This window comes from Lepidochelys kempii, chromosome 7, assembly GCF_965140285.1.
Source record: "Lepidochelys kempii isolate rLepKem1 chromosome 7, rLepKem1.hap1, whole genome shotgun sequence".
Classification (NCBI taxonomy): Eukaryota; Metazoa; Chordata; order Testudines; family Cheloniidae; genus Lepidochelys; species Lepidochelys kempii.
The window spans coordinates 110,138,628-110,210,716 of NC_136386.1; the positions used below are offsets into that span (position 1 = coordinate 110,138,628).

General features: G+C 38.9%; 1 protein-coding gene across 3 annotated transcripts; it reads left to right on the forward strand.

Annotated features, from left to right (window-relative positions):
* The first annotated feature begins 1,341 nt into the window (after positions 1-1,341).
* On the forward strand, positions 1,342-45,363 carry RAB11FIP2 (RAB11 family interacting protein 2). Of its 3 annotated transcripts, XM_073354244.2 has the most exons (7): positions 1,342-2,719; positions 15,085-15,246; positions 16,858-17,300; positions 18,415-18,883; positions 36,662-36,707; positions 38,174-38,267; positions 40,682-40,770. In XM_073354244.2, the coding sequence occupies exons 1-6, from the start codon at positions 2,367-2,369 to the stop codon at positions 38,264-38,266; spliced, it is 1,566 nt and encodes a 521-aa protein (XP_073210345.1). In that variant the 5' UTR covers positions 1,342-2,366; the 3' UTR covers position 38,267; positions 40,682-40,770. The 3 variants fall into 3 exon arrangements, with proteins under 3 accessions (XP_073210345.1, XP_073210344.1, XP_073210347.1); XM_073354243.2 differs by lacking the exon at positions 38,174-38,267 and having other exon boundaries at positions 1,346-2,719; positions 40,682-45,363; XM_073354246.2 differs by lacking the exons at positions 15,085-15,246; positions 38,174-38,267 and having other exon boundaries at positions 1,353-2,719; positions 40,682-45,363.
* Positions 45,364-72,089: the final 26,726 nt, after the last annotated feature.

Sequence of the window (72,089 nt, forward strand, 5' to 3'; positions counted from 1 at the left end):
TCGTAACTCTGGTGTTCAACTGTATCCCCAAACACTTTAAAATTACTTTTGCTCTTTAGGTGTTGTCAAAGTGGGGTGACTTGAAAACAAATGAGTTTCTTGAAACAGACTTTACAAAATCTTGAATCTCAAGACTGGGTATTTTTAAAACTTCTTTTAGAGTAGCAGATATGAGTGACAGGCTTCGACTAGTTGTACATCTAGATTTGTTCCGCAAGTGTGGACACTAATCTTTAATGCAGAAGTGATGAAATATTTGGTAGTTTCAAAAAGCTGGGACAATCTGAATGATCTATATGTCAAGAAAGTGATATTTTAAATGTCTTATTTAAATGTGCAACAATATCGCCTTTCAGTTGCAAGAGTTTTTTCATAGAATCATAGAAAGGCCAGGTAGGACTGGAAGGGACCTTGAGAAGCCACCAAGTCTCGCTCTCTGCACCAAGACACGACCAACTAAACCTACACTATTCCTGGAAAGTGTTTGTCCAATCTGTTCTTAAAAACCTCCAATGACAAAAATTCTACAACCTCCCTTGGAAGCCTCTTCTAGAGCTTACCTACACTTGTAAGTGAAAATGTTTTTTTCCTAATATCTAACCTAAATTTCCCTAGTTGCAGATTAAGCCCATTATTTCTTGTCCTGGCTTCAGCAGGCCTGGAGAACAATTGATCATTCTTCTCTTTCATAAAAGCCCTTCATATATCAGAAGACTTTTATCAGGTCCCCCCCGTTTTCTTTTCTCAAACACTGCTGTAAAATTAATCACAGCCTGGGGATTAATCTCCTCCACAAAACTGTGCATTCCCACCCAAGATAGTAGCAGGGATCTCTTCCTGCCCTGCTTTAAGAAAGGAGGAATTCAAGGTCTCCCCTCTTCCTTTCTCCAACCCCGCCATGGGCCCTTCTGCCTCTAAAAACATTAGGAATTCCTTCTTTCCTTCCCCCACCCCAAAATTAGGGGGGCTTTCGTCTCTCCTCCTAATGCAAAGGTTCCCCCCTCCCACAGAAGAGGGTCCCCTCTATTCTCCCTCTGCCCCCGCTGGTAGGGTGAATCCCCCTGCCCAGAAATAGGGGACCCTGCCTCCCTACTACTGTTCGGGAGTCCCCCAGGATTAGGGGGTCCCCTCTTTCCCCACTGTAGGGCGGGAGTGGGACCGGCTCCCTGAAGCTAGCCCAGGAGGCAGGGTGGGGTTGGCAGAGGCCTGCCAGGGCCCGGGGGCCGGCAGGGAGGGGACTGAACCCTGCCCCCTGTCCTCTGACCGCCGAGGAGGCAGCCGCCGCAGCGCCAAGGCGGAAGCTGCGGCGGCAGCAGGCCGAGCGCGGCGCAGCCTGTGCGGGCGGGCGGGCAGCTGGGCGGCGTCAGTGCGGGGCGCGAGCGCGCCGCCAGCCGCCGGCCACGCTCGTCCGTCAGCCGCCGGGGAGCCCAGCCCGGGATCGCCGCGCTCCAGGAGCCGCCCCCCGTCCCCCCTCCGCCGCGGGAGGGCTGGGGCCTGAGGCGCCGAGGCTGTAAGGGGCCAGCGGGAGGCCGGCGAGAGCGCGGGCAGAGGCAGAGCCTCACAGGCCGGGGGCGGGAGGGGCGGAGTGAGCGGCCCCCAGGGCGCCCCAGACCCGGGGCGGGAGAGGGCCCTAGGGCTTCCCAGAGCTGAGGGGGGGACCCCAGGCTTCCCACGTCGGGGGGTGGGGGGAACGGCGTGGGGGACCCCAGGGCTTCCCAGTACCAAGTGGGGCATGGTGGTGGAGCGCTGCTGAAGGGGACCCCAAACTCCAGACGCAGGGATGATCTATGCGGGAGGGTAGGTTGGGGCTCCTGCGAGGATATGGTTTCCGGGGGGACCAGGGTGTATTTATCACTAGGGGGAGTTTGTGGGTGAGAGGAGCTGCAGGCTAGAGTTGGTTACAGCCCTTGAAACCCCCAGTCCTTCACCCTCTGCCCCCTTCCCTTTGCAAAGGAGGGACCTGCCATGCCCCATTAGGCTGCCCTGCAGGGAATGGGAAATTGTTAAAAGTTCAGGATTATCATGAAAGGATATGGGAGTTGGTTTTGTTGTTGTTGTTTTTTATGGTGTGAGGGGAGAAGCTGAGTAAAGAAGAGTGGATTGATTAATTGCGGTGGAAGAAAAACATAATAGAGAATTTTGTTTCAAAAATTAGTAATAGAGCTAAAGGTGTTACTTCTTTGGAGGGAATATCTAAGCAATGGTTAGTCTCTCTCTCTCCTTCAAAAAAACAAAACTACCAAAGAAGTATTTAGAGAAAAAAACACTGAGGCTTTCATCGCTATCCCCATTTTAAGTGCACTTACGCAGTAATTAGGAGATTTACAGACTTTATTTTGTTGCTACTACTACTGAACCCTTCAAGGATGATGTTGGCAGAGCAAGCCCAGAAGTGGTTCCCAACCCACGTGCAGGTTACAGTTCTTCAAGCCAAAGATCTGAAGCCAAAAGGCAAAAATGGCACCAACGATACCTACACTATTATACAACTGGGCAAGGAAAAATACTCCACCTCAGTAGCTGAGAAGACCCTAGAGCCAGTCTGGAAAGAAGAGGCCTCATTTGAGCTCCCTGGATTATTGATGCAGGGGAATCCAGAGAAATACATCCTCTACCTGATTGTCATGCACAGGTCGCTGGTGGGGCTGGATAAGTTTTTGGGACAGGTGGCAATAAATCTAAATGATATATTTGAGGACAAGCAACGAAGAAAAACAGAGTAAGTCATGTTTTGTATTATAGTTGTGTTTTTGAGGTATGTACTTGCAGATCAGAAGCCTTATAGCTAAAGTAAAATTAACAGGTATCTAAGATTATATTTTGTTACCCGATGTATCATAAGCCTCTGTCCTACAATGAGCTCTTCAAGGGCATGTCCTCATTGAAGTCAGTAGGACTTCTTGTGACCACATGGGCCCACCTTGACAGAGTGGGTCCATAGATAATAAAATTGTCTACAATTTTTAAATATATTAATTTTTAACATCTTCTTACTTTTTATTTTTATTTTTTTTTCATACTGCTCAGTTGTACAACCATTTTCAACTTGTGGCATGCAGTTTGGACTATATTTCTGACTGAGGAAGTCCTTAAATTCAAGCATATGTCTAGCATCAACCTGTCTAATCTAGTGTTCAGTCTTCATATTCTGCAAAACTAAGCGACTCTAAATTTTCCACATTTATTATTTAGTGTTGAATGAACTTTGACTAAATTAAGGTTTACCACAGCTGTACTGTACTTTTCTGATTCTGATTAGAATTTTAGGCATTGATCCTGCAAACTGTTCTGCACTGCAGGCCCATGCAGAGAAACTTGTATGGTAGGGTTTGGGCCTTAGCGACAAACTGGAGTTGGTGTATTCATGTTAGTCCAGTTCCTAGAAGTATCTTCTATTGCAGTAGCCTTCAGCAGCACCCAAATAAAACTCTAATTAACCAACAAATTCTGCAACTAGAACTCAAAGGAAATAATGTAAAAGTTAGGTTAATAAATGTCATTTTGCACAGTAAATGCACTATGTATTTAAAGACTGAGTATCCTAAGGCCTGGTAAACACCCCCCTTTTTGTACCAATCTAACTTTTTTTATTAGGGTGTAGGTGGTTTTTTTTTTTTAACTGAAGTAGTTAAATTGGTACAACCCTTAGTGTGGACCCAATTATATTGGTACAGTGTGGCTTATTTTTCTGAATATATGGGAATAAGTTGTACTGGTGTAAGTACCTTTGTACTGGTATGACTATATCCATGCTAGAGGTCATAAACTTTAACTGTACCAGTCTCAAACCAATATAGTTAAATTAGTTCAAAAACTGACAAGCCATAAGTTAGGTGTGTAAATTGGACTTGCTGTTTGTGTTTTAACCATCTAAAGTTCCAGTTCTGCAATTAACTCTACATGTGTGTAGATGTCCGCTCAGACTGTCAGTTGCAGAATCATAGCATAGGTTAGTTTTTTAAATTTATTCTCTTTTTAAAGGCAGGCCAAAAGAATTGCAACTGTTCCGCTGAAATAGATGCTAATGCTTATAACCTTAATGGTGTGCTAATTTCTATTTCAGTTTGATTCAAACACGTTTCACTGTTTCTTCAAAATTAGTTCTTAAGTGTTATTAAGTGTTCTATAATTGGAAGTGATGATTAAACCCTGTGCTGCAAACACTTAATCACTTGCGTACCTTTAAGGATGTGATTAGTCCCATTGAAAACAAAAAGACGAAATGAAAGACAAAGTAAAACAAGACAACAGTAAATATAAAAACTTGATTTAAGTAAATCAAAGTGAATATACATGTTCATAAAGTGGAAAAGGTAAAATGAGATGCATATAAAGCAATCCGGAATTATTGTGAAAAATCCCTCCTTCCATTTGGGGCAGTGCAACTTTTTTGCACAGTACTTTCACGTCTCTTTTATAATCTAACTGAAAGTAACAGTTGAACTGTAGTATTGCAAAATTATTCCTGGAAAATGCAATTGACTTGATTTCCAGGATTGTATGCGCTGAAATAATAAGATCCTTGTGATAACTGAATGAACATTCAAGATACTTCTTTTTTTGTGTATTTATGGGTAGCACAAGTTTACATATATTCTGTATCTTTATAGCTTTTATTTTCAAGTTTGAGAAGATGCCCCTATCCTGCATAATGTAAAATGTGAGAGATTGGTGCACTGTTGCAGAGCCCTTTTGAAGCCAGTGGGGCTCCACAAAGCTGCAGCTGTGCCCTACAAACTACACTTTTCAAGATTGGGGCCAAAGAGTAAATTTTCAAAAGCAACCATGAACTATTTTCAAAAGTGACTTAGGGTCAGATTTTTAAAGATATTTATGTGGCTAAAGATGCGGACACGCACCTGCTGAGATTGTCAAAAGTACGTACTAGGCACGTTTCTTCATTTTTAGGTGCCTACATAGCTTGAACCATCTGGCCCTAAGTCTCTTTTGAAAATTTGGCTTAGGCTACTAATACATTCAGGTGGTTTTGCAAATTTTACTGTCTCTACATAAGTATCTGAATGCATACATGTCAGCATTATTTCCGATTACTGTTAACTGGAGATCTAGGCATGTTTGTTGAGAGGAGAACAAACCTTCAGGTATACGTACACCAAGGCAGGCTCTCTAACAAAGTGAAATAATCTTAAGCATTCTTTTAAATTCTGGCTTTTTTATTATTATTAAAGATTTTTTGGGGGGTGTAACATCCTATTAACCTCACATTGGCAGTTAGAATAAATACAGTGTTCTCCGACATGAGCATTAACTGGTTGAGTCAGTGAAGGTTGAGGATGCTTAACACATCTCAGGGTCAGGCCTGTTGTTCTTGACCACAAATAAGTCTGATGCCTCAATGCTATTTTGATTGTTTCAAAAGCACTAATTTAGTTTATTAAACTCTGATTCTGCTTTCAGGTATGTTGAACAGGCTTGTGGTATTATTAGATCGAGAGTGATTTTTTTATGTTAGTGTAGTGTTAACATTTTTTGCTTTGTTTGGGGATAAATGAGATCCAGTTATTTGATTGTGTCTTTACTGGTAATATTTCTACCTTTTAATATATTTAATAGCTTCCTCTTTCCAATGCAGCTGTGCATATGGCATTGTAAGAGACAGACTCAAGAGTCACTAGAGTATTACAAAAAAGATATTTAATATTCTGCACAATGCTGAACCTTGTCAGCAATTCCTCAGTGCTTTATAGAAATAGGTATGAGAAGTGAAGGCTACCAGCTGATTTTGCATTCCTAGGAACACTGCAGGGTGTATGACGTACAGTTTTGTTTGTTAGTATATTTACAAGTTCATTGCAGCTTCAAGAACACATGACAGGAAAAAATAGACCTTTTCATTTAGATTTTTTATTTGCTACTTGTTGTACCTTAGAGAAAATGTGATTTAAAAAAAATATATATATATATATATTTTGAACAATAAAGTTTTCAAACAGAGGCATGGTGAGAGGACTTACACATCTTGTATTCTAATGTTTGTTGTTTCTGGCACAAGATTTAAGAAAATAAAACACAATGTTTATTATAACTTGATGGTAAAAAATATCTTTACATGCCATTATGCAATATCTTTACTCTTTCTTTTACCAATTGATGATTTTTCACATTCATAAAAATGAAAGTTGTTGGAATGGCTAAATCCAGTTGTGACTCAGGCAGTCACTTTCCAAACTTCTCCTTGATACTTCAGCCAATGAACATGTAACACCCCAGTTCCAATTCTTTCTTTGTCTTGGTGAGAAAGTGCCAGTTATGCTGTGGTGGTCTTGTAGTTTGCTTTTCTGTCCATTTGGAACTACTCTGGGTCATCAGACTCATTTCATGTGATAAATTTGAATGCAAATTTCTAGAGATGAAAAACTAGAGTATTGATCCACTCTGGTAGCCAGGCTGAATATGCTGTGTTTTTAGTGTTCCAAGATCTTGGGAAATAGTCAGATTTGTTTAAAGGATATCTCTAGAATAGCCCTTTAAACGTCTCTTTAAGATTTCTGTGTTATATCCTCATAAAAGAAACTGTTTTAGCAAGTATGGTAATTATGCCTGGAGCCCTGCAAATCCATGGATATCTGCTTCATATCCGTGGACCATTGTTGCGGATAGTGGATCGGATGCAGGTACAACCACACAGGGGTCTAGTCACCAGCGGCACACAACCGCACAGGGCTCTAGTCACCAGCGGCACCTGGCCCCTGGCTTCCAGCTCAGGTAGTCCAGGGGGTGGCGCAGCGTGCTCGGGACCAGCAGGCTGGGGCTGGGCAGCAGGTTGGAGTCAGGAGTGTCCAGCACCCACTTGCCATGCCGCTTCCTGTCCAGCAGCTCAGGTCCCTTGGGCAGTACCAGCCTCCACACTATGGTCTGGCCCAGCAGCACTGGCTACGCTCCCAGGCCTGGCCCGCCTTCTCCTGGGCAGCAGGGCCTGCCCCCGGCCATGGGGATTGGAGCTGGCAGGACCCCGGGACTGCACCCTCCACCCCACTGGAATGCAACATGCTTTGCTGCTGCCGTGTACCGTTGCCTGTGGGAACAGCACACGATGTGATGCCCCTTCCTCCCAGCCCCCACTCCACATTGTCCCTTATCCTCAAGACCTCGCACCCATGCTGCCCCTTACCCCCAGTCCCCACCCTCGCGCTGCCTCTTGCCTGCAAGACCTTGCTCCCTTTCCCCCACCCCTTGTCGCTAGCCCTTGTGAGACGGCTTGCGGATGTGGGTGCGGATACAGGTAAAAGATGGCTAGTGGAGCATGGGTTGATCCTGGCAGATGCGGATTGGATGCAGATCCACATTTTTGTATCTGCGCAGGGCTCTAATTATGCCTATATTTCCATTATATAAACCAAGTTTTTCATTGCAGCTTTTTTGTCTGTTACTGCAAAGTAAATACATCCCTGTTGCCACTGCATTCTGTATTTAATATCTGGGTGTGTGTGTTTCTGTGTGTGTGTGTTAAAGCATATGTACACACATCTACTTATCTATTGGTCATTTCTGCCCACAGTCCTCTGGCCTCCTGACAAGCATAACATGATAAAATAAAAGACTATAAATTCCTGAACCAGCATGAAAACAATAATCTCCAATAACTGACTCTTTAAAAATGTTGTAGCAAATTATTTAATTGTAGTTGTTTACATTTCTGTGTTTAACTCTTATTGTCATGTGCTATACCTTAAGTTCATAGAGCTATACAACAATGGTTTTCCATTAACTTTTACTTCTGGTGTCACTCATCTCATTTGCATCCTCTTCATTCTTGTTGTCTTCTAACCATTTATTATCAATTCCTTTACCACTTTTCCTGGTGAAATGATCTGCTTTGAGATGCAACACTTGTCTGAAGTATTACAACTTGAGCTTTTCTTCGTTATACTTTTTCTTACATGTTGAAATTTGTTGCAGAGGATTTTTTTAATCTCCATTTTGTGACCTAACCTCGAAAAATTATTTGTAGGTACTATTGACAAAAGTGAAAAGTATGTGGTTTTTCTCTTGGCTATTTATTTAATACACAAAAAGGAGCCAGCCTAGGCTCCAGAGACCTTTGCCATCATGTAAGATAGTCGCCAGCATGTTCTGCTCATCCCAACCTCCTTTACCTCCGAAAATAACCAAAACTTAAATAATTCCAATCAATACATCCCCTCATCACAAACACCTGTCCTTTATTGTGTTCATGTATCCTCAAAAGCCTGTTTAAATGATTTTGCTGAATGTCTTATTGACAGATTCAGGCTATTTTAAACCAATGATTCTCCAAAAGTTATGGCTAGTTATGGTTACTGTCTTGCTGGCATTGCCCTCTCTTTTTCATTGAGGGGGCTGCACCTTGAGCATCTCTGACTGTTGCTATGGAAGCATGCCATGGGAGGGAGGAATCTCTTGAATTAGGTGTCTTCTGGGTGGAGTGCACAATGTTGTTTTGGAAATGGACTACGAGTGCAGATCACAGTGCACTGGTGTCACCAACTTAATATACTATGATGGCAAGGAGCCCAGAGCTTTTTGTGGATTGGTGCTTTTTCTATATTTTTATAAAATGAGTCAATGACAAGTAATAAGTAAAGCGTTCTGTGCTAGACGCGGTGTTCAAGTTGATTTTAGTTGTAACACGTTATAGTATATCAATATTTAGGTTACAAAGGCATAGTTGGTAGTAACAAGGTCCACCTCTGAAAGAAACAGTCATAATATTCTGATCAGATAAAGAGGAAAGCTCCTTTCCCAGATTGCTGTGTGATCGTTTCACAGTAACTGAAGATCCAATAATACTCCCTGAATGAAAACTTCAGTAACAAGTGGGAGCATGAACTCTGAATGAGGGAGGCAGATATAATTCCGGCCATATCTATAGATTGTCTAACCTTTAACTCATTACTTGTCACACACTCATCTGGACTGAACTTCATTCAGGCTTCAATTTCAGTCACACATTGGAGGTTTGTCTACACACAAATTGAATCTGAAATAACTAACTCTTTAAATTCACACCTTTAATTACTTTGGTTCCAAAATAAGAGTGTCCATGCATAGTCTTTGCTGAAATAAGTAACGGTGTGAATTAAAGCCAATTTAGTTACTTTGATTCCAGTTCGTATATAGACAAGCCCATAGTAAGATATCCTAGTACACCTACTTCCATTTATTTTGTGGTGACATGATATTGCTGTTGTATACTTTTTTTTTTAAACTCTGCATCACATCTTAAGTTAGTTTCCAGAAAATAATGTTTATATTTTCCTGGTTTATATCTTTTTCAATGATATCTTAGATTTTATTTTAATAAATAATGAATCAATTTCCCCCATCATTTCCCTCCCTAACCAGTACAGTCTTTGTTCTGTTTCCTTCCTTAATTTTACCATTTATCAACTTTTGATTTGATGCAACCTATATTGTTGATACAGTGTCTGATCATCTTACCAGGAAAACAGCCTTCTACATTTTTTCTAATTAAATTTAGTGATAGTGAAAAATGTTGAATTTATACCTGTGGACACTGAAGTCCTCTTTCTACTCACAGATCAGATAGTTATGGATTATCACACTAGTCAAGTTGTGTGAGGAAATGTTCAGGGTACTTAAACCCTAATCTTGAAGGGACTAATCTAAATGGAAAAATTAGTTATTCCCAATGCCGAGTCAGTCCTTGGAATACTTGAAATCCTGGCTGATCATTTCCCCATGAGCACCGAAGATTTCAAATTTGGTTTTCTTGCAAGAAAATGTGGTTATCCCAGTTTTCAAGCTATGGTGTCATTCTCTCAAGTAACTTAAAATGAAATACTGTTGCAGCTGTGATTATCTAAGACATTCTTTGTGTTCTGCTTGTTCTCTCTTGGAGTATTATCGTAGGGAGTGTTATTTTTACTTCCTTGATTTTTGCATGTCTGATTCACTGGGTGTTATGTTTTAGTTTCGCCTTCACTTTAATATAAATTAAAATGTCCCTTCTAGTGCCTGTCTAAGATGAAGTTAGAATTGAGACAGTAAACATTTATTTCAAATATAAGCAAAAATTCTAATACCTGATGGATAATGCCAATGTGCTTTATCCTTATGCACAAGATTTGGAAACACTTTGATTTGTAAATGGTTCCCTTATAAGCAAGGGACTGATGGGACTGGAAACACTTGGGGTATTCACTCGTATCTGCATTCAGTCCAAAAATGGGTTTTGCTTTGGGACGGGTGTGTATGTGCGTGTGCATGGGTTTGCTTTCATTACGTTCACTCAAGAAAACCCACTTTCTACCACTCCAGTATTACAAGACGGTGAGGATTACCACTAGGAGCAATTTATCTTGAAAGGCAGATGGTCTCGTGCTTAAAAGATTTGTTGAACTTGCATGTGCTCTCTCATTTGTTTTGGATTTTGATGGTATTTATAAGTAATTTTAGAGGCAACTGCTGGTGTAGGGCACTCTCCTTTTTCCTCTTTGGTAAGTGGTCGAGCTCAGTGGTTCTCAAAGCTGGTCCGCCCGCTTGTTCAGGCGCACGCCAAGGGATGTGCTGGCCGCCCTTCCCACAGCCCCCATTGGCCTGGAGCGGTGAACCGCGGCCAGAGGGAGCTGCGATTGGCCGAACCTGCGGATGTGGCAGGTAAACAAACCGGCCCGGCCCGCCAGGGGCTTTCCCTGAACAAGTGGTGGACAGGCTTTGAGAACTGCTGGTCTAGCTGAGCCCTTTTTTCTTTTTCTTTTCTTCTTTTTAATCACTAGGCCACTGTGTGGAATCAAAGGACTGAAACCATAGAAATAGTGGTCACGCTATGTGGGTGCTCGGTACTTTCAAAAATCAACCAACTAATTTAGAAATCTAAATCCTGATTTAGGTAACTGACCTTAGATTCCTATTTTTAAAATCTTTACCTAAATTTAAAATTAACTGAAAACAGTAGATACTTCATTGGCAGAGAGGGAAAAGAGGAAGAACTTTGGGAAGTAGTGGACTCAATGGGGAAATCACTTCATTGCTTCACAGGTTTGGCAGTGGCAAGAAACAGAGGTGGGGGACAGCTTTCATTCTGAGCCACAGGTTGAATATGCTCGTCAGCAGGGTCTCAAGTTGCAGTGGGGGACGTTTAGGTTGGATATTAGGAAACACTATTTCCCTAGGAGGGTGGGGAAGCACTGGAATGGGTTATCTAGGGATGTGGTGGAATCTCCATCCTTAGAGGTTTTTAAGACCCGGCTTGACAGAGCCCTGGCTGGGATGATTTAGTTGGGGTTGGTCCTGCTTTGAGCAGGAGGTTGGACTAGATGACCTCCTGAGGTCTCTTCCAACCACAGTCTTCTATGATTCTATGGCCCAATCCATCTCCCACTGAAGTGAATAGAAAGTCTCCCATTGTCTTCACAGGGAGTTGTATGAGACTATATGTAACAGACTTTATGGTTTGTAACAGAATGTACATAGATTTTTGCCGCACCCATATTATTATTCAGATAATGAGCAGAATGTTTTAAGCGATTCTCCTTTAACAGGAGACAGGATTAAATGTTGGAATTGGAAAGTTCTGTGGCAATTGGTAGAAGAGAGAGAGAGAGAAGACAGAGGAATCACAGTGACCGTAATACGACCTACCGCCATGACTGGAAGAGAAACTAAGTATTGGTCACAAAAGATTTATTGGAAGCAGGGTGTAAAGTGTGTAAGTTTAACAGTATCAAATATGAAAAAAGTAAGTTGGAGAAACCAACAGAATCAGAAGAAAATGAGGAGAGAGAAAATAGCAGCTTTCGAAATCCAGGAAAACAGAAGTGGGCTTAAAGCTCTCTTGCTACACTGAGTGAACGTTTTGAATTGCTGTCTCATTTGACTTTTTGTATATGTGAAAATTTGGCCTTAATTAGTATGTACTAGTTACCTCCTTACCCTCCCAGTGTACTACTGCCAAGGTAAAGGATCTGTGCTCCTGGTATTGTGTTGTTTATATATGTAGCATCGAGAGGGTCATTAAGAAGATTGCCAGAATAGTGGATGTTGGTTCCTTATTAATTACAGGATTCTTAAGTAATTTCTTTAGTGGTTAGTAAATAACCATGCTTGTTCAGACTGGATTGTTGGTTGTCTTGGGCTGCTAGGTAATAAGATTTTTTCCTAGTTTGTCTTGAACCTTTCTGTCTCCTAGTCTTTATGTTTTGAGAAGGCTGCTGGAGTGTAGTAGAGCACTACAAATAATAAATACCACCGACAAAATCAAGATAACCAAAAGCTTGTGTGGGAGGAGCAAAAGCCCATGATAAGGACTCTCAGAAATGTATGAGAAAAGGAAACAAAAATTGTTTTGATGGGAGGCACACTCAGAGAGGGAAGGAGGAGTAAGGAAAAAATAAGAGGATATAAGCAAAGGTATCGTCTTCAGAATCTTTGAAGGTGAGGGCAAGAATTTTGAATCTGAAGCAGAAGGCAGTAGGACTTCCCTTGAAGTTGAGCCTTGGTATGAAGTCTGTTTTATATAAGACTGTAAGAATAGAAGTAATACTTGGTTATTAAATAAAAGTCCCTGTTCATGCATATTACTGGCCATTTTCCTAGTTTATGCAGGCTTTCTAAGCTCATGGCATCCTGTCAACTGCAACATTTATTGTGGTTAAAAGTACTGTAAGCAAAACCAAAATAGCAAGTTTTATAACCTTTTATAATACACTACAATATAAAAATTGGCAACAGTATAATGGAATTTAATAATTCAGGCCCAATATGCTGCTATCTGAAAATGTAATTTTATTTTCCAAATCCTTTTCCTATTATGTACATTGTTTCTCTGTTTGCTGCACACAACCTTGTACTTTAAAAACAGATTCTAATAAGAGATATTCACTTTCTTTCAGAATTGATTGTTCACAATGAACTCTTCACAAGATTTGTTATTACTAAGGTTTATTCTTATCAGTATTAAAAAAAATTACATATTTGACTCAGAATAAAAATTCAGAAATTGAGTCTTTTTCTCTCATGGAAATTTCATTATAACTAAAATGTAAGATACAGTCTCCAAAGTCACCAAAATAACCTTGTATTCACCATAAAAATCAAATGTGTGTTTTTGTACCAAGAAGAAGAAAGGTCTGAGCCTATCGTCCTCATGCTAGCAAAACTCCACTGAAATCATTGAGAATTTTGCGTGAGTAAATAGTTCAGGATCAGGCTCCATTGGCCTAGTCTTGTACCAGTGGATCAATGCGACCCTTGCTGTTGACTTCAGTGGGTGCAGGATCAAGTACCGTATGTCCTTTTATTATTTTCCAAGGGACTTTTTGTTTTGTTTGTTTCATTTTCGCAACTGAACTAGTTTTTTAGTATGCAGATCTTTAAAGTCTTTGAATGCAAGTTGCGCATACTCTGAAGGCAACATGCAAGTTGTAAACATTCTATAATGAAACTCCTTCAGGCTTTTATGAATGTCAAAATAGTTTGCTGTATGTGAGCCAACAACAGGTGATACCGATAGTGACACATATCAGTTAACTTTCAGAGTGGTAGCCATGTTAGTCTGTATTAGCAAAAAACCCAAAGAGTACTTGTTGCATCTTAGAGACTAACAAATTTATTTGGGCATAAGCTTTTCTGGGCTAAAACACACTTCTTCGGATGCATGCATTAGTTAACTTGTGATAATGATTTCAGTAGTTGGCTTACATTAAACAGTAAAAGATCCACACACAGATATACCAACATTTCTGTTTTTAAACCTTAAATGTGTGTTTTGACATTTGTTACAAAACAAGATAATAAACATCAGATGTCAGTCTAAAATTACAGTAATGTTCTGATCCCTAAATGAAAACATATGCAAATTCAGGAATATCCTTGCAAGAATATTGTCAAAGATACAATATTCCTGTCTGAGATTTATTGGGGGGGGGGGAATGCTTAATCACTGCTGAGGTTGGACTTCTTAAATTTGGAAAAACTGACTTAAAGTTTGTATAATTTTTTGTTTCCTGGTCTTTCTTGCCAGAATTTACTTCTCCCCTTCCAGAGTGCTCCAACAACAACCAGACCCACAATCGCATGTGAAATTTTGGCCTGTCCAGTAAATGGTGTAGAAGAGGGAGCTTTCACTGCTTCAGCTTTTGCTTGTCTGAGAAGCTGGATCTGCTTTAATTAATAATGTACAATTTAAGTCCAGTGATATACCATATACAACCCTTATGTTCTATGTGTGTGGATTTTTTTTTTGTTTCTTTGTTCATGTTTTTGTTTAAATACAGACAGTAGAACATATGGAGTCTGAGCAAGCTTTCTTTTAACGGTGACCTTTCAAAGGGCTTTGGGGAGTTGTTTTTTTCACTTCTTCTTTTACTACTTTATGATGTACAAAGGACTGGTATATGTGTGTGTATGTGTTTTCTGTTTACATTAGAACTTTAGGTTTTGTCTACCTTGTTTTTCCGTTAAAGAGTCGGACGAACTAGTTAGGTTTGTGGCATTACTGATACCAAAGAGGGTGCAGTTGGCTTAACTGAAAAGAGAAATATTTTTCTTCACTGTTTACACTTCTTTGTTTGCTTTTTGTTTAACGTATATGCAAATTAAATGCCTAACAATTAGAAGGAAGAGTATCCTTATTAGAAATATAATTCTCCTACCCCTTTTGTGAAGGGATGAAAAATTCTCAATCCTCTTATCTGGGCCTTCAAATGTATACTTAGTAAAAATAAGGAAGACAAGACTTGATACTGGCAATGTATAAAACTTTTTGGACCTTCTTTATACGTCATGAAGAAGCAAAAAAAAAAAAAAAAGACAATGTCCCTTCTTCTCCCTTTTTATTTTTTCGTTGACAGGTCACCTTTTGAAGGACATTCTCAACTCAGAATTCATATTTCTGGATCTGAAACCTTTTTATTTACTTAAGCCATCACTTGTTTAAAGGATATTGAACTAGTTTTCTCTTCTCTTTCAGCCTATTTACTTTGAGTATTTGATAGTACTGTGTGCATAATCATTTTCTTATCTGTGTTGATAGTAAGTGTCACTTCCTACTCTCCTGTTTTAACTTCGTAACGTTATGCTAATCTACTGTTGTGGGAATACATATGCATGTGTTTTTTCCAGACAGTGCAGGAGCTGTGGAGCTGTTGACACTTCACAGTTTAGCTGGATGTTGCTGTGGACTAACTCAGGGCTTGTCTGCAGTGGCTGCAACTTTCTCGCTATGGGGTGTGGAAAAAACACCTCCCCAGTGCACCAGCGCTGGGAGTCACGCCCCTCATGGAGGTGTTTTTTTTCTTTCTTTTTTTTTTTTTTAAAGCCGCAACTACACAAGCCACATTAAAGCGCTGCCGTGGCCATGCTCTCACATTGCCAGTGTAGATAAGCCCTCATTTTTATATATATATATATATATATATATATATATATATATATATATAAAATTGGTTTGTTAGGGAAATTGTTTTGGTCTTTCAGGAACCAACGTGTAACATCACCTCCTAGACACCTGCCAGAGCCAAGTAAATGAGCAGCTGGGTGGGTATCTGGGTGTCTGCTTCCTTGTACCCTTTCATTGATCCATGGAGACAGCCTATTTCCCTCATTCATTCCTGTCTCTCTTCTCTGATGCTAGAGAATGAAGATTTCCCACACTCCCTTGATACCTTTCACATAGCTGTATGAGCAGTGGAAGCTGGAGGAAACCTCAAACCCCCTTAGGGCAAGGAGAAATGGAAGAAGAGATGTAGGAATGTTTTCAGTCTGTGCCTGTTCCCCTCTTGCAGGATTGGGGACTCTGTGTGTGACTCTGTCCCCCCAAATTCTGCTCAGTACATGGGAAGTAGTTGTGGAAGAAACGTGGGAGGAGATAATGACCTTCACTGAGTCCTGTGTACAGGTGGAGTAGATATAGAAAGTAGAGGGATTTTTCACTCCACAGATGCCTCCAGGGGACTACGGCGCAAAACAGAGTAGGAATAGAGCATGCTTGGGGTCAGGTGGGCCCTTAATCCTTTTGACCAGGGAGCATCACTGGGCTGGTTTTAGGGGAAACGGGAAATGTTGGGGACCTCACTTTGTCTCCTCCATGAAGGGGTGGGGAGTCCATATGGTTCCAAAACCAGACAGGAGGGGGTAGATGTTAGTGCTACGATGACCAGCAAACAGGAGGAGCAAGCCCTTTATTGTGGGGGCATACCTAAGTGGGACCTGTTTACTCTATTTGTGTTCTTGCAACTACCGTTAAAGGCAGTTGGAGATGAACTTGCATAACTGATGGGATGTTTGGCCCTGAATTACCAGAGGTCCCAAAAGCAGTGTGTGAGCACTTCTCTGCTAGAGCCACCCACGTAAACCTCAGCAGGGGAGCAAACAAATATTTACTGGCATATAAACTTAAGCAAAACCAAAACAAAAATGAGTTTTGGGTAGAACACTTGGCACACAATATACATTTATGTAGTACATTATTTACAAATAAAGGCTATTTTTGAAAAGTTTGCAATGTCCTTTAAATTGCAAAATAAAAATTATTTGGTTGTTTAATGCTAGATGCCAAGTTCAGCCTTGTTAAGCATATGAAACTCTACTGACGTCGGTGGGGTTTAGTACACTTGCACCAAGTCTGACTTTTCACTCGTCTCACATTCCAAGGCCAAAGTAATTTTTTAAAGCTTCCTTTTCAAGAATTTATATTGGAAAAATATAAATTTGGTCAATTTATTACATAGAAAATCTTAACCAAGAATTGCTTGAATAAAAATTTTCATAGTACTGGTGTTCAGTTTACAATATCAAGATTATCTTAACTTGTAAATAGCATGCAGCTTTATGACCAGTCTTCATAATGAAACATATCTCAACTTTCTCTCTCTTTCGCTTCCTTTCTCTTTTAAGATGGTTTAGCCTAGAGTCCAAACAAGGGAAAAGAACTAAAGACAGAGGAGAAATAAAGGTCAATATTCAGTTTATGAGGAATAATATGACAGCAAGCATGTTTGATCTGTCAATGAAGGACAAAACAAAATCCCCCTTTGCTAAACTGAAAGACAAAATGAAGGGTCGAAAGAATGATGGGACACTTTCGGATACATCCTCTGCAATCATTCTGAGTACTCACATACCTGATACGAACATTGACATCTCCAGTAATGAAATACAAATAAAATCAAAACCTAAAAAACCTTTCCTTTTGGGACCTCAGCGATTATCTTCAGCTCATTCAATGTCTGATTTAACTGGATCACATGTCTCTTCAGAAAAAATGAAATCCAGCACAATTGGCCATACCAACCTTTTCAGAAGTCAGTTAGAATCTTTTAGTTCTGTTGATGAAAGTGGTAAGTAAAACATGTTTTTCTTCATCTTAGTCGTTATGATTGTAGTCTCATTGCTATCAGTGTGAAAACATTTAAGTATCTGTTGAGTTTAGTGCATGCTTTAAATTCCAGACAAAGAAGTTTAGAATTATTTCTCTGTATGGTAGGTTAATTCATAGAAGTCTTGCCTTTTTGTTTAGATCAGTAAATGATGCGTATTTCCTGTTTAAATGTTGTTGCCAAGAAACAGGGAATAACTAGCTTCTGTGACTTGTTTCATTGCCCATTTTTTCCTAAGTTTAAAGTATACAGTAATAACATGACATTTTATGTAGCAATCCAATACAAAAAATAGTTTAACTGGTCAGAAATGTTTAAGAAAAAAATGAATCTGATCATGTTTTTTAGAATGTCTAGAAACTATCACCAGAGTAACTCTAATGTAGATGAAGAATTGAAAATGTTTTCAGTTGTGCAAAATTTCTTGCGGAACAATATGTTATTTTCTAAAACTTCAAACTAGTCACAGCCACCTCATGTGTACAACCTAATTTTCATATCAGTGGTTCTCAAACTTTAGCAACCCGAGGACTCCCACTGTGATTTAAAAATTTTTGCAGACCTCCAAGTCGGCTTCTAATTTTCCCCGGGGGTGCTCAAGCCCTGCTTAGCTCCAGACCCCGCACCCACTCCACCCCTTCCTCCAAGGCCCTGCCCCACCTCTTCCCTACCTTTGTCCTTCCTCTTCTTCACCTCTTCCCTCCCTTGAGCATGCCCCGTCCCCACTCTTCCTCCCTCCCAGCGCCTCCTGGATGCTGCTGATCAGCGGGCCAGTGGCCCCAGACATGAGTGACAGATCGCCCTGGAGTACGCTCACGGACCGCAGTTTGAGAACCACTGAGATAGAAAACAAGTGCTTATTGCAGAGCATATGGATTCCTTAAAAATTCCTTAACCACATACTGGGGACCACAACCGCTTTGCTTTTTTAAAAAATTCAGTAAAAATTGTTTTTTGAAATTAGAAACAATTGCAAAACTTCTAAACCTGAATTTAATAACATGAGCTCTCCACCGGTCATAAAGTGTGAGGTAATGTCTCACTGCTTATATACTAACAACAAAATTGTTTGCAGGAGGTCTAAAATCTCCACATAGGAGGACATTAAGTGCTGATACTTCTAAAATGAACCAGCTTGACAACACAGCTGATGAAAGTGAATCAGCATCTAAAGCACAAAATGACCCCTTTACAAATGTGAGTGCTTCATTACCCCAAAAGTTCGCTACGCTGCCAAGACAGAAAAATCCATTTGAAGAAAGCCCTGCATCATGGGACCAAAACATAAGTCTGTTTTCCAGGCCTGTTGAAATCAAAAAAGAAATTAAAAAAGAGAAAAAGGAGAAAGTTAGCCTTTTTGAAAGAGTGACTGGAAAAAAAGATAGCAAGAAGTTGGATAAACTTAGCAACGGGGGATCAGACAGTTCCACTGACTTGAAATCCCCTAGTGCATTTGATGCAAGTCATAAGGAGAGTTTTGATTATGATTCACGTAATCCATTTACAACCAACTTCAAGCCCACAAGCATGTTGCCTACATCTAGGTAAGTTTTACTTTATTTGGACCTGATATCTTGAGCATGTTATATAAATGAAAATGTGTTTAAGTATATAATAAAGCATACGGATTATATACGTTTATACAACGGCTCATCCGTTTGTAAGTAAAAAGGATGAATTTCTCATATAGTTTGATCATTTTCTTTCCAGTGGTATACTTCTAAGGATCTTTTTGAAGTTACATTGTGTATTGCAAACATGAGCCGTGAGTGCTGTTGGGTTTTGAGTTTCTGAAGACATTATACATCTTCAGCATGGCTTTGTCTTTAAAGTCTTGGCTTTAGATGGAGGCTTGTTTACTACTGAATCTAAATAGTGATCACTTTTTAGAAGTCACTAATTATTACAACACCTTTGTGTCTAAGATAAGATAGTTATTTCCTTTGCTAAGTAGAAGTATTGTGATATTTTAGATACAGAGTGCAAGTATTGATAAATTTTAATCTTATAATGGCATTTGCTACCTGGATCTAGAATAACGCCTAATTTCCCCTAGTTTATGGTCACATTACACGTCGTATTTATAATGCAAATTTCATTCCATTAATTCCGCAGAGCCAGAAGTATAAAAGTTAGTCGTCTTTACTATATGATGAATATTGTAAGAAAATGTCCATCATATAATAGATTTAAATGAAAAATTTTACTTTTTACACATTCCAATATTATAGTCATATCAAAATCTTTGTGTATTCTCCCTGTGTTGACATATATTATGTGCAAATAATATTTTCCTTTGAATTAGAAACTTTCACTTATGAAACATATATATGTAATAACTTCACAATTTAACTTTATTTTTACAAATTTTAATTGGAATGTAAGTAAAATAGAATGTTTAATGTACATGTGGTATTAGTGATATGGTACAAAATGTCTAAATGTATTCGTTTATAGATACAGCATAAGTTAGGCTGAAAAAGTCCGCTTTAATATATGCATTTTTTTTAATACATGCATGTGCCTTACATAGCCAGTACTTTGAAAAACACTGCCCTTGGGCACGGAGATGTTCCTTTGAAAATTAGCAGTAATAACATTAATGTGTTATGTTTAAAAAAACAGCAAAATTCATGTTTAGAGATCTACTGCCTGTCTCATTTAACCTCGCCTCCAATTCTAATTTTTAAGTAACAAAGCCTGGTGGGCCAAGACGTCTTGATGTGAGATTGATAAAGTGGGATCCTCTCATTCCAAGTTCATATGGTAGAACATTTACTGCTAGTAAATTTTAGTGCTGAAATGCCCCGGTTGGGGTCCCATTGTGCTGGGTATTTCTAGTCAGACAACTGGCTAATGTGAACGTAGCCATGCTGTGTTCTGCTGTTGTGGTTTTATCTCCTGTTCTCTCTGTCTTCCTGTTGTAAACGATTGTGTTCTCTGGACTGCATAATGATGATAAACTCAAGAGCTGCCACGTTCCACCCCAGCAGTGGCTGGATTGTCATGGTGGATAAGTGATCTCCGCTCAAAGTTTGCATATCAGCTTATGTTCATGGTACCTGGGTTGAAGGTGTTCCGTACATATACATGTAGGATGTTCGTACAGGTCTCCATCCTGTGAACCAAGCTAGGCCTGATGCATTTGTGAGATTAGGGGAGTTGCAGGGGAAGGTTTAGCTGCTTTTCTGAGGCTGCCTTGCATAGGGCTTGGACGCTTGGAAAGTTAAGGCCAGTCACCTGAAGGGTGAAGTCAGTGTGAGTGGGACTTGTCTATCTGGCACCAGGGGCCATGAATTTTAGCCCATGCTGACCTGTAGAGTTCTGACTGCCCCATGTAGTCATGGCGTGAACTAAAAGGCATCCACCATGCATTAACATAGTCCTTCTCGAAATGGGACTACACAGCACATTTAGTCAGTGCCAGCAGAGTCTACCGGTGGCAGTTAGAGCATAACATGTTACTGTGCGCTATCATTTATGCACTGCAGCACCATGTGGACGATCCTTAAATTAAAGCATGTTTACTCCTGAGAGAAAGCAGGAGTTAAGTGGCCTTAGTTTGCCATAACTTAATTCTCCTCCTTGGCGCTTAACTTCAGGATGAGAGAGACAAACCGCCACGAGGATGTGACTCAGTTTTAACTTTTGTGCTTTGACTTCACATCTGAAGTTGATGTGCCTTAACTTTCCTGTCCCTGTGTAGACATGGCTTCATGTCATTAGTATCCAAATGGTAACAAACAGAGGTGCTGGAACAGTTTTTACAGGGGAGGGTGCTGAGAGCCATTGAACAAACTGTAAACCCTGTATATGATGGAAACCACTTCAAGCCAGAGCGTGCAGCAGCACCCCTAGTTCCAGCACCTATGGTAACAAGTAGGTTTGAAGTGATCCCTTCAGGGAACTAGCTTTTCCTACCTGAACTCCCCCATTCCCACCCACTCCCCGCTGGTCTGTTGCCAATGTAGTCGTTCTCCTGCTTCGAGCAGGGGGTTGGACTAGATGACCTTCTGGGGTCCCTTCCAACCCTGATATTCTATGATTCTATGATTCTATGTTCAATATTCGGATAAAATGTACATACTGAGAATTTGGATTTTGAGCTGCTTTTTGCTTAATTTCTATTTTCCTCATTCTCCACATTTTAATCTCTTTGTGGAAGGGACCTTGTTTCCTTACTCATCAAGTACCTAGCATATTTTTGATACTACGTAATAACAGTTTTTAGTCTGAAGTCTTCCTTCAGTTCTCCCCATCTTAGTACACTCAGAAATATCTGGGTAAATTTCCCAACTAGAGGTTTAAAAGGCAAGGTAATGTAAATTACAGGCAAATGCTCTTGTCTTGCTTAAATTACAAAGAAACCATATACCTGGCCTCATGCAGCATGTGTCTGAAGATTATCTGATAGAACCTCAAGGCTGAAATATAAATTCTTTGTCATTTACGAAGTTTAAATGGAGAATGTATGAAGAACATAAAACTATTGTGAAGGTACTTTGGTAGGACAGGGTCTATTTTTCAGGCATCAGGATGCCTGACAATTAAGCTTTTAATGTTGAAGGAAGTGTATCTCCTTTTTGAATCTGGGACTTAGGGTTTGAGGTGGTGGCTTTAGTTTTGGTATTGACCATAGCTGACTGGAGATTGGGATGATGCAAGTTTTTTGTCTGGGTCAAGTGAATCTGAAAGACAGGCAATTTTTTTTTTTTGTCTGACTTATTATCTAAGCTACCTGGAGCACACATACTCGAAGGTAATTAGGTGGCTAACTTCCACACACACATACATACATGAACTCTTGGTGGGCCTACCATGCCTCTTGAAGTTAATGCGAGTCTTTCTATTGACTTCAGTGAGCTTTGTATCAGACTCCAAGTTAATCCTAATTAATTTAGTTTGGCGTTTTTTGATTAAACAGTAATAATTTGAGAAATAGCATTTCCTGGTAATATAGATAATTATTGGCTAGATGAGTTCCTGGAAGGAGGCTTTTGTTCATCACCTAGCCAATCCACTAATTGCCCACCTTATTGATTATCCTTACTATTATAAAACAATACATTATGAAAATAAAAAGTAATTGTGTTTGCCACTTCAGAAGTGGAGAGAGATGTGAGTAGTTTGTTCAGAAGTAGAGAGAGATGTGAGTAGTTTGTTCCTAACAGTTAGATGGATGCAGTAGGGAAAGCAGGATTTCATTTTCATTGGTCTGGTTAGCTTAATAAGGGTTAACCTGCTGTTAGAGAATTACAATAAAATCAGCAAGAGTAAGAGATGTTGGAAATATGGAGATATAGGAACTCATAATTTCTGATAATCTCCACTCTGGCAAGAGCTCGTTCTCTACCCTTGAGCAAGTCATTTAACCTTTCTGCTTCAGTTTCCTTCTTTGTAAAATGAGGATGATGCTTCTGTACCCCTTAAAAATTTTGTGAGGATGATATTACAGTTGATTAAAGGCTTTGAAGATGTAATGTATTGTGTAAATGGCAAGGATTATTTTCTTCCTCTTTTATTGTCTGGTGTAAATGAGTATTAGACACTTCTGTGCTAACTTCTTGATGTTTGAAATAAGTTATGGGCTTACAGTAAAAGAAAACGCACTTTTTGTAAATGTTTATAAATCCATTAGTTCCAAGGCATTTACACCATGCAGCCAATGAGCAGTCACTAAGCATACAATATATGCTAGTATTCCTAGTCATCCTTTAACAGTAATAGGATTTGCCTTCATAATTCCTAATCCACTGCTTTGAAACTTTTGCCCTATATATTATATTGCATTCATTATTGTAATTGCTCCCATTAATTGATAGAGCTCTCAGGAGGTTAATCTGTGGACACCAGCCATGTTGTCTTTATACCGAACACACCTAAATAAATAGATATTTGTCTTCGAAAAATAAAAATCCTTCATAAAATGACCAAACCTTTGTGCATCTTTTCTCTAAAATTGTTTGTTTAAAAAAATAAAACTGATGTGAAAATTTCTCAATTTACACCACTTGACAGGTGCTAAAAGAAAAGCATCTTTAATTCTAATGTGTTGTTAGGACCTCTTTAGAGAGATTGTACAAGTTATTAACAAGGTCCTCTGAGACAGAAGACGGGTAATTAACAAGACCTACAGAAGGAGTTTAGGTAATTAATGAGCTTCTGGGTACTGGACAGGGGGTAACAAATAGTCCAATAGTTAAAGCTGACAGGTTGTTACTAGTATGATCAAATGGCAGATTTAGGAAAGTGATGTATGTGATAGATGTATGTGAACTTTCGAAGAATGGTTTAAAAATAACCCTTTAGATTATATTTCTATGACAGAGTAGTCGTCATAACGGCAATTCTACACTTAAACAGTGTAGGAGCTAGTTAAGATTGAAATTTCATTATAGAATATCAAATGGATGTAGCACCCCAAAAGGGAAATTACATACTAAGGAAGCATGAGAGGAATTAGTACTAAGTGCCATGTATCTATAATCATTGTCTGTTTTTGAAAAAAGTCAGTTGAACAACTGACTAAACTTTCTGTGAACTAGATGTTCCAGAAGCTGAGCAGACTTAGATTGAGTTAAATGCCTTTATAGTAAATAAGAAGAGCTTTCTCTTCTCACATATCTGAGTTCTGATGAAACCACTCAGAAAAAATAAGAGAAAATTTGGTTCCTTTCTTGATTTCTGGTTTCTTATAAAATACTTCTTATGTTGTGTATTTTAAGGAAAGAGGAACGGAAATGTAGAAGTGGAGAAGGAGGGATTCTTCAAATATGCATTTAGATATACACCTCTACCCCGATATAATGTGACCCGATATAACATGAATTCAGATATAATTCAGTAAAGCAGCGCGAGGGGGGCGGGGGGCTGCGGCTGTGCACTCCGGTGGATCAAAGGAAGTTCGATGTAACGCGGTTTCACCTATAACATGGTAAGTTTTTTTTGGCTCCTGAGGACAGCGTTATATCGGGGTAGAGGTGTACCAACCTGTTGGCCATCCACACAGTTTTGGAAGAAAAATACTATCAATTTGGTCAAAGAATGTTAATGTGGAAAGGTCACAATAGCGTACGGGGGGTGGAAATTTACCCATCCTTTGTGTTGATTCCAAAAGAGAATTTATAGTGCTTAAAATATAGGCGTTATTCCCATACTAACTTTGTCACCTCTTATGTGTATTACATTAATACTGTAATATTAACATCTTTACATACAATTGTGTTTGTAAGAAATATTTACAAAATTCTTATAGAAACAGATTTCAATTTGAATATATAGCATAACAACAAATACAAATAAAACCTGCATTCCTTCTATCCTGTAATCTATAGTGACAACTTACTGTGTTTTTAAATGTTCTTTTGCTACTTCAAACACACCTAAAAGTTGCATTTAAAAAAAAATAAGGCTTTTATTTACTCTGTTTTGCTTATCTTTCTTGTTTTGAGAACCGTTCCTAGATTTGACAGTTTTGTCTCTTCAGTGAATCTCAATGGTTGTGCATCTCGTCATGCTTAACAGTCAGCACTGGCTGTTGCTGGGTGTCTGCTGTTAGTAATGATGATGATAACTTCCTCTTTACAAATACTTCAACTAATTGTGAAAGTCTGAAATAACACAGATTTTTGCATTGCTCCTGTCTTCCTGACCTCTCATCACTGTATTCTCACCAAACAGCTCTTGCCGTCTCTTCATTTTCAGATGCTATTTCACAGAACATAACGTTTGAGAGTCAGATGGCACAAAAATTACAGGAATTTTGAGAGCATCAAAGTGACCAGAACATACCAACTGAGAACAAAGAGCAGCACACAGTATATTTTCAGGCTTTAAAATTTCATTAAAGTTTAGTATGTGTCACTGTTACTTCTCAATTTCGCCCTTAAGCATGATGCACTGGGGCTCTCTTTCTGCAATAAGCTCCATGTGAGTGGACCCCTGCTCTTGCACAGAGCCCATTACAGGAAGGGTGCAAAGGAGTGCAATGTTGTAACTTTTAAAAGGAATAAGCAATGCATCTCTCTTCTTAGCTACTTTCCTTCATACACTTTGTTTTGGAGGTCCTGCTTCCAGAAAACCCATTATTGTGCCTGCTGCAGTAATGAAGTCTCTCAACGTATTTGTGTTTTGTCAATCATTCATAAAGCATAGGTGTGTAGGCTACACTGTTTTGAATTTTTATTTCTTTTTCCTGACTTTGTAAAATTTCTTCTCTGTAAGCAGCTGCATACGTTGTTACTGTATTAACTTTAACTTGGATGGCATTTTGTTTATTTTCTTCACTTTCCTCTGCTGGTATTCATGAGATTATAGCTAAATTGCCACATTTCTAGTTAAATTAGATTACTGGTTTGATCGCCTAACCTATTGAGAATATTATGAAAATGATAGAATGAGTCAGTGTATTGTATTATTATAGAATTTTAATATGAACTGTGAATTCAGTACGCAAGGCACCGGTCCGACCTTTTTCTGAAGCACAGAACAAGTACAGTGCTTGCAGGAGCAGTACAGAATTTCCACCCTGCCAGTGTGCTTAATCTCTGATGTGGAAGGATCATCTCTTGTAATGAGAAAGTAGTTACATCTTCATGTCTCTGTCTTGACATTTGAGCTAAACCTGCCAGCTGTGATTTTGGTTTTGTGACGTGCACACAAATGAACTCTGAACAGGGATGAAACCACCAACCCTCAGGCCATTACAAAGCAACTTTTCCATGATTGAGTCACTACCTACGCTGGACTGGAACAGTGATAGACTCTTACGGGATATTCTATTAACAGTTTGAATTGGTCTTGACTTGAGTAAACGAATCAGATATCTCTGATTAGAATACCTATTTTATAAATACTGATGGTGCTTAAAGTTCATGTTACTAAATAATTACAAGATTTTTACAAGCATTTACAGTCTTGTAAATGCATATTAAGGCATATAAAATCCTTTGAAATTCAGTTCCTGCGCATATATAGTAGACTCCACTCAAAGCAGACTGCATTGGCTATTCAAGTCTTTAAAAAATTGTAATTGCTTTAGATTATTTTCTCAAATTTCATTTATTCAAGTGAAGTTGTTTTTTCTTTTTTAATTTAAACCAATGCATAAAGAATCTAAAACTGATAAACTTCCCTTTTTTTCTCACTGATGTAAAAATAAATTAATAATAGAACTAGTTCTGAAGTCTTTAGAAATAGTTCTTGACCTTGAGACTTTAAATACCTAATTTCAATCTGGAGTGAATTTTTCGAGCTGAGTTATAGATCCCTGAATTTGTGCCTTATAGTTCAAGTGCTTACACAACCTAAACTAGAATGACCTGAATGATCCATAGTACATCTCTTGAGGATGAAACATCATTAATCATTCAGGTAGAGCACCATCTGTTCAAAACTAGATTTCTTAGCTTGGTATAAAAATGCCTAATAAAAAGAAAAATATTTAAATGCTTAGATATATTCCTTTTTTATTTAAGGTTATTGTCATTAGCCAATTTTGTTTATAGAAACTGCAGTAAAATTCAGTCTGGCATAACGTGCAAAATCACTGCAGCTTTATATTTGAGGTTCAAATAGTCTTTTAATCCCTGTGCAATTATTCAATTATTACACTTGCAAGTTTAATAGTAATCTGGAAATAGTGGTGCTTACATCTAGTGGTTGTATTCAAAGTGCTAGTTCACTTATTTCAAGGTACTTATATTTGAAACTGCCTCTAAGGGCTTGTCTACCCTTAAAAGCTACAGCGGTGCATCTTCACCACTGTAGTGCTTCAATATAGATGCCACCTATGCCAAAGGCAGAGGGGTTCTCCCATTGGCGTAGGTAATCCACCTTCCCAAGAGGTGATAGCTAGGTCAGCAGAAGAATTTTTTCTTCAACCTAGCATTGTATACCGCAAAGGTTAGGATGGCTTAACTACATCGCTCAGGGATGTGACATAGCTGGCTTAACCTAACTTTTTAGTGTAGACCAGGCCTGAGAGAGTTTAAACCATCATCCCAGCAGGGCCCCTGTGCATGGCCTACCACACTTGTTCTTCTCTCAGCACTTTCAGAAAGCCCCATTATGCGTCTCGGAATCTGCCTTCAACCCACTGTAGAACTGATTCTCCACTGCCATGTCACTTCTGCTGCAATTTATACGTGTGCAAAGTGGGGGTAAAACTACCATTCTCGTTTGGCATTTTACACCAACTTTTTATTTTCTTTGCACACATGTAAATGGCTACATAAGGTACACAGCAGTGGAGAATTATGTCCTTTATCTTTTGTTTATAAATATAACAAAGCGACCTCCAGTAAGGTGTTCTAAAGTTATTATATTTCATGATTGCACTTTTTCAAAAGAAAAAATGTAATTTCAAATCACATAAATTGTACTTTTAAAAGTATTGTTGCAGTTTACATTAATATTAATCCCAGATTAAAAAGTATTTGGTTGGAGTTTTCTAAATTACTAAGAAAAGTTTTTGACCTATATTTCACTTCCACCTCAGTCTGTTTTTCTCTCTGCCTCTATTGAGCAGGCACTCTTTTCTTTTATATATGAATAGGCAGGCTGTTAGTTGTGATAGACACTCAATGTAACAGCTGACGGTTGCTTAGTACAATGGATCAGATTAAGTCCAATATCTGAGAACAATTGCGGTTTATTGGTTAGAGCAACAAAGGGTCTAAGTTCCGTTATCCGATCTGTGGAGAATATTATTATGTGACCCAGGGAAAGTCACAACCACTTTTCCACAGTTCACCAATCTTTAAAATTAATGTAACCCCTCATTGAGAGGGTGACGTGGTCTAAGTTTTGCAAAGTTCTTTGGGTTCTCTGCATAAAAATTTCTACGTAAATGTAAAGTTTCATTATTAACATTATTGGTATAGTACTAAGGCCTTGTCTACACTTACAGCGCTGAAACGTCCTTCGCTCAGGGGTGTAAAAAACCACCCCCCTGAGTGATGCAAGTTTCAGCTCTGTAAAGTGGCAGTGTACAGTGGCAGAGCTCTCTCCTAGCGCTGGAGCCGAGACTACACAGCCATGTTAAAGCCCTGCCGCCGTAGCGCTGAACGTCGCCTCTGTAGACATACCCTAAATCATTTATAAAGTAAGTGCTCTTCAGATATGAGGAAAAGGTTCCTGCTTTGAAGGGTTTACAGTCTAAGGCCCCAATTCTGCAATGAGCTCTCTGTGTACAAGGCTCCTTGAATCCACAGGGAGCCTCACACTGACTTTAATGGAGCTCCATAAGAATGCAGAAGTCTGCTCGTGCATAACTTATTGTAGAATCAGGGTCTGTATACACAACATGTAGATGGAGGATGAGATGCAACAAAAAGTGTCTTCCATCCAAGATTTGTTATTAACTCCTTAACTCGCAAATTCATAGAAATGTTAACAAAATAGAAGGATGGCAACAACCAATTCCTGGTATTATTTTTGCAACCTTGTGGGTCACATAAACTCCAGAAAGCCCTGAATGATTGCTTTGTGGCAGAACAATTTATATAGCAGTGAATCCCAAAACATTGTTCACCAGAATCTCATTGGGAAGTAGATGGCAATAATGTGCCCAATCCATCCTTCCATAGCTGCCATATTGCACTGTAATTTCCCCTAGGAAGTGGTGTCTTCATTACTAGCCTGCTATGGCTGGTAATATTTGAAGGAAAGTTAGGGTCTGAATTTCATTAACTATATCATCTGCATTTATTCCTTTTTTCCCCCTAGAGTATGTTGGTGGTAGGATTATATTCATATATATTTTTATGAAAATAAATTTACAATTAATTTTAAGTTCATGAAACTTACTTTAAAAGAAAGAAAGAAAGAAACCTGAAAAGTGCATCACTTCTGAGTAAAGAAACATTCCACAGTCTAAAGATTTTGGATAGGAGTGATCTACTTCACCTTAAAAATACCCGTGTTAAGTAAAGTAAAAAAAGAATTGGTGTAACTTGCAAATTACCTATAAAATGGGCATTGTGTAACATATGATGAAAGCACTCACTGAACTGTGTTGATAATATATTAACCAAGAAGATTTTAATACTTTGAATAGTAAAGACTAATGTAAATACATACTTTATACTGAAAAGTTATACACAGTAGTGATTGTATAACTAATCTGAATAGTGAAAGATGATATCTAAAAAGCTCTTGCTCCTTAGGGGAAATATGATTTACATACAGTATGTTAGAAATGTTTGCCGCATATTCATCACAGTGTCAAAGTAAACTGCTCCAGCTGTAATATTTTTAAATTTGTTGTTGAGCAGTTTTTTTATAAACATTGCTTTAATCTCTAGATATTTAGAAACCAAGTATTTAAACAGCCAATATGTCTTATGTTTTATTTGTTTACCATCATAAATCTTCAAGAACATAAGTCTCAATCATAAAACTGATCAGAGCAACTTAGAAAGGACTATTCAAGTAATGTACAACCACCAAACTACCTAACTCTTTCCAGGTGGCTGTATTGGAAGGAAAATTAGATATTTTATATCACTGTGATTAAATAAATGTATTTAACTGGTGGAAAAATCATACACACATGATAAATTAAGTATAAAATAATATATTTTTATGGTCGTGATGCAAACCAAGACAACCCATAAAATCATAACTATGGTAAGTCTGTCTATCTTAGCTTATGTCATTTTTTTTCTAGTCACTTTTTTTCATTGTGACAGGAGTGAAGGGGAGTTTCAGCTGTGACTTCAAATAAGTTAAAGTTGAAGTCAAAGTAATAAAAGCCAGGAAATTTCAAACAGGTTTTACTATTTAATAAAATTTAGATTCTAAAAAATAGTTCCAGGAAAATAAAGGGTCTGATTTAACCTGATAAAAATAACAGATATAAATAATATAACCCTTAGGAAGCTAGCTGATTCCCAGGTGAGTGACATGGGGGAATTGGCTAATGACTATGCTAGGTAGAATTTTCTGTGCTTAGGAGGGAGCTTAGGTTTCTGGCATTTGGATGTTGGACAGGTCTCTTGATTGGAATATGTTTCTTCCTACACCATTTCACGGCAGCTGATTTTGCATCTATACTCTTCTCATTGGCCTGTTCTGCTGATTTGATTTACTTCCCTTTTGCTAAGTCATGACCCCTCTTCTGGAGAGTAGAACTGATAAAGGGATGTTTGCATTGAGAGACCAGGTATGGAACATTCATGGAAGCCAGCATGGCACCTGGGTGTAGAGTCTGACAATGTGGCTAGCAGTGGCAAATTGGGAAGAGAGCATGCTGTGGGCAGTGTGTGCAGTTGTTGGGAGCGGTTCTGGCAATCTGGAGTCATGGGAGGGGTGTGAAATGCCTTGATTCCTTTAGGGTGATGGACGAAATAGGAACTAGAAGAGCTTCCTTAATGTTGTATGGATTAAGTGTCTACTTCTCACCATTGTGCTTAAATACTGTACATGTGGCATGTAGGACTTGTCTGAAACTCCTTCTACATCAAAAGTTTGCACAGCTCAGGGCAGTGACAACCATCATTTCAAACATCTCAATATTTTGTTGCTTTGATGATAAAAGCAAAGCCCTTTATTCTGTTTTAACAATCTTTTGTACTTTTCCCCTTTTATTAATTGTGATCTCTCCCGCCTAGGAAAAAACACACTTCATTATTTTTTCTCATTTGAGTGTCATCAGAATGCTTTGCATTATACATTCATAGAGAAAAATCTGATCCCTGCCTCAAAGTTCTTACGTTTTAAGATCCTAATCCTGCAGACACTTATGTATGTGTCTAAGGTTACGTTTACCCTGCGCACCTTAGAGCGGCACAGCTGTGTTACTACAGCCGTGCTGCTGTAAGGGTACACATTTAAGCCGCTCTTTGTCAGTGGGAGAGAGCCCTCCTGTCAGCAAAATAAAACCACCCCCAACGAGGGGCGGTAGCTTTGTCGGCGGGAGAGCTTCTCTTGCCAACAAAGCACTGTCTACACCGGCGCTTTTCGTCAATAAAACTTTTGTTGGTCTGGGGATGGGTTTTTTTTTTTCACACTCCGACCGACAAAAGTTTTACCAACGACAGTGCAGTGTAGGCATAGCCTAACTTTACTCTAATAGATAATCCCATTAAAATTAACTGGAATAACACCATTCTGACACACAAATACTAAAGCCTTGTATACGGTTAAAAGCTTTTCCACTTTAACTATGCTGACATACTTAAAGCGGCAAAAAAACCCAACAAATCCTAGTGTAGATGCCATTATACCAGTATAAAAATATTTATGATAGTATAGTTTATTCTGGTTAATGAACCACAATAAGCATTACTGGTATAAAGCGCCTTATTCTAGTATAACTGTGTCTACAGTAGAGCTTTTACTGGGATAACTAAGCTAATTTAAAAACAAATCATCCCTTACTAACATAGTTCTGCCAGAAAAACTTGTTAAGTGTAGACTAGATCTTAAATTGGTGGTATAATGTTTGTGGCAGATTGGTGGGTGGATTATCATTGAAAACACTTCAGAGGAGTAGTGTATTACACGGGAGGGATTTGAAAGAAGACGTGGAGGTTATTTTACTACACAGGATGGGAGTTAAAGGAGCTACATGGATCATGGTGCTAAAAAAGAGCAGAAGGAATAAATAAGCAGTGTTTAGTAGCGGCAGAAGTCAGCTGATCTACCAATTATCTCTTTCATTTTCTTAAGCGTCTTTGGGCCCAATGTCATCTTAATGAAGCTTATTTTAATATCTGTCTTAGTCATTTTGGATTATAATGGCAATTTTAAACTACACTTTACATACTATTCCTACTAAAATTAATAGATCATTTACATTAGGATCATGCATGCGCTGACTGAGCAATGGTACCCTGTCTTCTGGAACGGTTGTTTGTGGAGCTGCAAAATCCTGTTAAAATTGATTTTTACTTTGCATGTGAGCATGCCTTTCTAATAGCCAATACATACAAAATCCATTTTATGAAATAGTAACCAGGCATACACATCACACAGTTTTGATGGTGATGACCTGTGAGCCCGAAAGAACCAATTTGACTTTTGGTTCCCAGGAGGAGTTGACAGAGCTGTTTAGTAAACTGAGCAAATTTAGTTTTGAAGTAAATGAGAAACAATAAGTATAAAATACCACAATGCCAATTTTTACCGTCATTTTTGACAGTGGAACCACACTTTAAAAACAAACAGAAAAAAATGCTTCCAAGCTGTGAACATATTTTTGTCATGTTTCCACAGAAAAACTTCACTGCCAGGATATCAAACCCTGGGAAAAATAAGGATAGGACCTTAACTATTTTGGCTATGTTGTGTACTGCTACCATTAGAAGAACAGCAAAACTGATATACTTTGTTTTATCAGTCAGATATACATATCCTATAGAAACATGTTGCATTGTTTACATCAGTGACTTACATCAATGACAGTTAAAAAATCAGAATGGCCTTGTGTAGTTAAGAAAATGTTGCTGAATAGATGGAAAGGCTTATGATCAATACTGTATTTATATATAGTGTAAAGGGGTATGTCATTTTGTTTCTTTTTACATAATTATAGTCAAATAAAATAATAAATTTAAGTTAAGGGTGTGGCATTATGAAACAAAAGAAACAAAAAGAACCCAGTAACTTCAAATACACAACACATGCAGAAAAACCTATATTTGCAATTTTAAAGGTATTCTAGGGTTCTCAATTAGTGAGTTATGAGTACAGCTGAGAGAGTCTGGAACTGCTCAGGCTCACCTCTGGTTGGAGGAGCTGGCAGGAAACCATGCTAGGCTCAATGAGACCATGGAGCTCCCAAGTTCGTTAGTAGACCTTCTCATTTAAAAATAAAAATTAAAAAATTACAAGGTTTCAGAGCACCTGTTTCTTCCTGCTTCATTGGGAAGGAGAATATTTCCCACTTATGTCTTAAAACTTGAATAGTGTGTGCTTCATTTGTAATCTGGCTGTCATATTTGTGTGCAATTGCAGTTACTTACGTACCAAACATAACACTTGCTAATTTTGTAGATGGAATTAAGATGCCCACTGTGTCATACTAAGTGTGCATGTTTTTCAGTTTTAAAAAGGTCAGTACTCCCAATGGTTTACATTTCTAATTTCAAAATACAGATTTATTGTGTAGTGACTGTTACTCTTCCATAATAGCAGATAAAAAGAGCAGGTATCTCAGAACTTACTTCACAGGAGCGTTTAAGTGGTTCAATGCTATAAAAGATCTTGCTTCCTTAACCTTTCAGAAACTCAGTTGAGCAGTCATTGTATTATTCTGTATCTTGTCTAACATGAGGAAACTGTTCCAAAAGAAAGGTATCCCAAATTAACGCCACACTTCATTAAATAAAGACATTCTTGGTTTTCACCAAGCTAATTCGATCCAGTTTACTTAACTCATTTTTTTTTTGTTCTCAGAACAGATCACAAAAGACAGCCATGAATGAGTAGTTCATCATGTGTTTGACACGTCAGTGTGAGACTAAAAGGCAGACCTTGTGAGAGGGTTCCTGCCTTTAGATGTGTGGACAATACCTGATGAAAGAGGCCCCTCATTCAAAACTGTTCTCTAGTGAACAGGACAGAACGCCTCAGATCACTGTACAAACTGGTATAATAGAAATCAACCAGAACTTGATTCCTCAGACACTTTTCCCTCACAATTGTGACTGTTCATGTAATCTAGCCTTTATGTAATATTCTAAATATTGCAATTGGTTCACTGTGCTTCAGTAGAAACCAAAGACCAAACTTTCCTAGAGCTCATTTGGCCTTTAATTGCTGTATAATTGCAAAATACTTGCTATATAAATAGGCTTGGGAAAATTCAATGTTTAATTTTTTTATAATTTGGAAGTATATTACTTTTTAAACTTTTTTTTTTCATTTTTTTATCAATTTAAATTTTCACCATTGCAGGAAATTATGCGGGGAGGGGCAATAGACAACAATTATTTAATGACAGTAGATGTTGAGATTCAAAAAGTTAAAGCTTTATAACCGTTAAAACACAAGTCATCAACATAAAATGTTAAAATATACAAAGTAGATCTTAAGTCAAACTCTAATATGTTTTCAAGCAGCATTTTTTCTTACTTTGTCTGTCTGTGAATTTCTGTCATTATTTCTGTCATTACTTCTTCCACTGTGTGTGTGTGTAGTGAAATTGACATTTACCAACAAAAATTTAATCCTTTCAAGCCTCTATATAAAATATGCCCATTCCACCCTTCCATATCAACTACATATATGATCAAAGGTTTATAGGCTTAGCAAAGGAAGGAATGGACAGCAACAAAATAGTCATTACTTATTTTAGGTTAAATTTTTTATATTAAAACTACAAATGCTGTACAGTGTTTTCATAGCTTTAAAATTGTTCTTTCAGATGCTTGTAATAACCTTTCAGTAGCCTGAAATTGAAATGTTTCATTACCAAATTTAATTTTCTTTTTTCATGCACCGGCTTGTTTAATGTATTCATGAGTACTAGGCTACTGAGATTTTTTTTCTTCTTCCTTTTAAAACTTAAAGGTGAATTCATTACTCATGAGCCAAGAAGGCTTTGGATTGATCAGAATGGTTTGATACAGGTTACATGCAAGCAAGCATTGAGAAGGGCCCTTTGGCAAAAGCTCTGCCAGCAAGCTTCAGCCTCAGCACTTTCAGTACATGTGTGCTCCTGGGCTATATATAACCTTTACAGTCTTACCAAATAGTAGATTTTGTGATATATAATACAGGGACTAAAAATAATGCTGTCGAATAATTTATTATTATAATCCAGAATCTGAACCCATTTTCCAGAGAGTAAGTGTTATTTCAGTAATCATTTGTAACAACTATAAAAGGATACAAAAGCATTGGTTTTGAAAATGAAAATATATTCAGAAAATTACCATATATACATACATGCCTGCCACTTTGACAGTGGCAACGTTAGTATTATCCATATCAGCAGTCTGTTGTCCCAGTTAATTTGGGAAAATTTTAAAATAGCTGTGTTTTTATATGTGAATAATTTAATAGGTTTGAGTGGTTATTTATTGATCTTATTATGCTTCTTTTAAAGCATGTTGCTATTTATATTTGTACCTTGTCCTTTAGTCTGACCATATAAAAACAGATAAATGAAGTATATATTGTCCAGTGTTAAATACTTATTTAATTTTTATTAATACACTGTAACCAAAGCATTCTAAATGTGTGTGCGCACTACTGGATCACCAAAACATACTTGTTTATGACTGCTGCAGGGAGTAGGGGAGTCCGAGGTACGTGCTAAATGAAAGCAATGGGCTACAAGAAGTTCTGTGGGAAGTTTACTAACGGGGATTTTGGAAAATTGAGCAAGAGGGGTGAGGAGCTAAATGTGTTAAAAGAATTGTATCAGAATAAAACTAGCAGCAGTAGTGTTGAGCAAGGAAGAAAAGCTAGACAAGTAGTATAAAACTGGAAGGAGAAAAAAATTGTTTCATATTAGATCTGGTAGGGGTAAGCATTGTTAATGTGAGATGGTTTTTCAACCTATAAAATGAGCTAGTGATTTGAACTGGGTTTCTGAAAAGCAGATCTCCAGTAAAAAGACACCAGAAAAATTGGCATTAATTGGTACCTTTGTAATGACAATTTCAGTCTAGATGTGTATGACGAAGTGGACATGGAAATTGTATTAGCATCTCATCTCTGGAGATGATCTTTCTCAGGTCAAGTTGAAGCATAATGACACTGTGATATGTGCAAACTGTGACTTTCATTATCTGAAGTTTACCTGGTCTCATCTGTAGAGAACCTGAATTTCCAGGACTCTGGGTTGAACAGTTGATTCACTTACCAAAAAAACAAAATAAAACAAAAATCTTTAAAAGGCTTTTTTTCTATTTTTCAATGAAAAATTATAGCAATTTCATGTATGTTTAGAGTAGAAAACATGATTTCAAAAAATGAAAATGTGAGTTTTAACTTGATCTAAAATCATAAAGTTCTGAAAAATGCATTTTGCATACTACTGCAGAGCAAATTGTTGAATTATCATTTGCAACCATCTCCCCAAAGCCTTAATTTCTGTGTTTAATGGTCATTATAATTATAATATCATGATTTTAACTCTAATATATTTACAGGTTTTAGAAATGTTGCTTACATATTGTTTTATGAAAATTATCTTTGATTTTGTGTCTTTCTTAAATGTGTTTGAAGTCAAGAAATTATGTGACTGTTTCTACATTTCATATAAGCTATTTTAGTAATGTTGACATTCGGTACAAAGTTATTTTCAAAATGGTGTTTTTGTTGATGAGTACATACCTGTAATATTTTGTTTTTTGTTATTCCCGTAGTTTTACTATGAATCCTGCAAGCATTGAAGACCTCAGGAAAACAATGGTGAGTGACAACGTAATGGAGAACTATCAGTTCTCCACCTACTTGGTGCCTGAAATAATAAAAACCATGTTTGGTTATTTATTCTAACTTCTAATATGAACATTTTAAAAACTTTTCTGCTTGTTTTATCCAGCAATTCTTAACAAAAGTCTCTCTTTCCTGGTCGGAGACTGGGTTAATTCAAAGGAACTGAAAAGAGACTTTGCAGAGTATTTGGAATAACCGCTGAAGTTATAGTGTAGAATAGATCTTCCCAAGGGAAGTAGTGAGACACTTTTTGCTTCAGCCATTTTGAAATAAGTTTGGACAAAGCACTAGAATGTGTTGCCTGGCAAACAATCCTGCATTGGCAGGGGATGAACTAGATCAGCAGTTCTCAAACTGTGGGTTGGAACCCCAAAGTGGGTCGCAACCCCGTTTTAATGGGGTCTCCAGTGCTGGCTTAGACTTGCTGAGGCCTGGGGCAGAAGCCGAAGCCTGAGCCCCACCGCCTGGGGTCAAAGCCAAAGCCCGAGAGCTTCAGCCCTGAAAGGCAGGGCTAACGTTACAGGACCCCTCCCTGGGGCTGAAGCCCTTGGGCTTTAGCTTTGCTTACCCCCCAACCCCCACCGCCGCTTGGGTGGGCTCAGGTTTCAGTCCCCCCGTAATTTTTGTTGTGAGAAGGGCATCATGATGCAATGAAGTTTGAGAACCCCTGGTCTAGATGATTTTAACAGGTGTTTCCCATCTGTGAAGTCTATGATTCTTTATGAAGGACAGTTTTTAGTAGGCTAATCAAAATGCAAGTCATCTGCAGGTTTAGGAAAATGAGTAAATTATGTTATGGTTAGAAGTACAAATAACAAATGAACAACCTAATGAAGAACAGCAATAAGGCCTTGTAATAAAGAAACTTGAAGTTATTCTTTGGAATAGTTGTTTGGCCCTAGAAATAGCAAAAATATAGTGTGTACTAAGAAATAAAGAAAAAAATTCTACACATTTACTATGTAATTTCTTTGTACAAAAGAAAATATAATCTTGCTACAATTTCTTTTATGAGCAGATCAGATCTTTAAAAGTGGGTTTGTTTTCCCTCTTAAAAAAATAAGTTGCATAGACAAATAGATAGGACTTTATACTGTTTGTATTTCACTATATTATGTAAATGACTTGCAATAACTTTTGATGTTTCATAATAAATGCCCAAGTTTTCATAATGTAAGAAACTGGTGGGAGATGTCGGAATGTATGAAGACTGCCTTTGATCAGATAGTAAGCTGAATTCTACCAAGCAGTTACTTAATCTCTAACAAAAAGCAACATCAAAAAATTGATTTAACTTAGCAGCTATTGTCTGTAAAGTAACCTTAATTACAGTTTCCATGTGCTTGTAAATGTACTACCTCAAATCATGTAATTTATTGTTGGTAAAAGCATCGTTAGAATTCTTTTAAGAAATATGATGTGAATTATTTTATTTAAAGGTGATAAAAGAAATCCTTGATGTTGTGATGTTTCTTTGGAATACCAGCTATGCTAAATGTCAGTTGCAGGATTCTGAGGTGGTGTTCATTTAATGTAAGATATAATTAAGAGGAGAAGACACTATCTTTATATCCCTTAGTTTTTGAAGGAAACTATTTGAAAAATTTGAATGTTCATGATTATTGTTAAGATATTTGAAGTCATTTATATTAGATTCTGCAATAATAGCCCTCCACCAAGTAACTTTTTTCTTCTTCCCTTGGATGTAGTGTTTAGCAATTAAGTTTGTATATCTTCTACTCTGGTGCCAACACCTGTCTCTGAAAGCAATGTTTAAACAGGAGCAGTAGCCAATTGAAAGGGCAGCATGAGCTCTTTAAGGCCTAATTAAGAACTGAAAGGGAGATGAAGCATGGAGGACAAAAGATGTGAAAGCAGCTGAGATGATATTCCCAGAGCAAAATTCCTCATTAGAACAATAGGATCAGAGAATGTCAAGCCTTTATCTTATCTCTGTAGCTCTCCTTCAGTTGCTGTGGATGTCAGTTTGTACCCCAATAAAGTTGGTTACTAGGACAACCCTTCTTTAAATATTTTGCTATTTAAAATCTTTTGCTAAAATTTAAATTTTATAAGATAATTGTGTCCGAGTAAAACTTTGGTAGCAATTTTTTTTTAAAAGTAAAAATTAGATTATTCCTTAATCTTTTAACGTGCTGTGTTGCCTAAATGTTCAAATGGAAAATTACAACCAAAATGTGAGTTATCCCCATAGTGTTGGCATTGTCCTTTCCTTAAGTATTAAAGACATACTGATATATAGTTGAATCATTATTTTTCTTTAGCTGGAATTTTCTTGTATATCTGCTTGATGTTTTGGTGAAAAAAGAATGTAAGAAAACCTCTTAAAACATATATATTATGTATGGGAAACAATATTTAATAGTTAAAAACATCATTGCATACTGGATCTAAATGTTTTCCAATTTATAAAATTGAGCAAGCCCTTTATTTTTAGACATGGAAGTGTTAATATTTTTTTCTGATATATATGAAGTATTAGTACTGTAAACAGAAAAATTTCCTTCCTCAGAGTGGACGAAAATGTGCAGAATACGTGAATGACTAAGAATTGGAAATGCTTTCTATTCTGTACATATTATTGGAAGTTTCACCAACTTAGGTATTTTTATGAAGGGAAAGAAATTATCTGCTATGATGATTTTTTAGTAAATTGACAATAGCAAATTAACTGTTAGTAAATGCTGATGTTTAGCTGAAATTAAATCTCACAGAATCAGTCAGAAATCCTAAAATGTTAAATAGTGCCAAGAGTTACTAATAGAAAACAATTGATGGAGAGAGGTTGGTTAACTTGTAGCATTCCAACTGATTTGCAATACACCATCACTTTTAATTAGCCCTACTTGAAAACTTTGGCCACCTGCATATTTTAATGATGAGATGCGTGCCAAAGTGTAAATATTGAGCTGTGCTGAAATGAAAAGGAGTGAAGCAGGCTACTTCTGTATGTATCTACTGCTCAGAGTGGTTGCTGATTGTGCCTGATTTATCATTTTTAATGAGAAGATTCAAATGTAAACAAAAAATATCTCCTAAGCAAGAATTACTTCACCTTATATTCAAGTCAATGGTTCAGGATTGATAGGTTAGATGATTTTACTTAGTCAAATGTTTTATATCTTTAAATGTCCCAGTCTCTGAACTAGATAAAGCTAATTATTATACACTCTAACAGTGCTATTATTTTCATAAACCCACTCTTGCTAATTATCGTTTTCTTAATTATATGTTATCTCTCCCCAGTAGAAAATAAGGCACTCAGGGTTATAGTTTCCTGGATTGTACATTGCTTTTATTACGGGAATTAAACGTACCCATCTCTGTTAATACTTCTACACGTAGTGAATCATCAGAAAGCACTGTTGGAAATGTTGCTGTTTCTCTTGCTACTTAATTTAGAATTCAGTGCAGCACATGCTTTTTTCAGCTTCTGTTAGTTCTCCTTTCTAGGTAAGTGCTCTTGTGCAATTAGTGCTCTCGTGCAGCTTTTTAACTTCATCCAAAATATAAAATAAGGAGTTCTAATATACAATAAGCAGAGAGTGAGGCCAGGACTTGGAGAGCCACTGAAGGCCAAGAATGGAAAATTAGAGACAGATGGGTCCTGATGTCATTAAAAAGCTAGATAGAGTCTTTGTTGTAGTCATCTCAAAAGATGAACAATAAAAGAAAGAGGACTCAAAATAGTGGTGGTAAGGTTTGAATAGTCCAGGGCTGTCTTGCTTCTTCCCCTCCTTGGTGGGTCAGTCATTTTAGGGGCATTATATTACCATGGAGAGAAGCTTATTTCTGGATGTGAGGTGTACCCTGCTTGAAAGCAATATCATAAGTGACTTTCTGTTTCATAACCTCTCAACTAATTCACAATATTGGATTGTCTCCCATATGCCTACTAAAATTTTGTGATGTTTTTTCATTTATAGGATGGAAATCCTTTTGATGCCACTGCAGGGTACCGTAATCTTACATATGAAGAGGTCTTGCAGGAGCTGGTGAAACATAAAGAGCAACTTAGGAAGAAAGACACCCATATCCGTGAACTTGAGGACTACATTGACAATCTTCTTGTACGAGTAATGGAGGAAACACCTAGTATTCTCAGAGTGCCATATGAACCTTCTCGAAGAGCTGGCAAATTTTCCAAAAGCTAAGGCAATAACGCTTCATGGTTCTTTTTATTGAATGTGTTAATGGAAGGACATTTTGCACTACACATTTTGATTTCTTAATTTTGTTCTATTGTCCACTCCTTTCCCATTCTGAGAGATTCAGGGTTTTGTCCTCCAAATGCTGGCAGGGACCGTCAAAACTAGTAGTCTGCTATGTTTACTAAAGAACTTTGAAAAAACAAATAGGAGATATAGTAGATGAATTTCTCACATTCTTTTTTGGAAATTACAGTTAGCTATATTTTACTTGCAGTACTGTAAATAATACACCTTGAAAATGTCCATTCAGTTGTTTTACATGATAACTTACTCCTAGCCCTGTTGCGGTTTGATACCATATGTCTACTTTTACTACTTATTGATGCACTATTATGCAGAGTCACTCTTTTTGATATTACAGCATTCCATCACGGGTGTCATGCTAAAGTCTGTATGGTACGTTTTGCCGGATGTGAATATGGATTGTTGCAATGTGATATTTCAATATAGTTAATTCTCAGCATTTATTAGAGAGAAGCAGTGGAAACAAAGAGGAAATGCCATATCCTGTACAGTACACTTTAAGAATGTTTTAAAATGTCATGTCAGTTCAACAATGGCATGTATTTCAATCAGTTATTTTCACACATAAATTCTGGATTTTGTGAACAATGAACATTGAACTTTGAAATCAGTAAGTTAAAAGCTAATTACGATATGGGTTTTTGGTGTAAAGTTATTGCATGCCTTTTTATACATTAAAATAGTGTAAACAAAATGCTAACCAAGTCAGAAGTAGGACTGAAGAAAGTGGTGGATAAAGCGGTTAATACTTTTTTCACTCAAGTCCTACAGCAGAAAAAAGAAGTTTAGGAAGAGAAATAAGAAGACTGACTTAGAGATATGATTCTGAAGAACTAAAGTGACCCAATCTCAAGTTGGGTTTTTCATGTGATGCATCTTTCCTTTGATTTCCAAGGCTGCTAGGAAAAGGGTGTATTGCTTAGGCATGCCTCACAAAGACCTGAAACTAAAAAGAGGAGATCTGTATTCCTTTTCAACCATTTTGAAGGTCTGCTTTTAATAAGGATGATGGAAGAGGTATTTAAATAAGCATGCATCTAATCATTTATATTTGCGTGTAACATGGTGTACAAAAGTATGTACTGTTTCACACATCAGCCAAATACAGTAATCAACTTCTAATGGGAAACAATGATGTAAGGAAAAAAAACTTTACTGTACTAATATCCACTAAATTATTTTATTTTAATTGCCTTGTAAGTCTTAAATGCGTTGTCTGTTACTGTGAAATTCTGAGGTGTATCAGAACCTATGCAGGAGAATATAATAGCATTGGATTTAAGAAGTTAAAATTCTTGGTTTTGAAAGAAAATTTTATGTGCATGGTGGCAGGATTGTTTGTTTTTTTGTTTTCTCCATTTGTTCTTGTAAACTGCTTATTTTTCTTGCACTGGCATGTGGTGGGCTTTTCTGAGGAGGAAAAAAGCCTAAACTTCCAATTTTTGTTGTTGTTTTAAAGAATAAGACTTTTTTTTTTCATGTTTAAGACTTCAAAAATGAATAAATCCACCTTGAATTGTTCTGATTCTGGACACTATGAGATAAACCATTGGAATCAGAGACCTCTTGACAATGTAACTATATTACAACAGCATTGCATTGTACTCCGAAGAAAATTATTTCTTTGTACAGTGTAAATAACTTTTCACTTCTTGACTTTATTTCTTGTTTTACTTTTCATTCTCCAAAATGACGTGGGACAGTACCTGGGATGGGAAAAAAGATTGATTGTGCCAGGTTCATAAAAAGTGTTAAGTATGAAAGTCCTGACCCTGTGTTGGGCTATATTAGCATGAACCATTATGCTTGGGCGGAGTGACTACAGTGAGACTCCTCCTGGTTGTAGTGTTCTGCGTTAGCAGATCATGTTTCAGGATTAAGGCCTGATTTACTAAGTAGTTGCTATTAAGACCACCCAAGGATTCATCAGGTATTGTACCTCATAAACCAATATGAATGTTCTTTTGTCTACTTAACTCTAAATGACTAAGTTTATTGTAATATATTCAAAGTGCCAAAGATAGCATATTAAGTTACAGTTCATTTATTGTTCAGTTAGTTTTTGCACTTGAAGGAGATTTTAATTTAGAAATTATACAAGGTTGTATGTCAATTATTCAGTATTCCCACAAAGATTCTCAAACATTTTAGAGTAGTTTGTCTAAAGCTAATGACTTCTATATATACTGGGGAAATGTGCCATTGAATTTGAAGCTGAACTCCACATTAATTTCAAAAATCACTAGCGCTATGTGATCCTACGTTTGTAAGGTTTCTTCTCTCATCACTGTCTTATACATATCAATAGGAATTTCACAAGCAAACCAGTAGGAAAATATTCCCCAATGACTTTAAACTTCTCCAAGCCAACCTATAGTTATTGAAATGAAACATTACTGTATTTAGAACCTCTGAAATGACTTCTATTGGAATGTTAATGTGGAATATCAAAATGCATAATTGATTAAAAGTAGATCATTTGACATATTTGCATAGCAGAAATGATAAGCAGATTAAAGGTAGCAAAAAGATCAATTTTACTGCATTAGTGAAGAAATTTAGTGAAATTTTTAATGTGCTATCTAGTTCTTTATCTGATCTGTAACTGAATAAAAGCACCTTTTGTTTCTCCTAGTTTATCACAAAAAGGGAGATAAAGACAAATGTAGCTTAGAAAAAGGTACAATTACTAAAGTATGCAGAATGAAGCATGTACAACTATAAAAATATTTGTACAGTGTTTGTGTAATTTAAGGTACAAGTTATTTTTGGTTTAATTTTGGAAAGATATTAAATGCACATGCTTTTCTTCTTTAAGTAGGTTTTTTAAAATGATTCACATTTTGTGGGGATTTTTACAGGCTATTTTTCAAGGACATCTTCACTGTAAAAGTATTTTATGGACCATGCAAAATTTTCAAATCAAAACACTTCATGCAGAATATTCCGTATGTGTATAAGACACAAGGAAATTTCTGTTGATTTTACTCTTAAGCATAACACTATAAAAGCATCTTCTAACAGCTTCTGAATCTGTAATACCTTACCACACACAATCCATCTTTCAGTACTCTAAAATCTAAAGATGAAAACAGTGGCAATCCACACACTTTTATTGATCTTTTCTCTGAAAAATTAACATGAAGCTTCATCAGTATATGTACTGTACTTTGAAATATTCCTTTGAAACAGCTCTGGTACTAGCAATGTGTTTAACTACTTAATTGAATGAATATCAAGGCAATATTTTAGAGTTGTAAATAACCAATGAACTTCTTGCCATTCAATAAGTCTGTTTAATATTTATGTATTACTTTTTGCTGCTGTATTTTATGTTGAGCTTGGTTTTGCCACCTACCAATGAGTGTAGCATTATCCATATATTATACATAACTCCATCTAGTGCTGTTGTCTGTAAATCAAGAATTAGTTGTAATTTTCCAACTATAAAAATGATGCCTTGTATTTGAAAGGGTTCTACAAATGGGGACCCAAACAGAACTGAGCTCATTAGTAACCAGCTTGCATTATTTTGCTGTAAGGATGTCTTTTCTTTAACTAGGTGCATCTTAAAAGAAACAGAACTGCTGTCTTAATACTTTTACTACTGCACTGGAGTTTTATTTACACCTATAGCTTTAAAAAAAAAGTTGTCCTACACCAAGTTTTTAAACTAAACTCATGCTTTGTTGCTGTTTGTGTATCCATAACTACGGTAGTTATGTTAGAGGTGTCAGTTGTGCATTTTAAAATGGTTATAGCCTCTTGATCCACTTGCTCTCTTTTGAGGTAAATGGTGAAGGGTTATAGCACTGCTGTGTTCCTGATATTAGATTTAAGGGTTTATCAGTATTTTCATTCTAAACCCCTGTTTTCAGGGATTTATAACTTCTAAATCTAGATATAGTCGCTGGAAGTGTTTAATATGCAATAGGTGGCACTTTAATCTGTTTATGAAGGGTTGGGAGATTTATTTCTGTTGAGAAAGGCAAAGACAGCATTTATTTTATCTTTCATAATTTGTATGTTGAAAAATCCACTCTATTTGCTGTTAAGTGTATTACAAATGATACAGTCACTCTTATTCTTCTTAGAAGCTTCCAGCTGGCCTGTATTATGTTAGGTACAATAAAATGCTGAAGATCCAAGTTATATAGGAGGTCTGTAAAAGATGTGAGCATTACTTAAAACAAAAGGGTTGATTTGTCTCGTGCAATGAATGGTAGCTTGTGTACATTTTTAAAGTTAGAGATTCACAACTATATGCACCCGTGACAACTGTATACATACGATATTGCATGAAACGTTTTTGTTATATTATATGCACAAGGTGTTGAACTCTCTTTAGTTGATTAAAATACGTCATTTTAATATTTGAATTCATTTTCATTCAGTATTGCATGTGTAACGCTAATAAAACCCAGTGCACTACAGCAAATGTCTTGTAGTTTAATATGTGTCTAATATGTGTGCAAAATTATGCAAGATTTCAGCATTCTAATCAAATGTGTAGTTTCAGGACATAGTGACCATGCTTTTGAGAATTACAAAGAGTGTATTTTCTCAAGGACAGTTGTAAATGTATTTCATAGCTGCTTGGAAGCTTCCTCTTAGAATACCCTCTTGAGAACATAATTGTTGAAAGAGACCTGACTTGTTCCATTGTGCTGTGTGTGTGTCTTTTAATATAGAGGAAACAGTCACCAAACCCCATCCCCTTCTGACTTCATACAGCAAAAACATCACATATAGTAATCGCAAAAAGAAAAGGAGTACTTGTGGCACCTTAGAGACTAACAAATTTGTTTGAGCATAAGCTTTCATGAGCTACAGCGGCTGTAGCTCATGAAAGCTTATGCTCAAGCAAATTTGTTAGTCTCTAAGGTGCCACAAGTACTCCTTTTCTTTTTGCGAATACAGACTAACATGGCTGCTACTCTGAAACCTGACATATAGTAATGAGGGCTTTGATACTAATGTCTGGGGTGGCACTTACCATGCTGACAATCATCCATGGAAGATAATGATAGGAGATATATAATCCACATCACTTTCCCTCTCTAACAATTTCAAAACAGAATCCATTCAGAGAGAGATTACAACTAGGGCGCTCCAAAGAAGTCATATTTTCCACAATCCCATCAGTAAGGATGATGTTTTCACCTGTTTTTATCAATATAAAGGACCTCATTCAGTGGCAGATGTAGCCTTCTGATTCAATGGGTACACCAGGCCTTAGCACAGGGCCTGCTTTACTCTGCACAGCCACCCTGGGGACGGTCCCAGTTACACAAGTCAGTGAGAGAGACCCCACCTGATATGTTCTGGGGAACGCAGTTCTGCTCAGCATCGAGGTCCGGCTGCTCAGAGTGGGGGAAGGCCCTGCCCTTAGCCAGCATCCTGGCCACGTGTACCTGCTTCCTGGACTTTTGGGGGCATCTCCCGATCCCCACCTCCCAAATTCCCTCTGGGAGATTTTACTCTTCGGTATCCAAAGCAGCATACGACTCTGATAACATCGCACAGTGGGATGAGCTGGGTGGGAGCAGAGCCACCGTGACACAGGGCCTGGGCTTCATGATTTCTGCGGGTGCAATTGAACCCATGAATCCATACTAAAGCCACCCAGTCTAATTCTTGTTCTGCCCCTCTACTTCCTTGGGGCAACCTGAGGGTGGAGCCTAACCCAGGACAATAGTAATTTCACCTGATGTTGGGGAGGAGTTGAGAGCAACGCTCCTCAAGGTGGAGAATTTATTCCGATACATGCACAGCTGTTTGGATTTTGACTTTCTTTTAGTGGGTGGACTTGTCTCTTGAATAGGTCAGTCCCTACATGTTGCCTTCTGGAGCTTATGCCACCAGAAAGTTACTGATTTTTAGTTCTCAATACGGTCTTGAGAATGAGGTTCACAAGTGCTGCTGTGTTTTGAGGCATCTATGCCAAGTGTTGGTAATGGAAAATTTTAGTCAATTTACTGTAGATTTCCCCCCACTTTTCTGCAACTTTTCCTTGGCTCTAGCTTTCCCTTCGCCCTAGCTACTTGCCCTCCTCAGGAGCTTTTCAACTCTCCTCACTGAATAGGGGGCTAAAAGGTCTGTCCTTTCCAGCTGAAGAAAATAAAAATGGTCTTTTAAAGCACTGCACTGCAGATATGGGTTCAATCCCCAGCTATGCCACAGATGTTCTAGACCTTAATCTCTCTAAACCTGTAAAATGAAGATATGTCCCCACATCCCAGGACTGTTGTGAAGATAAAATCAGTGTTTGTTATGTGCTCAAAAACTGTGGTTATAGGGGCAATATAAATTCTTAGATATAGTTCTGGATAGATTCTATAGCTTTCAGATTCTCTATATTAGATTTGGTTGTAATCTTTTTATTCTCTCCCCCCCCCCCCGCCCTCCAAAACCCTCAATGAAAGTTGAATTACAGATTTAAAAAAAAACCAACATAAATTGAGAGGGCTACTAAAATCCTTAGATATAATCTACAAGGGACAGGAAGGGGGCAGTACCTCTCCAACTATGTAAACCAAAATTGGTTGATTGCAGTGCTCATCAGAACAAAGCTCAAGATCTCATTTCTGTATTTTAATAACAGACCAAACTGTATACTATTTTTATTTAATTATTGTTGCTAGCTTGGTCCGCAGCTTATTTAGGACATGTTGCCCCTTTTTGTAATTTTGGGTTCTTCAGTAAAACTATAAATAATGACCAAAAAAGCCTATCATTGGCTCTGCACTAGTACATTAAATGTTGGAATTATTCTATAATGAGCATCATTTTATGAGAGGTAAGAGTAAGAATAACTATTAAGGAAATCTGCCTAGTCCTGGTGCCCATACAGTGCTGTCAGCTTAAAATGGTGCTGTTTCTCCAAGGCAGGCTCTTAAGGTGTTACCATGCAAAATAAAATGCAACTTGAGAAGTGGGGGACTTCAGGACATTGTGTCTGCAATAGCTAAATAAAGGTCAGTACACAGAATCAGCATGGGCTGGTTGGCATCTGGAATTTGCAATATTTATATAGTGGTTTTTTTGTACAGCATTTAGACATACTCTGAGTGCGTTTTATAAAACGATTGGCTTATACTCAGAAGCACAATCTGTGACTAAGTTCTGATGTGCTTTTAGTTTAAAAATAATCATTTTTAAAAGGTATTGATAGCACTCATGCTTATATCCCAAACATTTTAAAATGGAACCAATTAAGGGAAAGAGAACCATTTCCTGTGATTGTCTTTTCTTTTCACCATGCATCTTGTCTTTGAGCTAATAAAATATTGAATATAACAAAGCAAATTGATGAAGGGAGAAGAATTGTCTTTAGGCTATACATTGGGGCATCTGATCCAAATACCACTAATATCCCATTGAACCAATTGCTAGACATGTGCCAGATTCTTTCTTCAAGTGAACTGAATGTGGCATCCTTTATTAGCAGGATCAGCATCACACTGAAAATGGGAGAAATGAAATAATGCAGCAGGAGTAGCTAACACTGGGAAGTTTAGCAGATGGATTAGTTAGTAGGGTGTTACCTATAAGGCAGATGTCAGGCAAAAGTGAAGAGCTTCAACCAGCTGTCACCTCCACCTGGACACTTTTATAATCTTTAGGGATTAAACTAACCAGTTTCACTGGGAAGTTAGAAAGTGCCTCAAGAGATCTGGTGTTGGATTCATCACGTGGCAGACCAGATTGCCTCTATTGTTGCCCCATATAGGTGTCTGTCACAAGGTGTCAATGACTCTATAACAAGGAAAATGCGGAAATGTGTCACCTCACCTCCTTCTGTAAATGATTCATGCTTAGGTGATGAGGGCTTCCTTCTCAGATATCTGCTGCTTACATTAAGAATTCCTTGAAAATTGACTCCCCTGGATCCCTTTAGAGGGTCCATCAAAGTGACTAGTTTTAAAATTAATGAATTTTAAGTCATTTGTAAAAGACTCGTACAATGGCATAAGGAAGATGTCTTCTTATTGCACCAGTTATGTCGATATACTGATTCCAGAACACAGTCAGAAACCACATAATAACCTATTTTAATAACAGCTGTTGACTGTTCAGTTATCAGTATGTTCTATTGTCCCTTTATTATAAAGTTTGTAATTATAAAGGATTGTGCATTTAACTAACTTGCAAATAGTGAACAATTATATGGCTTAAATATATTGATATTTTATAATCATAATTTACTTAATAAATATGTTAATGAACATGAACCTGATCTTCCCAAGTAGGGTTTTTTATATATTTGTTTTAGACCTGAATTATGGACTCAATGATTCCATTTGTCTAGGCTGTGAGTAATTACAATCATTCTGAAATAGTTTCATACATGATTCCATTCTAGATTTAGAAATTTCATTTAATCTTTTTTAATAGCTTTCACATTCCCTTATAAAAATATGCTACAATATTCTACAGTAATGGTCTAAAACACCACAACTTACAATACATCAATAATTATTGTAGTGTTGGGCAGTATTGTATAATTATTTGGGCTTTTTTAAATAAGTGTTTGCAGCAATATACATATGCTTTATATATAGAAAGAATAACATTAGAAACATTAAATTGGTATCTGGGCAAATTCTGGTATAACTTTTATTTTGCATGTATAAATTAAAAAAGATCTTTTTAAAAATAAACTTACACCTATATGTTTCTGTTAATCTTTGTGTTAAACTAATGTAGCTAAAGTTCTGTGTAGAGTCTCAAGGACTAGTTCATCAAATAGGCTTGCCTCAAATTCACTGTCCTGTTTTTTGAATGTAGAGAAATAGAAAGAATCTGATTACAGCAGATGCTAAATGTTGCTCTTAAAGGATCAAGGAAAAAGGTGGGTGACACATTTTATGAGATATGGTCTAATCTTGTTTCTTGTTAGGACATACTGAGCGTGAAGAAAAGGGGCTAACGTGTTTCCAGGATTGTGCACTTACAATTAATTGTAGGACTACTGCCTGTCTGTCTTTTGTTAGATTTATATAAGCCTTCTAAAACATGAACTTATTTTTTTAAAGAATGGATTATGATTGGCTAAACCAGTCACATGACAGTTGCAGTTTGGGACTCCTTTTCAGGTGACCTCATCATAACTCAACATAAAATCCACTGGAATAATGTGCACTTTAAATTGAGATGCCAAATGAAGGAACCCAGCAACAAGAGTGAGGAAGAAGAGAAATAAGTCTAATAAAAATAAAAAACTGATGTTGTTTGATCTGAATGGTAAATACTGCTGAGTATTTTCACTGGTATTTTCATTTTAACCTTAAAGGATAATCACTTTAGTATAGAAACGCAGAGACATAACTGTCCTAGTGCATAAGATTTGTTGGGTTCCATAGAAAGTGGGCTTCAAATCAAGTTCTATTGTATTTAACCATTGTTTCAGTTTAATTGATTTCAAAGAGTTAAATAGCACTGATGGAGCTGAGCCATGTTAAAATTGTGTTTGCAAATTGTGTTTTAGTTACTCCGTAGTGCCCGTCTCTGTAGTATTTCTGGACAATGTTTAAAAACTCCTTCCAACACATACCATTCCCATGCATATTGGTGGGCTAAACCTGCTTAGGAAAAAGTTTAGTTGTAGTCATTTTTAAAGGCTATTCTTTTTTCAATTCCTGGTCTCTCTTGGATTGGGGCCTAAGTAACTGCACTGGCTGGTAAAACTGGAAGTGGAACAGGAACAAGGTAATTGTTTGAAGGTCTTGACAGAGAAGGTGAGATTTGAGAGACTAACTCAAATGAAGCAGCAGCAGCAGAGCTAATGAGAAACATAGTTCAACTAAAAGCTGAGTTGAGTCGTGAAAGTTTAAAATAATACGCCAGCGTACGTTGCAGGGAAAAGGAAGTGACTGCACAGGTGAATTGCTGAGTGCATATAGGTCAGCGTGGCCATGCTCTCCTTTGTCTTGCAGCTTAAAAAAGGGATCCATGTTCTTGCTACATCTGACTAATTGACAGTGACTTAGCTAAATGGCATTTAAAAACAAACTATTGCATCTTCCAATAAGATGAAGTATGCGATCAGTTTTTCTGAAAAATAATCTATCTAACTTTGAATAAGCCAATGACAGGGTAGACTTTGTCTTTTTTCCAACTTACTTAGGGCTAAGGCAGTGTCTGGTTTAAATTCATTAATTTCACCCTATTTGCTTGGAAAAGTAGGGACCACATCTTTCCTCTGTGTGTGTGTATCTGGTCAGTCCTAAACTATTATTTGTTACCTCATTATTATACTTCTAATAAAAATTGTGTAGCCAGGCAAAGGTAGCTGATGTTGACCGGGGAGGATGCAGTGCTCTGCTGGACAGAGAGAGAGATAAGTATTCTATGGAGATGAAGAAGAGAAACAGTACTTAAACGAAGCATAACGTTGAGCAGAACTCGGCACTGGAATCTACCTGACAGTGAGACCATTTCTATAGAAAAGTCCCAGAAATCCAGCCACAGCTCCCCTCACAAATAGTGTATCTCCCTGTCATCACTATGTAAGTCAGACATTTGAAGGTGTACAAAAAGTCGAACAAAAATGGGAGAAAACCCTCTTGGAAATATTATTCTTTGGAGGGAGGAAGTTGAAGGGTCAGAAGAGAGAAGGACATTTTAATTTTGGAAGGGAAGGGACACTTTTTGGATAGTCACTTTACAAAAGAAATTTTGTTCAGATGCTACTAGACAACATATAAAATTAGTTCTGACAATGTTTCATATAAAATAGGAAAGGGAAAAACGTGGCTTGATAAGCTTCCCAATAACACAAATTAGATACTTCCAAAGCTGGATCTTGGAACAGCTATATTTGTAGAAAAAACATTCAAGTCACTAAAACAACAACTCTGACTTGGTACAGTAAGTTTCCCACTTGGAGAGTACACAAATTACTGTGATCTGTAATTGCCAAAAATAAATAATCCTAATTAAAACAAAAAAATGAAAGATTTAGTCAGGACGTGGGCAATCATGCATATTGGTTGGAGCAGGATTTGGTAGCCAGAGATTGGAGCTGAAGGTCGGAACTGAAGTCAGAGGCCAGCCAAAGGCAAGTTAGGAATAGGAGTTGAGGGTCAGACTGGGGCTACCCGAAGTGAGGCGAGGGAGATGTGGGGCTGGAACAAGGCAGGAGTGGGACAGAAGCAAAGCTGGGAACAAGCAGGTACAGGAGCTATTACAGCCGAGGGTGAACACTTTGAGCAGGCAGTGGATTGCTGCTGCTGCTGCTGGGCTTAAGTGCAAGCCTGTTAGCTTCTTCATCCAATCAGGCAAGACTTTCCTTCAGGCAGGTTAGCTGATGAAGCCCAGATGTGTTCATTAGGCTGTCAGGAGACTGAGCAGGCACAGCTCCAGGACCTTATTACTGACAAACTTGGATTAAATAATGAATTACTTGCCCCTGAGATCTTTCAGGGAACAAATTGCATGTACATACCAGTATAAGCTACATTAGGACATCCATAGTCTTAGTTGATTTCCTCCTTGATTCTGGACAAAGAAAACTGTGAGATTTAATCTGACAAATACCGGAACCTAATATTTAGTTCAAAAAACAAATGCAGATCAGGAATGATGCTGTTCTTCAGGTGAGATATTAAAATGGTAGATCCCTTTCTGTGCCGGAAATTGTTTCGCAAAATGACGATGATCTTGTAACTGTAACATAATTTGTGACCATAACATAGAATCATAGAATATCAGGGTTGGAAGGGACCTCAGGAGGTCATCTAGTCCAACCCCCTGCTCAAAAGCAGGACCCATCCCCAATTAAATCATCCCAGCCAGGGCTTTGTCAAGCCTGACCTTAAAAACTTCTAAGGAAGGAGATTCCACCACCTCCCTAGGCAACGCATTCCAGTGTTTCACCACCCTCCTAGTGAAAAAGTTTTTCCTAATATCCAACCTAAACCTCCCCCACTGCAACTTGAGACCATTACTCCTTGTCCTGCCCTCTTCCACCACTGAGAATAGTCTAGAACCATCCTCTCTGGAACCACCTCTCAGGTAGTTGAAAGCAGCCATCAAATCCCCCCTCATTCTTCTCTTCTGCAGACTAAACAATCCCAGTTCCCTCAGCCTCTCCTCATAAGTCATGTATTCCAGACCCCTAATCATTTTTGTTGCCCTTCGCTGGACTCTTTCCAATTTATCCACATCCTTCTTGTAGTGTGGGGCCCAAAACTGGACACAGTACTCCAGATGAGGCCTCACCAATGTCGAATAGAGGGGGACGATCACGTCCCTCGATCTGCTCGCTATGCCCCTATTTATACATCCCAAAATGCCATTGGCCTTCTTGGCAACAAGGGCACACTGCTGACTCATATCCAGCTTCTTGTCCACTGTAACCCCTAGGTCCTTTTCTGCAGAACTGCTGCCGAGCCATTCGGTCCCTAGTCTGTAGCGGTGCATGGGATTCTTCCGTCCTAAGTGCAGGACTCTGCACTTGTCCTTGTTGAACCTCATCAGATTTCTTTTGGCCCAATCCTCCAATTTGTCTAGGTCCCTCTGTATCCTATCCCTGCCCTCCAGCATATCTACCACTCCTCCCAGTTTAGTATCATCCGCAAATTTGCTGAGAGTGCAATCCACACCATCCTCCAGATCATTAATGAAGATATTGAACAAAAGCGGCCCGAGGACCAACCCTTGGGGCACTCCACTTGATACCGGCTGCCAACTAGACATGGAGCCATTGATCACTACCCATTGAGCCCAACAATCTAGCCAGCTTTCTATCCATTTTATAATCCATTCATCCAGCCCATATTTCTTTAACTTGCTGGCAAGAATACTGTGGGAGACGGTGTCAAAAGCTTTGCTAAGTCAAGGAACAGCATGTCCACTGCTTTCCCCTCATCCACAGAGCCAGTTATCTCATCATGGAAGGCAATTAGATTAGTCAGGCATGACTTGCCCTTGGTGAATCCATGCTGACTGTTCCTGATCACTTTCCTCTCCTCTAAGTGCTTCACGATTGATTCCTTGAGGACTTGCTTCATGATTTTTCCAGGGACTGAGGTAAGGCTGACTGGCCTGTAGTTCCCAGGATCATCCTCCTTCCCTTTTTAAAAGATGGGCACTACATTAGCCTTTTTCTAGTCGTCTGAACGTTAACTTTTTTTCCCGCTACTAAAATAATTTGTCAAATGCTCTTTTTGGTGCTCCTAAAATTTTGATTTGGATTCAAATTGTCATGGAACATGTGCTCTGGTAAGCTGGAAAAAATAGTTTAAGAAGTTTAATAAATTAAATAAAATAATATATTGCCCATCCACGTTGTTTTCCTTAATTGCACACCAGATACATTTTCCAGATATATTTGCACACTCCCAAGCATGTATCTTAATAACTTCTCCCTTAAATTCAGTATAGTATTAGTTAATCACTGTTTGTGCCAGGTTCATCTTAAGCACAGTCTGATTAAAAAATATATCGCCTAAAATATCCTCTCCAGAAAGTCAAGGCGCTTTTAAGTCACACACTTTTACAAATATCTCTGCCATTTAAAATGGTATCAGGAGTACAAGAAGTTTGGTCCCATCATTGGTGAAACGGAGGGGAGGGTCTCAGCAAAGCAGCTTTTCAAAAACAAAGGCACATCAGAATCCACAGTTAGAATCCACTGAATCCACCTGATTATAGCAATTGAAGGTAGCTCAGATTTTGTGTGAAACCTACAATGGACCAAATCCTGTATGCATTATGTCCATACAGCTTCCTTAGCTTCTGTGGGTTTGCATGGGTATAAATGACAGAACAATTTGATTTTTCAGCTTCTTCAGACAGGAATAATTCTTCAGACAAGTAATTCTGACACACATACCAGTTTTATGCTAATGTGTTTGTATGCCCATCCTGTCAAACAGAAAATTCTGTTGTGCAAGAAACAATATAGTAAATGCATAATTTCAGTGAAGGTAATTGACTTACCATGTGGCTTTTGCAGCATCTTGGCACCACATAGTGTTTTGTTTGCTTGCCTGGGTTAAACCTATAGGCAACAGCTCTGGATCTAGAAATAATCAGTCAGAGAGAGACAAAGGCATAAGAGACTTAACTTATTAAATTCTTGGAGTTTAAAACAAACAGCATCACAGCTGTTTTAAGTATTTTTCCAAGATCTAACTCCTATACCTTCAGATAAATGGAACTAGTAAAACAATCTTCATTAGTGTGAGATGGTGACTTCCAACATGCTACGATGTGAGGTCAAATGCAGTTTATTTGGTTGACTTTTGTGTAAAATTGGATGACTAATTTGCCAAAAACTAATTTTACTTCAATTTTCTTGGTGAAGGAGAAAAGTCATTTTCTTTATTATGAAAGACCCTGCTGCTTTGCCAAAAATACTATGCAGATCTACTGTAGCCTCGCCATTCTTTGTGGCTTGGAAAACATCATCCCACACTGCAGTTATATTGTTTCTTAATTTAAATAAGAATCTTAAGTGCACAGTTTCACAAAGTTGACTGTATTTGTCTTAAACCATTCTAAATAAGGGAAACAGATGGATTCAGTTCAATAAAAAACAGCAGCAAAGTCCTGAATGTGTTTAAACAAGTTCTCCCACTGATAAACAAGAAACTACTGGGTATCACTTTCAACCACCCGTACAAAAAAAAGTCATCAACTCTGCAGAAGAATTCATACAATGCTCAGGGCAAGTTACAGCTGGATCCTCTTAAAGAGCTCAATCTTTTCTACTAAATGACTCATAAAACCATTACATCGATGAAGCTCTTCAACAAATTTATTCAATTAAAAGGGATTGTCACCATTTTAGCAAATATTACATTACTGTACACAAATTCTTGTAACTTCACGGGGGAAAAAAACCAAAGTAGCTTGGTTTTGTCAGCACTTTCTCCCTCAAGTAACTCCCATTTTTAGCCTGGAAACTGTTTAAGAGTTTCAAAACTGACAGGTTCACTGATCCATAATAATTATTCAGGACGGGTTTTTTTGAAAAATGATACTATACTGGACTCTGTTCAGGCATCTGATATAGGAACCTTGTTCCACCCATTTTTATAAGCAGCTGTGCATTTTGAGATTTGCTATGACATCTATAATAAATAAGAAAGTAACTTACATGAACAATAAGACACAAGATCTGTAATAAATCAAATAAATGATTCCAAGATCGTTCCACTGGAATATTTTTAAAAGTTGCTTTTGTCAAGGCAAGTATGCTATGTTAAACTTGAAGTTATACATTAAAGTACGTTTGTAAATGTTGCTGTTCAGTTCCTGAGCCAGTATTTACCAATCCTGAACCCTTAACTAGTCCTGACTAAATAGGTCGTGGGCATCCTGCTGGCATTTGATACTGTTGATCACCAAATACACCTGTTCTACCTCCTAGAGGCTGCAGGAGTGAATGGAGTCCTGGCTCAAGTTCTTCCTCTCAGACCAAACCAAACAGGGTCATTATGGATAACTGCTCCTTATTCTTCAGAGCCCTCACTTGCACCATCCACAAGGCTTGATTCTCTCCTACCAATTATTCAGTATCTATGGGACTACCATAGACAGTGCTATTGATGTCTAACATAAAGAAGCTGTATGTAAAAGCTGGGGGTCATCTGCACACGGCGGCCACTTCAGGCCATATTGTCTCACCAGCTCTCCCAATGGCTTTATGTTGTATTAACAGGAGAGAATTGGGATATCTCTTTAAGATGCAGAGAAAATACAGGGTCAGACCCTGAAATGTTTATTATTGTATGTAGTCCCATTGACTTTAACGGGACTATAGTTGTGAATCAGGGATATAGGATTGGATCCATGTTTCAGTGAACAAGGATTTCTCCACTAAAAATAGTCTTATAATAATGGATTTAAATCAACAGTTGTAAATGTATGAGAGAGGCAACGTGTAAAGACATGTTATCACCATACTGGCATTAGAATTACTTACCTTCTAGGTCTCAGAGGGAAACTTGGTATTCAAAGTGTTACAAACCATAACAGTAAATGATATATCGCATAAGGTGTTCTTAAATTGATAAAATTAATAGAATTTTTAACAATTCTTTTTCTGGAGGTCACAAGTATAAATGTAAGTTTTTAATATATGATTTTACCCTAGGATCATGTTAGCCAATTGCTAGCTCAAGTTGGTTATGAAAAGGATAAGCTATATCTAGGTATATTGTCAAATGAAGATCTGTTTGATGTTGCAAAGGATAACAAATCCTCTACTCAGAATCAGTTGTATCTCAATAACAAATTGGAATTAAGTACTGGTAAGAATGTGGGAGAGTATTCAGACTAACCCAACTGCATCTGAGTTGCAAACTTCCATTACAATACTAATGAGATTTTAAAAAAAAATCCAGAAATGCCATAGACCTGTCTGTATGGTATCAAAAACATCATAAAGCAAACTTTTATTACAACAACCTCTGTTGGGAAAGAGACGATATATTGCTGATTTTTTTAAAATTTTTTTTGGACCTGAAAAACAAATTTGATTTACTAGATAATCAGAGTAGAGATACTCGGCCTTTCCTGAAGAAGAGCTCTGTGTGGCTCGAAATCTTGTCTCTTTCACCAACAGAAGTTGGTCCAATAAAAGATATTACCTCACCCACCTTGTCTCTCAGATACGCTGGGACCAACACGGGTACAACACTGCAAATGTAAAGTAAACATAGTATTTTAAATGTGTCTTTACAAAAAAACAAAAAAAATTGTGCAGGGTGCTGAGAAGAGCTGGGATTACTTTTAATATTTAGCAAATGAGTACGTTCATTTCTCCAAGTTTTTCAAAAACAGATTTGTACTTTTGCCTTGATTATTCCATGAGAGTTAGCAAATAGTAAAGAACAGGTTACGATTTGGTGGCACCAGAAAATAATTTGCGTCCCATTCTACAATTCAGTAGAAATCTGGATACAATACCATAAGTTAAGCAACCCAGTCCCTGAACTTTCAAATCAATCCTTTCTCTGGGGGACATGTGAAACTGAAAATATGATATTTTGGTAGGAATACTTGCAGAAGGGCATCAGGATCATAGGGGGTTTATATCAAAATAATATGTTGCTGATTTTTTGGCAACTGAAAACCAAATTTGATCTGCCAGATAATCAAAACCAAAGTTACAAACAGCTGAAGCTATGCCTTAAACATTCACTTTGAGTTCTACCCACAGACTCTATTGTAGCTCTAAAGGTAATTGAACTGGCTGGGAATTCCCATTTGATCTTTAACATGTATTCTTTTATACAGGATTTATCATATGCAATTGAATCAATACAGCTGTTTAAAGAAAAGCTGGATAGAGAACTGAACATGCAATTTAATGCAAGTCAATGGAATAAAGTCCCTAGTTTTGCTATAAAATATTTGAGGAAATACTCAATTAACTCAATTTTTAACAATTAGACAACTTATCTGACACGTTCATTGGTTGCAATGATGTGGATTTTCATCTCCAGGTAGAGCTGGGCAAATAATTTGTAACAAATAATTCATCTGACAAACCTTGCCTTTTTTCTGTTTAATAATTTGTGAATTATTTGTGACTTTTTCACGTGTATTAATTATTCAACATATTTACCAAATTTATTATTATATTTTTTGGTCTGTAGATTGTTCATGAGAGGTTTAAAAAGTTTTTGATATTCAAACTGTTTGAATTGGACATCAAGGATGGGACTCATAGGGTTATGCCCCAACTGGCAACCAGAGATTGTACGATGTCTAGAGTAAAGCAAAGATTTTCAAAAGTGGATAGTGATTTTCGGGTACTTCAACATTTGGGAGTCCACCATGAGAAACCTTGAAGAGGCCTACTTTTGAAAACAAGCCCCTTTTAAGGTATCTCAAGTTGAGCAAACAAAATCACCAGTCACTTTTCAACATCTTGAACCAAGGTCCTACTCCTGCATCAAGATCCCCTAGAGCATCAGAAACTAAGGGTCTGTCTTCACTTAGAGCTGGGGATAGGGTGGCCCCGTGCCTGGCTTTCGACTGGAAAGCCAGATTGAAAAGGGGACCTGACAGTGTCTGGTCAGATCTACTGACTGGACACCGAAAGTCCAGTTACTGAGAGTGGGGGAGATGGGGAGGCACTGGGTCATCACCCACACCAGCCGCTACTCAGCCAGGGCTGCCTCCTCCGTGTCAGCAGCTCCAACTCCCAGCCCCAGCTCTGCAGGAGAGTCCCTCCTGACCCGGGGGGGTGGGGGGGAGATCAGTGAGTAACAGGGGGAGAGAGAAAGAAGAGTGAATGGGGCGGGGCCTCAGGGGGAAGGGGCGGGGCCTCGGGGGGAAGAGGCAGGGCAGAGGTGGGATCTCGGGGGGAAGAGGTGGGGTGGAAGAGATTCCAGCACTCCTGTGGGAGTATCTGTTTTTTAAATATTACAGAGGTGGCAACCCTAGTGGGGGATATGATTTCCAAGCTCACGGAGACACACTTGCGCTAGCTATATAAAAATATTAGTATAGGTGCAGTAGCACAGGCCGCAGTTAGTAGCAGCACAGGCTAGCTGCCCAAAGTACAAACCAGCCAGGACTCTATGGGTCCATACTTAGGGCGGCTGGCCTGTGCCCAGCTCACTGCTGCCCATGCTACCATGGCTACCGTACTGGTTTTAGTGATCTGGGCACCACACCTCCAGCTCCAAGTATAGACGTAGCCCCAGTGTTGCTGCTATTCTGCAGGGCCATTTTTTGTCACAGCAGGATCCTAGTGCAGCTGATTCTTCTCCTGTTCCTGGAGTCTCTGCAGCCAGCAAGGGATAAGACAGCACAGTCCAGAATCCAGGACTCGGAAGGGCTAATTCTAGATACCCTGTATGGACTCACCAAGTGCCTACTGCCTGGAGCCCAGACAGGAGGGACTCAACTCAGCAGGAGTTCCTGCCAGCTTTATGCATTTCTCCAGGCCTGGCAAAACAGGTAAAGGTGCCTAAAATGGGGGGGAGGATGGCGGGGGGGGGGGGAGTTCTGAGCCTGAGCATATGGGTGGAGGTTGGTTTTGATGGGAGCTAATATGGGAAGTGGAAAATTGGGTTGGTGAGCAATGTGGAGCAGGGGGTGTTGCCTGGGTAATTTGAAGGGCGCTCTGGTCCAGTTTGTGAGAGGGAAGGGATTGTTAGGAGTCAGGGTTCAGGGGCAGGCATATCTGTCTATATTGGTACTGCCTGAGGGGAAAAAATTGCATGCAATTTACATAAAATCTCCATATTGGAACCAACTACACAAAACCATCTACTCCATCATTTTCACCAATATGTACATCAATCTTCTTTACAATTCAGCTCATCTCTCCTTTCCTTGTCACTTTTTCCCTTTCCGTCTACAGTTGCATTAGCTTCCTTTTCAGTCAATTAATTCTCTTTCCTCATCAATTCTATCTTCCCAACTCTCCATCATAGACTCCTCAACCCAATCTATTAAACCTCACACTCTCCTGGTCCATTGGTACCTGGCTCAGTGGCTGCAGTAGCTCTGGCTACTGGGCCAATGGAAGCCTCTCCCTCTCCTTCTGCCAGCTGCTCAGTCTTCTTGGTCTGGGCTCTTCCACCTCTTTCAATTATCTGCCTCTTTGGAAGAGAGCTCAGAGCAGGAGGTTGCCCAGTTGGCTAGCAGAGAAAGAAAAGGACAGTGTTTTTCAGCCACTGACCATGCCCACCTTGACAGCCAGTGACACAGTAGGGGAGGCTCTGAAGAATGTGCCCAAAACCCCAGACCTCAGATCAAAGCCTGGACTTGGGTGAGAGTGTGGATAACGGAAGAAGGGAAAATTGACACTGTGAGGCTTTGGGTGTTGCTTCTTTAAATCTATAACCTGAAGCCCAGCAGAAGAGGTTCTAGACAGAAGCTCTGCAGTGAAACAAAGGAAGACAGAGGTGTAGCTTTGAGGATGATACTCAGTTTCTTGTTTGATGTTAGAAGAAAGTGACTTTTTCTGTGAGTCTTCACCATTGACACATGGAGAAACTGACTTTGAACCAGCATAAATAAGAGGAAAATACTCTCTTGGACTTTAAATCCATGGAATGAACTCAGGAGAAGGAGTGCTACATCAGATTCCAAAGTGCAATGAAGCTTAACACACAGTGCAGCAAAGTCAAGGTCAGCTCGTCAATTTATGCAATGGGCATTGAAGCTGAAAGAATGTATTAACATCATTTACCTTTCTGGAGGAAGGAGGTAACTGTAAGAAATTGCTGAGAATAAACTGATGAGAATAACAATTATATTGTTCTTCAAAAGCTTGGGCATTTCATTCCTCAAAAGAATGTACATGGATCAGGAGTGCTTTCACCAAAGAGTTCAGAAGCCCAGAGAAAGTGTGGATATGTTTATATGGACCTTCTATGAATCAGTGGAATATGGTGACCTTGGTATTAATACGGAGGAACACATCCAAGATGAGCTAGTAGATAGTATATTAATCAAGAAGCTTTCAGGAACATTTGTTCTCTCTTCTGAGCTATAGGACAATCTCCAAGTCACCCAGTTCATCTGTCTGAGTTGTAAAATTGGAACAACACTGAAAAGCTTGGAAGAAAATCTTTATCTAACGGAGATAAAGTGAAGAGTATAGGATGTAAAGCTGAGAGATGCCATGTCTAAAAGGTCCCAGGTTTATTTAACTGTCAGAGTGCAGTCCAAAGCTTATCCAAAATTAACAAGGAGACCCTAATAAAACTGGATGAGGAAAAATATCTGAACTTCAACTGTTGTATTGAAAAGAGCTGCACCCCAAATTCCTGTGGTTGAGATCAAGCTCCTCATAACAAAAGAAACAAGGAGTCTCTTTGGCAGCTTTAAAACCCAGTTGAATAGGACCCTAGAAGAAACTGGTGTAGGTTATAGAAACCTTAATTGGTGCTAATGTCCCCCCCCCCTCATACCATGGATTATAGGGCTCAATCCTGCATTTTAGGCACCCCAAACTGCCACTGAAGTCAACGTAGAGTCAGGGCCATAACTTGTAACATACTTTTATATGAATCTATCTTATATAAACATTTAGGGAACTAATGGAAATAACTTGTGTCTATCCTGAAACTGCTTCATCCATCAGTGAAATAATGCCACCTTTTGGGTGGTAGGACAGCACCGTACAACAGTTTAGGATAGGTAGGCTGTAAGTATCCAGAACAACAAGCGTAATAACTTTCCTACTGTGAAAAGTGCCATGGGATTTTAATGATCACGTGATTAGATCCTCTGTTATGTATTCTCTACGAAAGATGGAAGCTCCAGTGCCACCATGCCCCCTAATATGCTTTGGCACCAGCTACTAAATCATCCATGTAGTACTACTATCCATGTAGTAACTATGTTTTCCCTGGAAGTCTCCTATCAATTTATGACCTAGCACTACCTTGGTTAGCTTGTGTGATCTGTTGAGATCAAAGTGCAAGTTGGTAAAACTGGAGGCCAACCCACTTCTGCGTATCCAGGACACTTTACCTGTCACGTCACAATTTCCAGAGTTGTTGGAAGAAATATGAAATATGGAAAATCGATTATATGAACAACTAAAGCCAGGATCTTTTCAAGACTCAGCTATTCTTTAGCCAGTCCCACCAGCCAAGCACGGATAAGCCTGATCCAGAGGAAAGAAACTTGGGTAAGTGCATTTTCCCCTAAAATGTTTAAGTGTGAAGCTGGCGCCCTACCCAACCCTTAATTAGCAAGATACAAGTATCTAGTTTTCATTGTTTTACTCACATGATTAATGACCCTACATGCTTGCATGACAAGGGCCTCCACTGTGGATTTTCCAAAATGATTTCCAAGTGACCAGTAACAATCCAGTGTTGCAAGCTTGCATAGTGTGATTGCCACTCATTTCTCAGCTGTCAGTGCACTTCGCATTATAGTGTTTGTGTGCAGGAGGGCTGGCGTGAGCTCGGCTTATAGATCCAGGAATGTGTCCTTTTGCATTCGAAAGTTCTGCAGCCACTGCTTATTGTTCCAATCCTGCATGATGATGCAATCCCACCAGTCAGTGCTCATTTCTCAGGCCCAGAAGCAGTGCTCCACCATATGCAGCTGCTCCATGAATTAATTATAATCAATTGTAAATTGGACATTCAGGCTAAGGCTACAGCCTGAGCTCTGGGATCCTCCCATCTTGAAGGGTCCTAGAGCCCAGGCTCCAGCCTGAGTCCAAATGTCTACATCACAGTTAAACAGGCCCTTAGCCTGAGTAGGCTGGCACAGGCCAGCCATGGGTTTTTAGTTGCAGTGTAGACATACCCATAGTGCACAGATTGAAGAAATGGAGGTGAGTTGTCTTAAATCTTACGCTGTCACTTTCCCCAGAACTCTTTTGGGGCTCCTAACTTGCCCATCTATTTTAGGCATATGTATGGCATTATTGTAGCAAGGGGGGTGGGGATCACAATCTTGAATACATTCATTTTCAAAACATCTTTGTGAAATAGGGAAGTACTATTAGTCCAATTTGACAGAAGGGGAATTGAGGCACCAAGAGATTAAGTGACTTGCTCTTGTGTGGCAAAGCAGAGAATTGAACCTAAATCTTCCAAGTTATGGCTAATCCCCTAATCACTGGGCCATCTTTTCATTCTTGTGTTTTACTTTTATTCTTGATGATTTGTTTGGGTGTGATCTGATTTGTTTCCGTGGTTTGTTCGGTCAGCAATCCTAGAGGTCTGGGCCTCTGACTCCAGTCTCTCTGTCAGTTCAAGGTGACCCTGCTCTCTGCATGAGGACTTATCTGGACTGGCCTCTTTGACAGTAACTCCTAACAACCTGTCCTCCTTGGGGCCAGGGGCATAGGTCCAGGGTGGCTAGCGGGACCCAGGCCCTCTCTCTCCTCTGGGTCCCGGTCAAGGGCCCTAAAAATGAAGCAGCATGCACTGGCCTAAGTTTGGTTAGCCTGCTTTCTCACCTTCCCCTAGGCCACTTCCTACCACCAATGCATCTCAGTTTGGTGTGTGGTCACAGTGGACTTAGTCTTTATTTCTAAACCCCTCAAAGCGTAGAGCCAATGTCTGTGGTCTACTTGAACCCTTGCCCACGATTTTCCCTCCTGTTTCTGCAGACCAGTGCTCCTCCAGGAAATGGCCCTTCTCTTCTCTTCCTCCCCACCCACCAGTCTGGGGCTGCTGAAGCTCCCATTTTCCTGGTCTTCTCCCAGGATCACGCACAGCATTGCCTGAGGGATGGGCCTCCCTCACCCATTACTGCTCCAGCACCTCCCCTGTCTCTGCCTTAGTATGGGGCTTGTAAATCCCATCACATGCCTCATTTTTTATGTCACCTTCTGACATCTATTCCCAGGAGTGTCTGTGAAAATGTCCACAAAGCAAGTTTTTAAAACAATGTCTACCTCTCTTCTGTCTTCTCTTGGAGTCCCCATGTCTCTTTTCCTGCCCTCTTAGCTCTCTGCACTCATTTCCTATTAATCTTTGGTGCAATTTTTACCTGTTTACATTGTTTTTACATTCACAGTTTCTTGAGTATCTCAATTCATTAGACAGAAGCTTTTGGTGGTAAATCCACTTCTCTACAATAGTGCCAAACCATTAGAGCTGGTTGGGAACTTTTAGACAAAATGGTTTTTGACTGGGAAATGACAATTTATCAAAACCAAAACTTGTCACAGAAACATATCAGCTTTGATTAAACTTTCAATGTGTAGATTTCTCAGATCCAGGATAGAATCCTGGTCAAAATGAGAGACGGAGAGAGAGACCAATGCATCCACCCAAGAACAGACAATACTCTGATGCTTAGAATCCTCACCTAGGATGTGAAAGACCACTGAACCTGGTTCTCCCACGTCCCATATCCACCACGATATAGGCTATTCTAAGCTGGGTGTTGTCACTGTGCTTGGTAAGGGTCACAGCTGTGTGGGCCAAACTCAGGTCAGACTGTCAAAAACCTGGGCAGATGGTCCTGCACTGGTGGTATATTCTATAATTAGATTTAACCAAACCAGCAACACATATGTGCTCCTGGGTCACTGTACTAGCTTAACATGAAGACACAAACAGTCCTCTTAGACAGTCCAGCCCATATTACCACCCAGACAAACAGGACTTCTGTGATGAAAGGTTATTAAAACTAAAAATCACCACACATTAGGTTCTTCCAGCTCCAGGTCAATAGATGCTCAGGACCTTACACCGAAAACAAACTGTAGTCACCTCTTTAGTAGAAAAAGGAATGAGAGCTACTAAAAGGTCAAAGCAAATAACATACGTTACAGTTGGATCGAAGTATGTAGTTCAAAATGTTAGCAGGGATGCTAAATCCGTTAGTTTTCTATCACTCTGAGTTGCCCAAATAGTTTTGGAGACCTCAGCCCTTCTGTCTGAAATTTCCCCAGTTAGAATTCACCAGTCCAGAGATGAGGTAGGAAAAAGGGGGCAGGGGCCTTTGTTATCTCTCTTTATATCCTGACCCTTTCTGCTGGAAAACTCCTGTACTTTGGCGTATGTGCTTTGCCATCAGTCCTTGATATGAATTGCAAATTTTGCTAGCACCTCCTGCTTACCTGCCATCTGAGGTGTCTTTGGGAGGCCCTTGTTTATAGTTCTTTTGTTATTCCTGAAGAGCTAACCTGTGCGCATTTCTCAGACTCACATGTTTGAGTTAAAAACAAATAGCAAAATTTCATAATTCTGCACACAGTTTTGATACACACAAGATAATAATACACAACAAAATAATAAAACTGAGAAGATGACCACTTGTCCGGTGACACCTCACAAAGCATACTTTGTACAAGATTTATCACACTTTTAAAAGTGGCGACCATATGCGTGTAGATGGTCACTTTCCCCCTTAGACAGCATCACAGGTGTCTCTTATTTATTCTACAAAGATGTTGGAAGGTCTTGGTTTCATTGTACTTCAGAACAGAAACAAATGCTGAAACCTTATTTTTTTTCACAAAACAGAATTCTTGTTTTTAGTCATTTTTGCAGGGCTAGCCAATGCTCCTGAAGCTGGAAAGTGAGGTCTTAGACTGCCAGAGTTGTGAGCTGCTTTCCTTTGTGATATCATGCAAACAGATACACTTATGTCAGTTTTCCATACTATTTTCCCACTTAATTTCTGATTTCAAATGAAATGACTCGAGACTTACACAGGTGTAACTGGAAATAGAAGTTGGCCCTTAGAGCTTACTGTATTGAAAGATAAGAGATGGATTTAGTGTCCCATTGTGGCTATTGCCATGCAATTTTCTTTTGTAACCTAATATTAGAATACGTTTGTAGCATATAATGTTGCTCCCAAACATAGTCCAGGCAGTTTTGAGTATAAAAAGGCATGCTGTTTAATGATATCACTGGTGAAAAAGTTTTTATGTAGATATATACACACACACACAAAAAGTGTGTAATTCCGACAGACCTCAGTCATCAGCGGGCAGTATTGAACCTAGGGCCTCTGGAGCTTAGTACTTGAGCCTCTACAATGTTAACTAAGGCTGTAGAGCAAACTCATTTTCTCTCTCTCTCTCTGAGTGGTCTCGGTGCCACTAGATGGGACAGAACACTACACCCAGAAGGTGTGTGGGTTACATGTGCTTGTGTAATATATTAGAGGTGGAGCTGGTAACACAACCTATTAAGATTTCCCAACATTTCCCATTATAAGCCCCTGTTTTCAGTTGCTTATAACTTTTTGTCAAACTTTAACATTTAACTTTAATCAGCTAATTTTTTTCCATGAAAGGTGTCTGCCTCTGGGTAAATTCTTTTGACACATTTCAGCCCAAATGGTAAACCATTTCTGAAAATGATGCTGGAGAAAAATATATTGTTTTGCTCATGTTAAAACATTCTAGCAAGCTGTTCTTTGAGAAGCACTGGTACACCCATGCTTTGAGCAGGGATTTGAAAATCTGCAGGTGGGTGGCATTTGTGTAAAAGTTATGCCTTTTATGATCCATGTGAAAATCTACCCAAATTTGTTCAAGTTATAAGCCCTTGAAAAATTGCAGTTCTCATATGCTTAGTAGAGAACACAGGAGAGTGAGCGAGAATCTCCCTGCCTCAGTTCTGTGCCCAGTCACAGCCCATCCCATCCCAACTCACAACACCCCAGACCTGCAATTGCAGAGAAAGTCCTGCTTACCATGATGAATGTAGATAGAGTCTTTGAGGAATTGAGCTGTGAAGCTCTAACAAGTCTCTACTGAGCACGTGCAAACTGAGATCTTTTCAAAGGCTTATAACTTGCCTAAATTTGAGTGGATTTACACATGGATCAGAAAAATAACATTAAACAGAATGCTAAACATGTCATCTTTGTTACCCTATCTGATTAGCCAGTGGCATGGTTGTCTGAGTCATACAAGAGTAAGTGCCCGAGTAGTTTAGGAGTAATGATGCTGTTGATCTGTGTTCAAATGCATATCAATGTGTCAACATTTCTGCTTGGCAACATGTTGAGAATTTTATGATGTATAATCTGAAAAGGCCTGTTCTGACCATTTTGATAGACATGAACTGGCATGCAGTGTGTTTGCCTTTAAGGCCTTCTGTTAGAGTGGTGCATTCTGTCAGATTCTTTGACCCCTGCCTCATGTGCCTTTCTACTGGAGTATGCTCTTCTCAGACTTTAACACATCACCCCGGGAGTCATTTTCCATATATGGGTATAAGGCACAGCATCCTTTCATGTTCTGCAGCATTCCAGGGGTGCAGCCAATGCCAAAAATAGAAGCTCCCGACAACCAAAGGTGAGATTTTTTATTCTTTAAATCAGAGCAAAGTGTTACAGTTGCTAAACTGTGGAAGACAGTGAAGCGCCTGCATAGGAAGCATCCACAGAAAATAATTAAAGGTTATTAAGCAGAAGTTTATTTTTATAGCATTTATAAATGCATATAGGAACAAGTATATTGGACCAAATTCTGCTCTAAATTAGAGTACACTTGAGTAAATCTAAGCAGCTCTAACTTCAGTGGCATTATTCTGAATTTCCACTGGTGTAAGTAAGGGCAAATTATGACCAACTCATTCTAACTAGACATGGGGATCTAAGCTATAAACATCTGGAGCTGACCCTTCCCAACCTTGGGGAAAACTCACAACTGGCTCTGGATGGATTAGAGTGTAGCAGTTGGGATCCATCTCTAATTTTAACTGGACTTTTGAGTTTACTGGTGCATTTTCAGTTGCAGAACTTAGAAAGATGAAAAGTTAATATGATATAAATTGAGAACCAACATGTTTGCACTGTGAAGACAGGTTAAACAGCCACTTAACACCCTGTATTTCCCCTGGCAAGTAATGACCCTGTGCTTCAATCACACTGACCTTTTTCAACCCTGCCCTCAAGAAAGATTTTGAAAAGATAAATGTTTCGCCTAACAATTTTTTCCCTGACTTACATCAGTTATATATGATTTTATCTTTTAATGTGGTAGGCCCCAGCTCAGTGCTCTTGGCCGAACAAAATCTCTCATTGACTTCAGTGAAAGATTTTATCAGGACCAGAGCTCTAAACTGAACCCTTTCCCTATGCATGGGATAAATACAAAATTAGTATCTTTGACTGTTTTGTTTGTACTTCTTTCATTCATAGTTTAGACATACTATTTTAGAAGAATGCTGTCTGCAGCATGATTTCAGAGACATTTGACCAGTTAGTGTGATTGAAGTATAGTGACTACCCATATAAAAGGGAATGGAACATCAAATCTCTGGTAGTAGCTGTAGATCCCGTTAATCTTTCTGTAATAGTGCCAAAATCACAAGTTATGAATGACTATGCAGGATTAACAGACCATTAGCATCATTAGGCAGTCAGAAATAAAGAAGTTCCAATGTAAAATAGTGGCAAAGAGTCCTGTGGCACCTTAGAGACTAACAGACATATTGGAGCATAAGCTTTCGTGGGTGAATACCCACTTCGTCAGATGCATGTAGTGGAAATTTCCAGAGGCAGGTATAAATATGCAAGCAAGAATCAGGCTAGGGATAACGAGGTTAGTTCAGTCAGGGAGGATGAAGCCCTCTTCTAGCAGTTGAGGTGTGAACACCAAGGGAGGAGAAATGGCTTTTGCAGTTGGCGAGCTATTCACAGTCTTTGTTTAATCCTGAGCTGATGGTGTCCAATTTGAAAATGAACTGAAGCTCAGAAGTTTCTCTTTGAAGTCTGGTCCTGAAGTTTTTTTGCTGCAGGATGGCTACCTTTAAATCTGCTATTGTGTGTCCAGGGAGGTCGAAGTGTTCTCCTACAGGTTTTTGTATATTGCCATTCCTAATATCTGATTTGTGTCCATTTATCCTTTTACATAGGGACTGTCCAGTTTGGCCAACGTACGTAGCAGACGGGCATTGCTGGCACATGATGGCGTCTATTACATTGGTGGACGTGCAGGTGAATGAACTGGTGATCGTGTGGCTGATCTGGTTAGGTCCTGTGATGGTGTCGCTGGTGTAGATATGTGGGCAGAGTTGGCATCGAGGTTTGTTGCATGGATTGGTTCCTGAGTTAGAGTTACTATGGTGCGGTGTGTAGTTGCTGATGAGACTATACTTCAGGTTGGCGGGTTGTCTGTGGGCGAGGACTGGCCTGCCTCCCAAGGCCTGTGAAAGTGAGGGATTGTTGTCCAGGATGGGTTGGAGATCACTGACGATGCATTGGAGAGGTTTTAGCTGAGGACTGTATGGACAGTGGAGTTCTGTTGGTTTCTTTCTTGGGCTTGTCTTGCAGCAGGAGGCTTCTGGGTACACGTCTGGCTCTGTTGATCTGTTTCCTTATTTCCTTGTGTGGGTATCATAGTTTGTTTCCTTATTTCCTCGTGTGAGTATGTAAAACAGGTTTCTCTATACTTTTGTGGTGGTGGTATTTGTACTACTGCCCAGAGGCCCCAGTCGTGATCTGGGTCTCTTTGTGTAATGTGCTGTGCAAGCGCATCTGAAGATACAATTCCTACCTCAAGAGCCTTATGTCTAGTTTGATTTAACACTGTGCACAATAATGATGAAAAATGTTAAACCTCATTTATCTGTTTCACAATATTTTTTTCTAAAAGCAATGTTTCTGTTATCAAGTAATCCTACCTTTTCAATCACAGTACAATAAAAAGCCCAATATTTCCTGTCAACTTTGCAATATTATTGTTTGCTCTGTTTGCTGCTTGCATGTTTTGGTGACCACATGACTTTGTTGGAGATATTGTAAGCCCACATAATATCACTGTCTATTATCGTGGCCTTTAGAAAGTAGCATAGAATCACAGACTTTAAGGTCAGAAAGGACTATTATGATTGTCTAGTCTGACGTGCACAACGCAGGCCACAGAATATCACCCACCCACTCCTGTAACAAACCTCTAACCCGGGGTGGGCAAACTTTTTGGCCCGAGGGCCACATCGGGGTTGCGAAACAGTTTGGAGGGCCAGGTAGGGAAGGCTGTGCCTCCCCAAACAGCCTGGCCCTGCCCCCATCCGCCCCCTCCTCCTTCCCGCCCCCTGACTCCCCCCCAGAGAACTCCCGACCCATCCAATTTCCCCACTCCTTGTCCCCTGACCACCCCCTCCAGGGACCCCCGGCCTCTAACCGCCCCCCTGGGACCCCACACCCTGTCCAACCCCCCCCTGCTCCCTGTCCCCTGATTGCCCCGACCTCTGTTCACACCCCCATCCCCTGACAGGCCCCCCGGGACTCCCACGCTTATCCAACCGCCCCTCTTCCCTGTCTCCTGACTGCCCCCCAGGGCCCCCATCTCTAACTGCTCCCTCATCCAAACCCACCCCCTATTCAACCCCCTCCCTGAACCTCTGCCCCATCCAACCACCCCCTGTCCCCTGACTGCCCCCCAGGACCTCCTGCCCTCCCTCCATCCCCCTACCCTTACCAGGCCACTCAGAGCAGGACAGGCTTATTTGAAAGCCTGGGAGGTGGGCGGGCGGAAGCCATGCTGCCTGCGCGGCAGTGTGGCTGTAGGGGAGGGGGGGGCCTATGGGGGAGTCGGGAGGGACAGCAGGGATGTGCCGGGGGCTCGCCTCCCCGGCCGGGAGCTCTGGGGCTAGGTAGGACGGTCCCGCAGGCTGGATGTGGCCCGCAGGCCATAGTTTGCCCACCCCGCTCTAATCTATGTCAGAGCTATTGGAGTCCTCAAATCATGGTTTAAAGACTTTGAGGTGCAGAGAATCCTCCAGCAAGTGACCTGTGCCCCATGTTGTAGAGGAAGGCGAAAAACCCCCAGGGCCTCTGCCAATCTGCCCTGGAGGAAAATTCCTTCCTGATCCCAAATATGGCGATCAGCTAAACCCTGAGCATGTGCGCTAGACTCACCAGCCAGACACCTAGGAAAGAATTCTCTGTAGTAACTCAGATCCCACCCCATCTAACATCCCATCACAGGCCATTGGACATATCTACTGCTAATAGTTGAAGATCAATTAATTGCCAAAATTAGGCTATCCCATCATATCATCCATTCCATAAACTTATCAAGCTTAGGGTAACTTAGGATAGCATCTCAGAGTAACTATATTAGTTTTTTCTTTTTTTCCCCCTTTTTCTGTTGTGGAGAGCATTGTTTTTCTAATGTATAGATTCTAATGTGTGCAATAATTTAAAAATACTTTTAGTTAAAAATATATTAATATCTTACATGTAACTTTAGGCCCTGATTTTGCAAACACTAGAATCATCCATGAAATTAGTGGGACTACTCATGAAAGTAAAGTTAAGACCTGGGTAAGTGTTTGCAATATCAAGGCCTTACTTAGGAAGCAGCGGGAAAATAAGATTATACTTAGAAATAAGGCCTTACTCTGTCCCTAATCCAGCAAATAGTTGTACCTGTGCAAAGTCTTTAAACATGTGAGTAATCCCATCGACTTAAAGGTTTGCAGGGTTGGATCTTAATGTGCAGATATAAGGTTAAAATTATGGAACTTGTTACTTAATTTGTTGATTTGTTTTCACTGGTAATTTGCTGTTCATGCCAATATTATTACCATGATGTGCAAAATAAATTCTTTCATTTAATTTAAGAAAAGGGTTATTTTATTAGTATATTTGAGAAGAATTCATGAAAGATTCAAATTGAAAAATGTTTAATTTTTTTTAGAAATCAACATAAATGGCATGCAGCTTGCAA

Excerpts from the sequence above, each read along its gene's own strand:
- RAB11FIP2 (XM_073354243.2), top strand. The coding sequence starts at position 2,367 with ATGATGTTGGCAGAGCAAGCCCAGAAGTGGTTCCCAACCCACGTGCAG. Across the intron at positions 15,247-16,857 it reads GAGTCACGCCCCTCATGGAG|ATGGTTTAGCCTAGAGTCCA; the intron begins GTGTTTTTTTTC and ends TTCTCTTTTAAG. Across the intron at positions 18,884-36,661 it reads AGCATGTTGCCTACATCTAG|TTTTACTATGAATCCTGCAA; the intron begins GTAAGTTTTACT and ends TTATTCCCGTAG.